The sequence below is a fragment of the Chenopodium album genome, chromosome 6 (assembly GCF_948465745.1).
Source record: "Chenopodium album chromosome 6, dcCheAlbu1.1, whole genome shotgun sequence".
Taxonomy (NCBI): Eukaryota; Viridiplantae; Streptophyta; class Magnoliopsida; order Caryophyllales; family Amaranthaceae; genus Chenopodium; species Chenopodium album.
The window spans coordinates 21,142,807-21,214,895 of record NC_137839.1 but is presented as its reverse complement, the minus strand read 5'-3'; the positions used below and the strand labels follow the sequence as shown (position 1 = coordinate 21,214,895).

At 39.4% G+C, this 72,089-nt stretch overlaps 1 non-coding gene across 1 annotated transcript; it reads left to right on the top strand.

Annotated features, from left to right (window-relative positions):
- Positions 1-44,851: 44,851 nt before the first annotated feature.
- Positions 44,852-44,958, top strand: LOC145637463 (small nucleolar RNA R71). Its single transcript, XR_014114244.1, has one exon. It is a non-coding gene; the product is annotated as a small nucleolar RNA R71 (small nucleolar RNA).
- The last annotated feature ends 27,131 nt before the right edge of the window (positions 44,959-72,089 follow it).

Sequence of the window (72,089 nt, the reverse complement as noted above, 5' to 3'; positions counted from 1 at the left end):
AAGGATTAAATTCAGAAAATGATTGATGATAAGAGGCTAGTCCAAGTCCCACAAGAAGAAGATGTAAATATTAATGGAGTTTGGGACAGCGATGAAGAAGACGTTTATTTGAAAGACATGGTAGGACCTCCTCCTTCGGAGTCATATGCCATGGATAACATCTGGGTTGAAGAAGATCCATCCATAGACGTCCTCACAAGATCCGGGAGAATGCAACCTCCTGTTTCGACACAACCTATGCCAACCACACAACAAGTTCCCATACCTATCATAGAAGACAATGACATTGTCAAACACTTCAAGAAAACCAAGGTAGAAATGAACGTATGGAAGCTTCTGGCAACATCTCGAGAACATAGGTTGGCTGTAATGAACCCCTTGGATAAGATAGGGATAGATTCTAACACCACTTCTGAGGGGTTGGCTAACTTCCTTACGAGTGATCTCCCTAGTCCTATCAACTTGATCACTTTTTCCGACAAGGATTTACCTCCAGAAGGTGACAAGCATTATAAGGCCTTAAACCTCACAGTAGTTTGCAAGAGAATGAACGTCCCTATGACTCTTGTAGACAATGGATCAGCAATTAATGTCTGTCCACTTAGAATTGCGAGAATGCTAGGCATAAGGGATGAAGACCTAACCCCTTCAACGCAAGGAATAAGAGCCTATGACAACACTCGTCGTCAAGCTTTTGGTAAAATTACTATGAATGTAACGGCGGGAGCAATAGAGCACGCTACTACGTTCAAAGTAGTAGATATTAAAGCTTCGTTCAATCTATTTTTGAGACTCCCTTGGCTTCATGACCTAAAGGCCATCCCCTTATCTCTCCACCAACAGGTAAAGGCTATAGTTGGAGGAATTCCCATTACAATCGATGCTTCACCTATGAGAATTAAATCTATAGAGAATCCAATAATTAATGTGGTGCACGATGTAGATTTGTGGGGCTTTAATGAAGAGGTCTCCTGAATCAAGGAGGATGAAAGGACCCCTCTCTGCCACGAACCCCACTCCAATATGATAGTGAACGCTATTCTAAAGAAGCAAGGACATTTTCTTGGGATGACCCTAGGAAAGAAGAAAATAATAGCAAAACGCTGGAATCACCTGGCCTCCCTAAATTAGACACTTTAGAATTAGTTTCGAACCGACTCGAGAAGATCTCAAGCGAGCCCAGTAAAGGTCAAAGGCGCATAGGAACACTCGCATCCACAAGAAAGCAATCCAATGGATCAATATCCTCTTACCCTTAATGGACAATTCATAAAAGAAGGAGAGGAATATCCATGCTATGAATTTCCCGAACCATTTGTCGTAAATGGCATAAGGCAACCAGGATTCTAGATTTTCTTAGATTCCTACTTTAATGTCATGGGATTACTATTCGGGCAAGAAAAAGATGAGCCAACATACAAAGAGGATAACTACTCGCTCATCCAAACAGTCCTACAAAGCGAAAGCTTTGATCCCTCAAAGCTCATCACTCCAGCGGAAGAATCACTACAAGGGTGGCGCAAGACCGTCAAGGTGACTACTCCATGTGGAAGGAATCTCCATCACAACGGGGCAAGGACTGATGTTTTAAGAGTCGTCTGAGTCAGAGTCAGAGTTAGAGTCTCTCCCTATAGAGTCATCTAAATCTTTAGTTATAGCACCCCCTCCTTCTATCTCTTCGCCTAGGATAGTTAGTGATCAAATCCTTGAGGCCATATCCCTATTTGATGTAATGATCTCAGAAATTAATAATATGTCTTATTCTCCTTACTCCTTGTGTTCTTCTTTAACCTAAGATGACGAGCATTGCTTAACTAACAATGAAAATGACAAAGAACTTATTAAAGCAATGGAAACACTTGAAAAGAAAACACCGATAATTGAAGAAACTAAGACGGTTGATATCTCACATGATTCAACCAATAAAAGAGAAGTTAAAATCAGATTAACACTTAATAAACAAGAAAGAACCGATTTAATTAACTTACTTACAGAATTTATCGATGTATTCGCTTGGTCATATGAAGATATGCTAGGCATTAATAGAGAAATAGCTCAACACACCATACCACTAATTCCAGGAATGAAACCTGTAAAACAAAAGTTACGTCGAATGAAACCCGACGTCGCTCTTAAAATAAAAGAGGAAGTTCAAAAACAAATAACTGTAGGTTTTATCAAGGTATCTAAATACCCTGAATGGGTCGCCAACGTCGTCCCAGTTCCGAAAAAGGACGGAAGGGTAAGAATGTGTGTCGACTATCGAGATTTAAATAAGGTAAGTCCAAAGGACGACTTCCCTTTACCACACATCGATATTCTGGTGGATAACACAACAAATCATGCACTTCTCTCGTTCATGGATGGATACGTGGGCTATAATCATATTCTCATGGCGGAAGAAGATATGGAGAAAACAACCTTCATAACACCATGGGGTACTTACTGCTACATAGTAATGCCACTCGGGTTGAAAAACACGAGTGCTACTTACCAACGAGGAGCGACTGCCTTGCTCCATGACATGATTCATAAAGAAGTTGAAGTATATGTAGACGACATGATTTTGAAATTAAAAGATCGCCCAGGCCATCAAATAGCCTTAAAAAAATTCTTCGAAAGGCTAAGAAAATACAACATGAGGTTGAATCCATCTAAGTGTGCTTTTGGAGTCACCTCTGGGAAGCTTTTAGTTTACGTAATAAGCTCTAGAGGAATAGAGATAAACCCAACCAAGATCAAGGCAATTATGTCAATGCCACCGCCCAAAACCGAGAAGCAAATTAAAGGATTTATTGGCCGGTTGCAATAAATTAGCAGGTTCATATCAAAATTGACAACAATATGTGAACCAATTTTCAAGAAGCTTAAAAAGAATGTACCAGTGATATGGGATAACGAGTGTCAAAAAGCCTTTGAAAAGATCAAATCCTATCTCGCAAATCCTCCCGTATTAGCACCAGAACTCCCGGGAATACCTCTTAGATTGTACTTAACAGTCACCAAAGAGAAAATGGGAGCCATGCTAGCACAAGAAGTAGAAGGCAAAGAAAATGCGATCTACTATCTAAGCAAAAAGATGCTCGAGTATGAAGCACGCTATACACAACTTGAGAAATTGTGCCTCGCATTGGTGTGGGCCACAACCAAGTTAAGACATTACATGCTTGTGCATACAGTCTTTGTAGTTTCCCGATTAGATCCACTCAAGTATTTATTCGAGAAATCTACACTCAATGGGCGCATATCGAGATTGATATTCAACTTAGCCTAGTTCTATGTAAGGTTCATGCCATAAAAAGCTATCAAAGGATCTGTGGTGTCGGATTTTCTAGCAGACTTTCCAATAGAAGACTCGACGCCAATACACGACAATGAATTTCCAGACGAAGACTTGATGGTCACTGAAGATACTTGGACCTTTTACTTTGTCAGCGCCTCAAACAAAAAGGGATGTGGCGTTGGAGTATTACTAGTATCACCTAAAGAAGAGCATGTTCCAGTCTCCATAAAGCTCGATTTCGACGTTACCAACAACGCTGCTGAATACGAAGCATGCGTGGTAGGCCTTGAAACAACTTTGGCATTGGGAGTGAAAAAGTTACGGATATTCGGAGACTTTTCATTGATCATCAATCAAATCTCCAAAAGATAGAAAGTAAGGAGCGAAAGCCTAGTCCCTTACCAAACTTATGTAAAAACCCTAATTAATCAGTTAGAGAAGGTAGAATACACATATCTACCTAGAGTAGAAAATAAATTTGCTAATGCCTTGGCAAGACTAGCCTCAATGGTTAGGATTCCTACGGAAATCGAGCAAATGCCTCTAACTATAGAAAAAAGCACAAACTGGCCTATATTCAAGCTATAGAAGATGATGAACAAATCAAGGATGAAGAAGAAGAAGAAGAAGAACCATGGTATACGAATATACTCAACTATGTCACCAAAGGAGAATACCCTCCCCATGTCGACAAAAGAGCAAAACGAGCATTAAGACTCTTGGCTTCCCAATACATACTCATAGACAATGAGCTACACAAAAGGGTACCTAAGGGTCGAGCTCTCTTATGTGTAGGAAAAAAGGATGCCCAAAGAGCAATGAGGATAGTCCACGAAGGAATTTGTGGAACTCTTGTAAATGGCAACATGTTAGTCCAAAAGATAATGTGAGAAGGATACTATTGGACTACAATGAATAGGGATTGCCATCAATACGTAAAAAGATGCCCTAAGTGCCAAATCTACGCTAATTTACAAAATGTTCCTCCATCTTTGCTCTACACCTACACGTTGCCATGGCCATTCTCTACATGGGGAATTAACATCATCGGCAAAATCACTCCCCCAGGAACAGGAGGTCACGAATATATCTTAGTGGAATTTGATTACGTCACAAAGTGGGTCGAAGCACAATAATATGCCAAACTCACTGCAAAACAGGTATCACTCTTTATCGAAAGAAATATTAGTTGTCGATATGGAGTCCCACATGAAATGATAAGTGACAATGGAACTCATTTTCAAGCCGAGTGTGAAGAATTGCTACAAAAATATGGTATTCAACATCATCATTTTTCTCCTTATAGACCTCAGGAAAATGGAGCAGTTGAAGCAGCTAATAAAAATTTAAAGACTATCATCGAGAAAATGACGGAAAATTATAAGGATTGGCCTGACAAACTTCACTTCGCATTGTGGGGTTATCGTACGTCAATTCGCACGTCGACAGGAAAAACGCCATTTTCCTTGGTTTATGGAATGGATGCCGTACAACCTGTAGAGCTAGAGATTCCATCTCTATGCATTGCATTAGAGAGCAAACTCGATGAAGTTGAATGGACTAGGGCAAGATATGAGGAGCTAATTTGTATGGCTAGGCATTTTAATAAGAAGGTCAAGACAAAAAACATTAAAGTAGGAGATTTGGTGTTAAAAGCATTAAGGAAAAATATTTTAGATCCAAGGGGAAAATTCAGACCTAATTGGTCTAGACCCTACATGTTCAAAACGATCTTGTCAGGAGGTGCAGCATAATTAACTGACATGGATGGCAATGAGTTCTCGAACATGACAAATCTTGAACAACTTAAAAATTACTACCCATAATCACTTGAGTAGGACACTCAAGAGAGCTACGTTTGGCCTGATTCCTTAAGAAAGGATACGTAGGCAACCCTTTATGGGTGCGACCACTTTATTTTTTTCAAACCTCACATCCCAGACTTAATAAAAAATTCAACAGAAGATCGACGAAACATCGGCGTCACAAAAAAAATTTTGGCGCCAGCTAATGAGCCTTAGCGCCAGACGACAACCCCTGTCGCCTGACGCCAGAATGCTGTCGAGAAATTGCAGCGCCAACGTTCTGTATAGTATCTGGGAATATTTCGGTGCTTTTGGGAAAATTTTCGACTTCTGTACTCGAAAAATTTTCTGGAAAATTAAATTTTCGGTTTTCATTGCTTTAAAAAATTAAATTTACAGGAGATAATTTAATTAAAAAGCTTGAATTTCATTAATAAAATAAATTACATTATTGATGGAATTTAAATAAAGCATAAATAAATTAACTTTGAATTTAAAACTAAGTCTAATAATTGAAAGTTAAGTAATGCTTTTAATCTTTTTTCTCTTTCTTTGCCCTCTTCCAATTCTTACCTGCGTTTTCCTCCTCATCCATAACTTTAGCTAGTAGGCAACTTTTAGAGGACCTACATTCAATCTTGGAGTAAATAGTTTCTCCTTTAGCCAGGACCCCATGTTTCTTTTCTACCCAAGCCTTCTTCTCTGTGGTGTCAGCTTTCCTTTTGCCTTTATCCGTCACATAGCTTTTCTTCTTAGGCATTGTAAGTGTTTTGAACTCAACTCTTTCACCCAAGCGTTCCTTAACAGGAATAACTTTGTCACCTAGACGACTCTTCACATCAGTTTTACTCTGATTTTTCCTCATGTCCTTTGAAGGTTTCTTCAGAAGCCACCTTTTCACATTATTGGGCAAGGAAGGAGGAACCTTTTGGGTAATCACTCCCTATAAAGGTCTAGCGCTCCAATAAGTATCAAATTTGTCTACTTCCTGAGAGACAGGGAACTCATAGGGACGACGAAGATCCCCGGAAGGAATTGTTTGAAGTAGGCCATACTGTCTTTTTACCCTGCAGGGATAATAAAAAGTCATTCGAGACAAGTTTGGAAGATGACAAAAAGGTTTCTTGTTAACACCAACCATCTTTTCTATTTTCCACCAAGGGATGACACACTTGATGGCAAAATTGCAAGACCGGAAGACCTTCTTCCATTCATGGTGCCCCACTTAGAGAAGCGTTTCTTCCTTCTCACAAAGCAATTTGGAGTGTACTTTTCAATATTGTCTGGAGGACTAATTAATTCTAGTCTTTCCATTAGCCACATCTGTAAAAAAAAAAAAAAAAAAAATCAATGCAAATAAATTATTATTACTATACAAAAATATGTTTTTAATTTCTGTAATTAAAAATATTATTTTTTTACCTGTAATAAAATTGGAGAGCCCCAAAAAGGCGCTTTTGGATTTTTCTTTAATTCATCAAGACTAAGCATAGTCTCTCCAACTATTAATGGCATTGGATTTCTCCCAGATTCTATCTGCTCCAAAACAGTTGATATGATTGCTTGACCCTCATTAGTTTTACCACTAGTGAGAAGATATTGGTTAAGCATGCAAAAAAGAAAAGCCCTTATTCTATAAACATGAAAAGACTCAGAATAAGGTCTATGAAAATAATGGCGAGCAAATTCTTTCAAATTAACTATGCTACCATCTACTGTTTTTGTTAGATCTTTGTCTTTTAAATTGAAGAAGCGTTCAAAATCCTTATAATAATATTCGTTTATTCTAGGGATTACTACAAGATCTAATGCAGGGAAGCCTAAAATAGCACCGAATTCTTCCAGCAAAGGGCTGATTTCATCATACCCTAATCTAAAGCAATGAGTATCCACATCTCAATATTCTAGAGCGGTATGAATAAAATCTAAATCAAGATCTACCCCTTTGACACCATAAATACCCCCTAGGTAACACTCATATAACTCTTTTCTCTCCTTCGCATTAAGAGACCGACAACATTCAGGTGGCGCTAACGTGTCTTATTGTACGAGCTTTCAAAAAAAAAAAAACCGCGTTTTTGGCTTGATTCGAGTCTGACCAATGACTTTACAGTTTTTTATTCCTTTTTATACCTTTCATTTATTTCTTCCTCTTAATTAATACAACTATTATATTAATTATATTATTTTTCGGATTTTATTTTGACTTCACTTCCAAGTTTTTATAAATCCAATATTTTTTGACTTTTATTTTTCTCATTTTTCCTTTTGGGGGAGATAGTCGGATACTCTCCATAAATAATAAAAATGACAGAATTTTTGTGCAAAATTAATTTTCACAATTCTTTCCACACACAAACATGCATAAAAAAATAAAATAAAAAATGAAAAACAATAAATACTGAATAAACTCATAAGTAATATGTATATACAAGCATGTCTAAATAATGATTCTAAATAAAGGCAAAGTTTTATACAAAGTCTAAATAAAATGAAAAGCACAAGAACAAACTACGACACCGGGGGACGTACACCCATCTTCTCATAAAACTACGTCGTACGAGGAGTAACCTCTCCACTAGCTCCGGCTCCATCTCCAGCTCCAGCTTCGGTCTCCTCGGGAGGTGGAAAACTCAGCACAGGGCCCGTCCACCCAAGATCAACCTAAGGCTGAGGCTGCAGAGGCTGCTGCGATGAAGAGACAACCTCGTACATCCCACACCACCTCTAAGAGCCGAGGTAGCCTCTCCCCGGCCTACCGGCGCAGCATGTCCACCCTCAGATGAAGGGCCTGAGTCCTCTACCGCCTCAGTGCGGGCAGCCTCAGAACGTTCGCCTCGACCGCCTGAACCAGGGCGGTGACGTCTCGAACTAGACCTCGCCGAATCCCTCTACACCTCAGGTGTCGTACGGGTACGAGAAGGAATGGGCTAACCCTGAAAAAGAAAACAAAATCATAAACAAGCAAAATAGAAGCAGTAATGCAAAAATAAGAAGGGAAGCTACCTCCTGGACGGTGTCGCCACGACGACATGTAGCCACGTTCCTTATCCGGACGAGCTGGCTCCGGAAGGCATCTATGCATCGTGCCATCGCCGTGACCACCTTGTATGAGAACTGTCAAAGAAGAAAAGTCAGTAAACATGCTTAACATATATGGACAAAATTTGCAAATAATCTTACCCGAGTCTAGTGACGAGGGATTAATCGCTCCACAAAGCGCTCACCCTCGGGAGCCGGAGGAGTCATCTCCTCAATCAGCCCGTATGTCCCCTGATAGTGGATGGACATACGAGGTGGTACGAACTCAGTAGGTCCAGCCTGATAAATCAAATCGAAGTCAGTAAAGCATTACTTGGGGGCTACTTAACGAAAAGTAAAAGTTGAACATCATACCGCCACCTCCTCAGCCAGTATAGGGACTAGAGCTAACAACGGCAGTAGCTCCTCCTCATAGCACCGCCTAGGGATCGTATAAGATCTCTAAGGGGTACCAGCTCTCTCTGACATGCTCACCAACCTCACGGCGTTGAATATGTGACGCGGTGGAGGAGCGGGAACGACAAAGGTGTCCGAGGAATGCTGAATAGCAACCCTCTCTCCAAGATACGCGATCGCTCCATATGTCCCCAAGAGATAGCGGCGCTTAGGAGTATATTGCGCGGCTAGTCTAGGGATAACCAAGCCGACTCACGGCCGGCACAGCACGTTAGGCCCCTGCAATGAACGCCTATCAGATAAGAATCTATCGAAGGTATTGCAAAGTACCCAAATATACAAAGAATCATACCGAGATGATCCAATCTCGGATGTAGGCAGTGAACATCCCAGCACAGCGACTTCCCCTGGAAGCACACACTGGAAACCCGCGCGACGATGGTCTCGCCGGCACAACCGAAGGAAAGTACTCGTAGAACCATATCTACAAAAGGCAAAAATCATCAGCAAGTGCTAATCAAGGTTTAGAGCTAAACTTTATGGGAGATAGAGTATACCTCTACGACCCTCCAAAAGCCGGAAAGAGCGACGAACCCCGTGAAGGACCGGTGTGGACACGATTCTCGTAACGCTCGAATGAAGTCAGCATAGGCCAAGCTGGCCCAATCATAAGTCCCGATCATATGTAGATCACAGACTGCAGGCAGCAACACTCTACTACCCTTGTCAGGGTAGAACGTCCCTGACAGAAAAATAAGTACAAATATGCGCACCCGCTTCTCTCGAGTGGTCGCATAGTCATCAAAAGCCGCTGCTAGAGTCGAGCGGCGAATCCCCTTCGCACTAAACTGAGTCGACTCTACCTCAGCACGAGCCCGAACAGCAATTGGACCCAAGAGCTCCTCGACCTTGGGAGAGAAGACGCTGATCTCGTTGTCAAACGGCAGCGCAACAGAGCTAAACTCTAGTCCCGTAATGAGACTGAAGTCGGTCGGGGTGACCATCATCTCACCCCAAGGAAAGTGGAAAATGTTGGTGGTGTCCCAAAAGAACTTCACCAAAGCACGAACCACATGGTGACCCCCACTAGAGGCAATCATGGCTTCTGAGGTCTCGAAGAGTGCAGTTAGTCCGCAAGACTCCTAGAGAAGTCTCGCCTTGTCATCACCGCCGATGTACATCTTGTACAGGTCGCCCAAAGTGTCGCAACCGGAACCATGGCAGCGTCCTCCCAACTGTGATACCCCGTATAACCCTCTCAGAAATGTGGTGGATGGGAGAGAAGTACAAAGTCCGCTCATCCCACTCAGGGAGTCGGCCGAGTGAAGTGGACAGATCGACGACGTCCTCTACGGGCTCGTGCTTCCGTCGAACGTCTCGGGACCGCAAACCCGAACCTCACTGTCTAACCATGCTACATTGTGCAAAATTATCATAAATTAAGGTTCTATAGTATATAAGCTTCGCCTAGCCGCATGATACTATGTTCGTAAAAAAAAAAAAACAGAGTACGTAGTACTAAAATAGAGCACAAATTCAAATTGAGCATATACGGCATTTTTCAAGCATTCAAACAATTTCTTGCAATACCATAGTAATTATTGTGACAAATTGGACAAGAAATGCTAGCAAAAACGTCAAGAACAAGTCACATTGTCTTCCCGACCATAAGAGGTCCAACAATGGTGATTTGTTCATTTCTTCGCCAAATTCAGTCAAACAAGTCTCAAATTACTCCCAAGGAAATATATAAACAGAATCAAGAAATTTCATGGCATAAAATTTGACAAACAAAGAGAATTAAGCAATTTAAATATCAAATCTTCAAGAAATTCGTGAACAAACACATGCCAAATTCATTAAAACCGGGGTGAGTTTGAAGAAAAATTACATAGATCGAAAAAATGGATGGAATAAGCTTTTATTTGCAACAAATTTGAGCGAATTTGGTTGAGAAACGAGCAAGAACGAGCCAAATGAAGTTCTGAGCGAATTCTCGAGCAAAACACGAGCAGCAGCAGCAGAAATGAAGAAGAGAAGGGTATTTATGGAAAACCCAATTCTAGCGCCAAGCGACAGACCTTAGCGCCAATCGATAAGGCTTAGCGCCTGGCGCTAGTGCCAGTGTCTGGCGCTAAAACTAAATATGCGGCGCTAGTGTTATTTCAGTGGCACCAGATGATCCAGTAACTTAGTGCGGTTATTCCAACCTCTTGCAATATATTTTGGGTTCATTGGTACGCCAGTTAGCCCCTCTAAGGAATTTGACATGATTTTAGTAATCGGCTTGATTACAATTACATAAAGTGATCGACCTGATGAATGATCGTTTCACTTAGCTTAAAGCGCCTAAGCATTGGCTCATTACGAAGCACCGACATACTGATTCATGTACCAAGGCACCATCATACTGGTTCATTCAGCAAAAGACACCGACATACAGGTTCAAAAGCAGCAGAAGCGCCGACGTACAGGCATAGCGGAAGCAAATTTCAAGCGAGCTTTTAAAGATCGACAAGCGTGGGTCTTCGGTAATTTTCTTTGGAATATTATCACAACAAATGAGGATATCTTTAAGCGAGGATATCTTCGGCAGCATTCCCTAGCTTGAGGAGAATTGTCACAAACAACTGAAGGTGATTTCAAGCATGTTAGTCAGAAAGCGCACATGAATACGATCAGAATAAAGTAGAGGCTAATATGATAATAATTCAAGTTATTGCTAATAATAGGTTTATTTTTGCATTATTATTTAACCAACATAGATAAACAGGTTTAGGGTAAAGTTATTGATTGCATGTTAGTCAGAAAGCGCACATGAATACGATCAGAATAAAGTAGAGGCCGATTATTAAGGCAGGTTCAATCTCTTTTAGGTTGGATTTGTACCTTCATCATCGAACTACCAGTCGTGGTTCTATACCTATTGGAGTTAACGATCTCCTTGATCGTTAAGGGGTGTAACCTTCACCTCGTGAACTGTTTACAAGTTCCTAAAACTTGTTGGCGACTCTTTTGCTCTATCTTCTTTCCCTTTGGACGCCACCGTACTTTAGTGTATGATCATATTGGTGTTCAAGCTAGGGGTAATGCTTGAAATATTATATTCCCTAAAGTTTTTGGCGAATCCGCTGGGGAGGATTCTATTTTAATTCTTGAAATTTATTTTGGCAATGATTTAGAATGAGTGGATGAGACTCGAAAAGTTCTAAGTATTTCATGTGCGTAATTTTTATTGACATTATTGTCATATGCAAAAAAAAGATCTCATTGGAAAGACCATCCGTAATGAGTTAATACATTGAATTTTTTTACACGTAGGAAATTAGAGGAATATCTTTCACAACTAGGATCGAAATAATGCTGCGCGAAACTGGAAAATTTTATCGAGCACAGAAAGCTGCTGAGGCATGTAGGAACTAGCCTCAGCGAACAAAGATTAGCGCCAACATTTTGACATTAGTGCCAGGAGACAGCTTCTGTCGCCAGGCACTAAAGCTTAAAGTGACGCTGGACTCTGGTTGCTGGCGCCAAGTTCTTCCAATACCGAGCAAGAAATATGCGTTCTAATTTTGACCTGTTTTTAGCACTGTTTGTTCGATCCTACTTCGTGATTGAGTTTTTCTCACTTTTCGGAAACCCATATGTGTTCTACATATGGACATAACCCTCTGGGAATTCATGCTCCACATACCTGATCGAACGCTCTGAGCAACAAAGGGTACATCCGAGAATGTTGAATTCACCAAACCATGGAAGCGAGTTTTTCTAAACTCGCGGTGTCCTATCCACTTGCGTCAACCCTTCACGATTAGGCTTCTGCGCGGTGCATCTTGACAATTAACCATGGACCCTCTATTGACTAACCCATATCCCGAACTTTAGAGAACTAGAGCCATGGTTAGGTTGCAAAATCATTGCATTATGTTGTGCGTACTTGACTAATTGTGCATTATTGGTTGTGCATACTCTATGTGTTTTTCCCTAACCGTTGGTTTGACTTGTGCTAAGATTAAATTAATTGATTTATGACTAAAAGAACTTTGCATAATTGATTAATTAATTAATTAATTTGATTAAATAAAGTTTAATATTTAATCAGAGTTGACTTAGTACGACTTTAGGCATACCCTATAGAGTAATAATACCGAAAACAGTTTCACATTGACGCTCCAGCAATGGCGCCAAAATTTGAATTGTAGCGCCACTCTGTGGAGTGTAGCGCCTGGCGACAGTCCTGTCGTCTGGCGCTACACTACAAAGAGAGGCGCCAGTCCTGTGGTTTTTGCAACAGTTTAGTTTATCGCTCGAGTCATCACTTTATGTCTAATTGAACAGTTTTCTAGTCGATTCGGTTAATTTTTACCGGTAACTATACCGTGTCAAGGCATGTCACTTACACTCACTATATAAAGCACACACTAATACACACTTTGACCATGTCTAAGGGAGTCTTATATGTGCGTTTTTTCCGTCATTTTTTTAGGGGGGTAAGTCGGATATTAATCCTCCAAATAAATAAACTTTTTTAAACCCTATACTTAATCGCCAAAAATATATACCTTATTTTTCCAAAAATATGCACCTCCTTTTTTGCTTTTCCTCTTTTAAACCGTAAAGTCAAGGTCAATTTGAGTCAAATAATTAAATAAAAAAAAATGGTTTAATTTACAGCGCATGGTCAAGAAAGGAAGGGCGTTTACTCAAAGACAACCTTTTTATCAAAGTCCAACTTTTCGACAAACCCATCGCTCGTAAGAGGAAAGCTAAGAAAATAATGACAACTCAAGAGAAAGTCAATGAGCTCAGGAACCAGCTGATTACTGTGACTGAAGCGTTAAAGGTTCTAACCCTCAATATTGATGATCCTGTGAAACAACAACAGATGGACCTCATGCAAGAGAGTCTGAGCAAACTGTCTAGTGACTACAAGTTTCAAGGGATTAGCTCACAAGAGGTCTCGGTGATCTTCTTCCACAGAAGTTCAATGCCAACGACATCCCAAAATTAAAAGCAACTAACAACCCTTACTTTAATTTAAGAGCCTTCGAAACAATAATAAGTATTAAGGGTATCGACAAGAAGGTGTTTCTCTCTCTGTTCTCACTATCTCTCGAAACTGTTTGCCAATACTGGTTATTTTCTCTTGAGAAAGAAAGAACCTCTACTTGGGAGTCCATAGTAAACGCTTTCATTGATAGATACAAATGCAATATTCAAGTTGACATCGACTATAGGGAACTTGAAATCCTCAAGCAGAAAGAGAATGAAGGTTTCACCTCTTTCTTTAATAAATGGAGAGAAACCTCTGCTAAGATGATTGAGGTGCCAAGCGAAAAAGAGTCCGTAAGGTTATTCATCAAAAACCTTCAAGAGAAGTACTCCAAGCATCTCAAATACCAGAATAATCTCCATACCTTCAAGGCCGTCTACGACATTGGAATTTATATTGAAGACGATTGGCTAAGCTGAAAGCTGCTAACAATAACTCCAACAGTGGCTAAAAAGGCAAGAAGAACGACAATCTTCTTCTTCACCACCCACTCTAACAATGTTGGCACTTTTAACTTAAGTGAAGTCCTTGCTATGATTAATCAAGGACAAAAGAAACCATTTAGGAGGAACTTTACTCCTATCGGTATGAGTTATGACACCGCATTTGACCGATTAAATGCAAAAGGTCTTATAACTCCCATTGGACCATTTGGGGACCCACTAGTCTAGAAGAGGACGGCTAATTGGAACCCCAATGCACATTGCAAGTATCACAAAGGTAGGGGCCATCTTACCGAGAACTGTTGGAAGCTTAAAGAAGCTATCCAAGACTTAATCAACAATAACAAGCTACCATTGCCCCATTCCTGTAAGAAGGCAAGTATTGATAATGCGCCTCTCGCTCACTCCTTGGCCATCTTTGATGAGGAAAATGGATTGATCCCTCATCTCTCATCAAACCTATCGAAGAAATCCATGTTATCAAAGAAGAGGAGGAGATCTTTTTCGATGCCGTGGATAACCTTCCAGAATTAGCAAGTAAAGAGGACATACAATTGCTTACACTGTCCATGTTGGAAGGATCAAACTTGCTACATGAAGCCCTAAAAGTTGTAAAGGAACTTCAGAAGAAGTATGACGAGGTTCCACCCTCGAAAAATAAACCTAAGAAAGAGTTCACACCTAAGGGAATGACCTACGATGCGAAACATTTTCCTTTGCATGTAATCGATAAACCAAGAAGAGTAATAGACTCTACACTCCAATTGGGATTCCATACGCACAAATGTTCAAAATGCTCTCCGAGAGTGGCGACGTCAAACCTCGCGAACCGAGACCATTTGAATCGTTGAAAAGGACAGATAGATTTTATTGTCAATATCATCAATCACGGGGGCACACTATTGAAAACTGTTTTAAATTCAAGGATTAAATTCAGAAAATGATTAATGATAAGAGGCTAGTCCAAGTCCCACAAGAAGAAGATGTAAATATTAATGGTGTTTGGGACAGCGATGAAGAAGACGTTTATTTGAAAGACATGGTAGGACCTCCTCATTCGGTGTCATATGCCATGGATAACTTCTGGGTTGAAGAAGATCCATCCATAGACGTCCTCACAAGATCCGGGAGAATGCAACCTCCTGTTTTGACACAACCTATGCCAACCACAAAACAAGTTCCCATACCTATCATAGAAGATAATGACATTGTCAAACAGTTCAAGAAAACCAAGGTAGAAATGAACGTATGGAAGCTTCTGGCAACATCTCGAGAACATAGGTTGGTTGTAATGAATGCCTTGGATAAGATAGGGATAGATTCTAACACCACTTCTGAGGGGTTAGCTAACTTCCTTACGAGTGATCTCCCTAGTCCTATCAACTTGATCACTTTTTCCGACAAGGATTTACCTCCAGAAGGTGACAAGCATTATAAGGCCTTAAACCTCACAGTAGTTTGCAAGAGAATGAACTTCCCTATGACTCTTGTAGACAACAGATCAGCAATTAATGTCTGTCCACTTAGAACTGCGAGAATGCTAGGCATAAGGGATGAAGACCTAACCCCTTAAACGCAAGGAATAAGAGCCTATGACAACACTCGTCGTCAAGCTTTTGGTAAAATTACTATGAATGTAACGGCGGGAGCAATAGACCACGCTACTACGTTCACAGTAGTAGATATTAAAGCTTCATTCAATCTATTTTTGGGACGCCCTTGGCTTCATGACCTAAAGGCCATCCCCTTATCTCTCCACCAACAGGTTAAGGCTATAGTTGGAGGAATTCCCATTACAATCGATGCTTAACCTATGAGAATTAAAGCTATAGAGAATCCAATAATTAATGTGGAGCACGATGAAGATTTGTGGGGCTTTAATGAAGAGGTCTCCTTAATCAAGGAGGATGAAAGGACCCCTCTTTGCCACGAAACCCCACTCCAATATGATAGTTAATGCTATTCTAAAGAAGCAAGGACATTTTCTTGGGATGACCCTAAATTAGACACTTTAGAACTTGGTTTCGAACCGACTCGAGAAGATCTCAAGCGAGCCCAGTAAAGGTCAAAGGCGCATAGGAACACTCGCATCCACAAGAAAGCAATCCAATGGATCAGTATCCTCTTACCCTTAATGGACAATTCATAAAAGAAGGAGAGGAATATCCATGCTATGAATTTCCCGAACCATTTTTCGTAAATGGCATAAGGCAACCATGATTCTAGATTTACTTAGATTCCTACTTTAATGTCATGGGATTACTATTCGGGCAAGAAAAAGATGAGCCAACATATAAAGAGGATAACTCCTCGCTCATCCAAACAGTCCTACAAAGTGAAAGCTTTGATCCCTAAGAGCTCATCACTCCAGCGGAAGGATCACTACAAGGGTGGCGCAAGACCATCAAGGTGACTACTCCATGTGGAAGGAATCTCCATCACAACAGGGCAAGGACCGATGTTCGAAGAGTCGTCTAAGTCAGAGTCAGAGTTAGAGTCTCTCCCTATAGAGTCATCTAAGTCTTTAGTTATAGCACCCCCTCCGTCTATCTCTTCCCCTAGGATAGTTAGTGATCAAATCCTTGAGGCCATATCCCTCTTTGATGTAATGATCTCAGAAATTAATAATATGTCTTCTTCTCCTTACTCCTTGTGTTCTTCTTTAACCCAAGATGACGAGCATTGCTTAACTAACAATGAAAATGACAAAGAACTTATTAAAGCAATGGAAACACTTGAAAAGAAAACACCGATAATTGAAGAAACTAAGACGGTTGATCTCTCAAATGATTCAACCAATAAAAGAGAAGTTAAAATCAGACTAACACTTAATGAACAAGAAAGAACCGATTTAATTAACTTACTTAAAGAATTTATCGATGTATTCGCTTGGTCATATGAAGATATGCCAGGCATTAATAGAGAAATAGCTCAACACACCATACCACTAATTCCAGGAATGAAACCTGTAAAACAAAAGTTACGTCGAATGAAACCCGACGTAGCTCTTAAAATAAAAGAGGAAGTTCAAAAACAAATAACTGCAGGTTTTATCAAGGTATCTAAATACCCTGAATGGGTCGCCAACGTCGTCCCAGTTCCAAAAAAGGACGGAAGGGTAAGAATGTGTGTCGACTATCGAGATTTAAATAAGGCAAGTCCAAAGGACGACTTCCCTTTACCACACATCGATATTCTGGTGGATAACACAACAAATCTTGCACTTCTCTCGTTCATGGATGGATATGTTGGCTATAATCACATTCTCATGGCGGAATAAGATATGGAGAAAACAACCTTCATAACACCATGGGGTACTAATTGCTACACAGCAATGTCATTCGGGTTGAAAAACACGGGTGCTACTTACCAACGAGGAGCGACTGCCTTGCTCCATGACATGATGCATAAAGAAGTTGAAGTATATGTAGACGACATGATTGTGAAATCAAAAGATCACCCAGGCCATCAAATAGCCTTAAAAAAATTCTTCGAAAGGCTAAGAAAATACAACATGAGGTTGAATCCATCCAAGTGTGCTTTTGGAGTCACCTCCGAGAAGCTTTTGGGTTACGTCATAAGCTCTAGAGGAATAGAGATAAACCCAACCAAGATCAAGGCAATTATGTCAATGCCACCGCCCAAAACAGAGAGGCAAATTAGAGGATTTATTGGCCGGTTGTAATACATTAGCAGGTTCATATCAAAATTGACAACAATATGTGAACCAATTTTCAAGAAGCTTAAAAAGAATGTACCAGTGATATGGGATAACGAGTGTCAAAAAGCCTTTGAAAAGATCAAAGCCTATCTCGCAAATCCTCCCGTATTAACACCAGAACTCCTGGGAATACCTCTTAGATTGTACTTAACAGTCACCAAAGAGACAATGGGAGCCATGCTAGCACAAGAAGTAGAAGGCAAAGAAAATGTGATCTACTATCCAAGCAAAAAGATGCTCGAGTATGAAGCACGCTATACACAACTTGAGAAATTGTGCCTCGAATTGGTGTGGGCCACAACCAAGTTAAGACATTACATGCTTGTGCATACAGTCTTTGTAGTTTCCCGATTAGATCCACTCAAGTATTTATTCGAGAAATCTACACTCAATGGGCGCATATCGAGATGGATATTCAACTTAGCCCAGTTCGATGTAAGGTTCATGCCACAAAAAGCTATCAAAGGATCTGTGGTGTCGGATTTTCTAGCAGACTTTCCAATAGAAGACTCGACGCCAATACACGACAATGAATTTCCAGACGAAGACTTGATGGTCACTGAAGATACTTGGACCTTTTACTTTGTCAGCGCCTCAAACAAAAAGGGATGTGGCGTTGGAGTATTACTAGTATCACCTAAAGAAGAGCATGTTCCAGTCTCCATAAAGCTTGATTTCGACGTTACCAACAATGCTGCTGATTATGAAGCATGCGTGGTAGGCCTTGAAACAGCTTTGGCATTGGGAGTGAAAAAGTTACGGATATTCGGAGACTCTTCATTGATCATCAATCAAATCTCCAAAAGATGGAAAGTAAGGAGCGAAAGCCTAGCCCCTTACCAAACTTATGTAAAAACCCTCACTAATCAGTTTGAGAAGGTAGAATACACATATCTACCTAGAGTAGAAAATCAATTTGCTAATGCCTTGGCAAGACTAGCCTCAATGGTTAGGATTTCTACGGAAATAGAGCAAACGCCTCTAACTATAGAAAAAAAGCACAAACCGACCTATATTCAAGCTATAGAAGATGATGAACAAATCAAGGATGAAGAAGAAAAAGAACCATGGTATACGAATATACTTAACTATGTCACCAAAGTAGAATACCCTCCCCATGCCGACAAAAGAGCAAAACGAGCGTTAAGACTCTTGGCTTCCCAATACATACTCATAGACAATGAGCTACACAAAAGGGTACCTAAGGGTCGAGCTCTCTTATGTGTAGGAAAAAAGGATGCCCAAAGAGCAATGAGGATAGTCCACGAAGGAATTTGTGGAACTCATGTAAATGGCAACATGTTAGTCCAAAAGATAATGTGAGAAGGATACTATTGGACTACAATGAATAGGGATTGCCATCAATACGTAAAAAGATACCCTAAGTGCCAAATCTACGCTAATTTACAACATGTTCCTCCATCTTTGCTCTACACCTACACGTTGCCATGGCCATTCTCTACATGGGGAATTGACATCATCGGCAAAATCACTCCCTCGGGAATAGGAGGTCACGAATATATCTTAGTGGAAATTGATTACGTCACAAAGTGGGTCGAAGCACAATAATATGCCAAACTCACTGCAAAACAGGTATCACTCTTTATCGAAAGAAATATTAGTTGTCGATATGGAGTCCCACATGAAATGATAAGTGACAATGGAACTCATTTTCAAGCCGAGTGTGAAGAATTGCTACAAAAATATGGTATTCAACATCATCATTTTTCTCCTTATAGACCTCAGGAAAATGGAGCAGTTGAAGCAGCTAATAAAAATTTAAAGACTATCATCGAGAAAATGACGGAAAATTATAAGGATTGGCCTGACAAACTTCACTTCGCATTGTGGGGTTATCGTACGTCAATTCGCACGTCGACGGGAAATACGCCATTTTCCTTTATTTATGGAATGGATGCCGTACAACCTGTAGAGCTAGAGATTCCATCTCTATGCATTGCATTAGAGAGCAAACTCGATGAAGTTGAATGGACTAGGGCAAGATATGAGGAGCTAATTCGTATGGCTAGGAATTTTAATAAGAAGGTCAAGACAAAAAACATTAAAGTAGGAGATTTGGTGTTAAAAGCATGAAGGAAAAATATTTTAGATCCAAGGGGAAAATTCAGACCTAATTGGTCTAGACCCTACATGTTCGAAACGATCTTGTCAGTAGGTGCAGCAAAATTAACTGACATGGATGGCAATGAGTTCTCGAACATGACAAATCTTGACCAACTTAAAAAATACTACCCATAATCACTTGAGTAGGACACTCAAGAGAGCTACGTTTGGCCTGATTCCTTAAGAAAGGATACGTAGGCAACCCTTTATGGGTGCGGCCACTTTATTTTTTTCAAACCTCGCATCCCAGACTTAATAAAAAATTCAACAGAAATTGACGAAACATCGGCGTCACAGAAAAAATTCTGGCGCCAGCCAATGAGCCTTAGCGCCAGACGACAACCCCTGTCGCCTGACGCCAGACTGCTGTCGCATCTGGTGCCAGTCGCGAAATTGCAGCGCAACGTTCTGTATAGTATCTGGGAATATTTCGGTGCTTTTTGGAAAATTTTCGACTTCTGTACTCGAAAAATTTTCTGGAAAATTAAATTTTCGGTTTTCATTGCTTTAATAAATTAAATTTACAGGAGATAATTTAATTAAAAATCTTGAATTTCATTAATAAAATAAATTACATTATTGATGGAATTTATATAAAGCTTAAATAAATTAACTTTGAATTTAAAACTAAGTCTAATAATTGAAAGTTAAGCAATGCTTTTAATCTTTTTTCTCTTTCTTTGCCCTCTTCCAATTCTTATCTGCGTTTTCCTCGTCATCCATAACTTTAGCTAGTAAGCAACTTTTAGAGGACCTACATTCAATCTTGGAGTAAATAGTTTCTCCTTTAGCCAGGACCCCATGTTTCTTTTCTACCCAAGCCTTCTTCTCTGTGGTGTCAGCTTTCCTTTTGTCTTTATCCGTCACAGAGCTTTTCTTCTTAGGCATTGTAAGTGTTTTGAACTCAACACTTTCACCCAAGCGTTCCTTAACAGGAATCACTTTGTCACCTAGACGACTCTTCACATTAGTTTTACTCTGATTTTTCCTCATGTCCTTTGAAGGTTTCTTCAGAAGCCACCTTTTCACATCATTGGGCAAGGAAGGAGGAACCTTTTGGCTAATCACTCCCCATAAAGGTCTAGCGCTCCAATAAGTATCAAATTCGTCTACTTCCTTAGAGACAGGGAACTCATAGGGACGACGAAGATCCCCGGAAGGAATTGTTTGAAGTAGGCCATACTGTCTTTTTACCCTGCAGGGATAATAAAAATTCATTCGGGACAAGTTTGGAAGATGACAGAAAGGTTTCTTGTTAACACCAACCATCTTTTCTATTTTCCACCAAGGGATGACACACTTGATGGCAAAATTGCAAGACCCGAAGACCTTCTTCCATTCATGGCGCCCCATCTTAGAGAAGCGTTTCTTCCTTCTTACAAAGCAATTTGGAGTGTACTTTTCAATATTGTCTGGAGGACTAATTAATTCTAGTCTTTCCAGTAGCCACATCTGTAAAAAAAAAAAAAAAAACAATGCAAATAAATTATTATTACTATAAAAAAAATATGTTTTTAATTTCTGTAATTAAAAATATTATTTTTCTACCTGTAATAAAATTGGAGAGCCCCAAAAAGGCGCTTTTGGATTTTTCTTTAATTCATCAAGACTAAGCATAGTCTCTCCAACTATTAATGGCATTGGATTTCTCCCAGATTCTATCTGCTCCAAAACAGTTGATATGATTGCTTGGCCGTCATTAGTTTTACCACTAGTGAGAAGATATTGGTTAAGCATGCAAAAAAGAAAAGCCCTTATTCTATAAACATGAAAAGACTCAGAATAAGGTCTATCAAAATAATGGCGAGCAAATTCTTTCAAATTAACTATGCTACCATCTACTGTTTTTGTTAGATCTTTATCTTTTAAATTGAAGAAGCGTTCAAAATCCTTATAATAATATTCATTTATTCTAGGGATTACTACAAGATCTAATGCAGGGAAGCCTAAAATAGCACCGAATTCTTCCAGCAAAGGGCTAATTTCATCATACCCTAATCTAAAGCAATGAGTATCCACATCCCAATATTCTAGAGCGGTATGAATAAAATCTAAATCAAGATCTACCCCTTTGGCACCATAAATACCCCCTAGGTGAAACACATCTAACTCTTTTCTCTCCTTCGCATTAAGAGACCAACAACATTCAGGTGGCGCTAACGTGTCTTATTGTACGAGCTTTAAAAAAAAAAACCGCGTTTTTGGCCTGATTCGAGTCTGACCAATGACTTTACAGTTTTTTATTCATTTTTATACCTTTCATTTATTTCTTCCTCTTAATTAATACAACTATTGTATTAATTATATTATTTTTCGGATTTTATTTTGACTTCACATCCAAGTTTTTATAAATCCAATATTTTTTAACTTTTATTTTTCTCATTTTTCCTTTTGGGGGAGAGAGTCTGATACTCTCCATCAATAATAAAAATGATGGAATTTTTGTGCAAAATTAATTTTCACAATTCTTTGCACACACAAACATGCACATAAAAATAAAATAAAAAATGAAAAACAATAAATACTGAATAAACTCATAAGTAATATGTATATACAAGCATGTCTAAATAATTATTCTAAATAAAGGCGAAGTTCTATACAATGTCTAAATAAAATGAAAAGCACAGGAATAAACTACGGGCGGGGGACGTACACCCATCATCTCATAAAACTGCGTCGTAAGAGGAGTAACCTCTCCACTAGCTCCGGCTTTAGCTCCAGCTCTAGCTCCGGTCTCCTCGGGAGGTGGAAAACTCAGCACAGGGCCCGTCCACCCAAGATCAACCTAAGGCTGAGGCTGCGGAGGCTGCTGCGATGAAGAGCCAACCTCATACATCCCACACCACCTCTAAGAGCCGAGGTAGCCTCTCCCCGGCCTACCGGCGCAGCATGTCCACCCTCAGATGAAGAGCCTGAACCCTCTACTGCCTCAGTGCGGGCAGCCTCAGAATGATCACCTCGACCGCCTGAACCAGGGCGGTGACGTCTCAAGCTATACCTCGCCGGATCCCTCTGCACCTCAGATCTCGTACGGGTACGAAAAGGAATGGGCTAACCCTGCAAATGAAAATAAAATCATAAACAAGCAAAATAGAAGCAGTAATGCAAAAATAAGAAGGGAAACTACCTCCTGGACGGCGTCGCCACGACGACATGTAGCCACGTTCCTTATCCGGACGAGCTGGCTCCGGAAGGCATCTATGCATCTTGCCATCGCCGTGACCACCTCGCGGGAGAACTGTCAAAGAAGTAAAGTCAGTAAACATGCTTAACATATATGGAAAAAATTTGCAAATAAGCTTACCCGAGTCTAGTGACGTGGGATTAATCGCTCCGCAAAGCGCTCACCCTCGGGAGCCGGAGGAGTCATCTCCTCAATCGGCTCGTATGTCCCCTGATAGTGGATGGACATACAAGGTGGTACGAACTCAGTAGGTCCAGCCTGATAAATCAAATCGAAGTCAGTAAAGCATTACTTGGGGGCTACTTAACGAAAAGTAAAAGTTGAACATCAAACCGCCACCTCCTCAGCCAGTATAGGGACTAGAGCTAACAACGGCACTAACTCCTCCTCATAGCACTGTCTAGGGATCGTATAAGATCTCTAAGGGGTACCAGCTCTCTCTGACATGCTCACGAACCTCACGGCGTTGAACATGTGACGCGGTGGAGGAGCGGGAACGACAAAGGTGTCCGAGGAATGCTAAATAGCAACCCTCTCTCCAAGATACGCGATCACTCCATATGTCCCCAAGAGATAGCGGCGCTTAGGAGTATATTGCGCGGCTAGTCTAGGGATAACCAAGCCGACTCACGGCCGGTACAGCACGTCAGGCCCCTGCAATGAACGCCTATCAGATAAGAATCTATTGAAGGTATTGCAAAGTACCCAAATATACAAAGAATCATACCGAGATGATCCAATCTCGGATGTAGGCAGTGGACATCCCAGCACGGCGGCTTCCCCTGGAAGCACACACTGGAAACCCGCGAGGCGATGGTCTCGCCGGCGCAACCGAGGGAAAGTACTCGTAGAACCATATCTACAAAAGGCAAAAATCATCAGCAAGTGCTAATCAAGGTTTAGAGCTAAACTTTATGGGAGATAGAGTATACTTCTACGACCCTCCAAAAGCCGGAAAGAGCGACGAACCCCGTGAAGGACCGGTGTGGACACGATTCTCGTAACGCTCGAATGAAGTCAGCATAGGCCAAGCTGGCCCAATCATAAGTCCCGATCATATGTAGATCACAGACAGCAGGCAAGTAGTAAAGCAACACTCTACTACCCTTGTCAGGGTAGAACGTCCCCAAGGAAAGTGGAAAGTGTTGGTGGTATCCCAAGGAATGTGGAAAGTGTTGGTGGTATCCCAAAAGAACTTCACCAAAGCACGAACCACATGGCGACCACCACTAGAGGTAATCATGGCTTCTGAGGTCTCGAAGAGTACAGTCAGTCCGCAAGACTCCTAGAGAAATCTCGCCTCGACATCACCGCTGTAGACACCTAAAAATGTCTCCCCAAAACCAGACCCGATGATAAATAACCTTTTACCGCCACTATTGGTCGGGTTTAATATTTAATCCCGAGAGTGCTTAAAAAATCGTTTTTTTATCAAATTCATATTTTTGAAAGGTCCATGGATTAGTCTTGATGTTTGGTAAAAGCATAGTTTTAATTTTAGCCCAAACTTATTAATTAATTTTAAGCCCAAACCTTTTTTTATTAGCTATTTATTTATGTTTGGCCCAAACATTTTATTTATTTTTATTTAATTATTTTCTTATTTTAGCCCGAATAATAAAAGTCAGAAAAAAGCCCAAAATTATCAATCGGCACTTAAAAAGCCGAAAGAAATTAGGGTTAAAAATGAATTTAGACGGAAAAATGGACTGGAAGTTCCCGCGTCACGGCAGACTGCCAGCGTGTCATGGCAACCCTTCCCGTCTGACGGTGGGACTTCCCGTGACACGGTACAGTCTGCCGTGACACGGGACGTTCCGTGTCCTTTCCGCGTAAACCCTTAACGCGTTTTTCATTCCGTTTTCTGAAAATTTCCCGCGTCACGGGAAATTGTACCGTCTGACGGTAAAGTCTGACCGTGTCACGGGATAATTTTTTAGGGTTTTTATCATTTTAGGGTTCCGTGTGCTCCCTCAGTACATTTTCCCTATAAATACCCCCTCATTTCTGATGTACGGGGCAACCAAAATTTTATTATTTTTATTTTCTCTCTTCTATGCTATTAACCTAAACACTAGCCTACCCTTTTTATTTCAAAATTCCTTCTTCAAGCACTCAAAGGAGTCCATATTTTACTCGAGGTTCTGTCCTTAAGCCAAGGTGTGAAAGGTAGAATTGTTTGAGGGTTTGGCCCCAAAATCAACCTTATTTTATTTAATTTAATTTAGTTATTGTTTTTATTATTTCCTTGAAATTACTAACTCGTTTATTATTTTGTAGTTGCAAACAAACAGATTCAAAGTAAGGATCATGCTCTTTTTATTATAATTATTTTTCTAACAATTTTATGTTGTTGGAATTGTGATTAAATTGGTTTTAATGTTTATTCTATTATTTTTATTGATCACCATATTGCATGTTTAAAGGGAATATGTAATCGAAAATCACGCCTAATAAGTTAATTTGGACAACCGGTTTAGGATCCTTTTTAATCTTATTATTAATTGAAGTGATCACCAAATTTTTAGAATTATGTGTTGCATTAATGTTCAACCAATTTAGTTAAATAATATTTTGGAGCGAATTGAATTATTGTTTGTATGCCTTTGAGATCACAGGAATGTTTTTCACTATAAGAATCGAGTAGAGGCCAATACGGGCGAATGTGACTCCATGACTCACTTCGTACCATCATCCCCGATCCTCCTTTCATGGTTCCGAACCATATAGAGTTAGTAATCTCATGGATTATGAATGGGGTGTAACCTTCACGGGTTAATCGTTGTTGCCTTCGTTGTCCCTTTTTTCGTGGTTGCCTTTTTATGATCCGTGAACGGTTTACAAGTTCCTTAAAAATTTGTTGGCGGCTCCCTACTTTATTTGTCCCTAATCGTGTCCCTTATCGTATATGTCAATTCCCACTTCCTATGACTGCCAAGCATATTCACAACATGCTTTAACGCAGGCGCACTTCGAACGAAAAAAAGGGAGAATTTCCCGTGCCACGTCACCCTCTGAACGAAAAAAAGGGAAAGGGGACCTCCCGTGACACGGGAATTTATCCCGTCTGACGGGAGAAATGTCCCGTGCCACGTCACCCCCTGTAAAAAAAAAAATTTGTCGTGACGCGGGAATTTGTACCGTGTCACGAGACCCTTCCACCGTGACACGGTGGAATTTCAGTTTTCCCGTTTTATTTTTGGAATATTGGCGCACTCGTTGCGAATTAATTGTTCGAGTATTTATTTTCGTTCTTCCATTGCGTCCGACTCCTTGACTCGGATAAATAAATAATAAATAAAAGTCATTGTAATTTTTATTTTTAAGGCTGAAACAAAGGTGCTATTATTAAAATAAATGCGACTACAAGTATTGGCATCATATGCCTTATTTTCAATAAAAATTATAAATAATAAAGAAAGAAAAGCACTATTGATCTAATCTCTTTTTCCTTTAGGAACATCTTTCTCTTGCTCAATTAGGTCGGCCTTCACCATTAATGTGTCTTTTGTAGCCCGAACCGTTACACCCCTAGTCGAACTTTCACCCCTCTCACTTTTCTTGAACTTTTTCGGCTGTTTCTCCCTATACACCATCTTTTCTTTACCCTTTCCTTTCACATAGGTCTTCTTTCTTGGCATCTTAGGAGTCTTAAACTCAATCCCTTGTGTTCTCGGACCTAAACGATCTTTAAGAGGAGCTTTCTTATCTCCAAGATGACTCTTTACATCAGACTTGTGTGATCCGAATCGTTCCCTCCTACTTCTAAGGTTCAACCATGCCTTGTATGCACTAGATAAAGGAGGAGGAGCTTGGTCACTTGCAGAAACGGTCCACAAAGGTCTTCTAATCCAATAAGCCTCGTACTTGTGAACGTTACTTTCATGCAACGATACTTCACGAGGACTATCGTTATAGCGTGGAATTACTTGTTCAAGTCCATACTGTCGCATCAGTCGAGAGGGACAGTAAAAGGTCGGTTTGGAGATACTAGGAACACGACAATATGGAGTTTCATTCGTGCCAACCATCCTAGTAAGCCTCCACCAAGGCACCACCCAACGAATGGAAAATTCCCTCTTTGCAAAGAAATTTTTCCAATCTTCATACGACATGTTTGCAGAGTAATTCTTTCTCCTACGGACTAAGTCGTTAGGGCCATATTTTTCAATATCGTCGGGGGCTTCAAATAATTCCAAACGCTCCATCAACCAAATCTGCAAAAAAGAAAAGAAAATTAATCAAAATCGAAAAAAAAAAAAAAATAATGCAGATTCCTGTGACACGGCAGTTTTACTCGTGTCACGGCAGACATCCACCGTGACACAGTGCTTGTTTTGTGTCACGGGGGCTATTCGGAGCGTGTTTTTACCTGCAGTAGTACCAGGGAGCCCTTCCTGATGGCTTTCCGGTCAGCTTTTGCCTCGTCAAGACCACAAAATGTTTCTCCAAGGCACGTTGGCATAGGAGATCTTCCGGATTCAACATGCTCAACCACATACGCTAGACAAGCATGTCCTACCCTACCATTTGCAAATAGTAGCTTGCTAAACATGCAAAAAATATATGCCCTTCTACGATATACATAAGACTCAGAGATAGGGCGGTTAAAATATAAGTTAGCAAGTTTTTCTAAGTCTACTTCATTACCACAAACAATTCTCTTTAAATCTGGATCAATTAGATTCAGATGGCGTTCAAAATCTTGGTAATAATATTCACGTAGGGTAGGCATGGAAATAAGATTTCTAGCAGGGAATCCAAAGATTGCACAAAATTCCTCCGGCAGAGGACATATTTCATCATAATCAAATTTGAAACAATGTGTTTCTCGACTCCAATAATCTAATGTTGCCCTTAGAAAATCATGTTCAATAGCTACGTGTCGCAGGGCTAGCAAACCCCTGACATAAAATAATTCTAACTCTCTTTTTTCAGCATTGGTCAAAGAATAAGACCAGTCGCGCAATGTATTATCAAAATTCTGAGACATGATTCTTTAAATATGAAATTCTAAATTATTTTGTTTTTCGTAATTATGCATATCGTGAATAATCTAGTCTTATTTTATAGCAAAAGCGCTCGAAACTACCCAGAATTTATCTTTTCATACGCGTAAAACAAACCGCTGGCTAATACGCGTCCCGTGACACGGGAAATTCCACCGTGTCACGGGAACTTTTGCCGTGACACGGTGAACAGTGCCGTGTCACGGCACTTTACGCGCTTTCTTTTTTTCATCTTTTCCCGTATCTATCCGGATTTTTTATAATTTTTTATCTTTAACGTTTATTTTTCAGTTTTTTCTGAGAGTTTTATTTCTAATAAAATTCTCACCTTTTTTATTTTTATCTTTATCTTTATTTTAAGATTTTATTTCTTTATATTTGTTTTGTTTTTTTATTTTATTTTTGTTTTGGGGAAGATAATTTTTTTTATTTATTTTATCTCTTTATCATTTTATTTTTATTTTTATTTTTATTTCTTTTCTTTTCTTTTCTTTTTGGGGAAAGTAATTTTTATTTCTTTTCTTTTCTTTTCTTTTTGGGGAAAGTAATTTTTATTTCTTTTTCTTTTGGGGAAGGTCGGTACCCTCCATTACTCCGCTTATGTCTTTTCGTCGTGTCGTTAATAAATGCACAATCACACACAAGGAGTCTCAAACACACACTAACACACAAAATAATAAATATATAAACTGCAAATAATGTACAAAGAGTCATAATACATAAATATGTCAAGTGTCATCATAGTATGTACAAAAAAACCCTCGGTCAAAAGTCCCTAGAGCCAGAATCAGTCTCATCTCCACCCTGTGCATGTGGTCCACCCTGTGTATATGGGAACGGCGAACCGAAGAGTCCCTCGACCATCCGAGTACGGGGAGTAGCGTCCCTACTAGTCCCCGTAGGCCCAGCAGTAGCCAAGCTCAAGGCAGGACCCGTCCAGCCGGAAAATGGAGTAGATTGGCCCAAAGATACTGGAATCGTCGGCGAAGGCATCGTCCCATACATCGGAACCGAGAATAAACCCGACAGCGGTGGAGGAATCCCGGATAATGGAGCTGAAAATGAACCAGGATCCAAAGGAGACCCAAACTCGGGAACTGGAGGCTGTGAAAATGACTAACGCTGCCCCTGACTCTGGCCCGGGAAACGCTGAGTAGACTGACCCTGCTGCCACTGAGCCTCCTGAAATGGCTGAGTAGTCTGAGGCTCTCGCTGAGAACGCCGGTGAGCCTCAGGAGATCGTCTACCACGACCAAGCTCCTCCTCGTCCGAGCCTCTAGGCCTCGAGCGCGAGCGGGACCTCCGTCGCTCCTGAAATACACAAAATCAAAAGGTGTCAACAATGCAAAATAAAACAAATGGTAGAAATGAAAAAATAATAAGTGATACCTCAAGAATGTCGCTAGAGCTCCGACAACTCGGACCACGCCGAAGCTTGATGATGCAATACTTCAGCGCGTCCACCAGCTTCATGAATCCCATCATCTTTGGGCGGTTAGGCTGAGGATAAATCAAAGAAAAATCAGTAATAAGCAGCATTAAAAGGGTGGATAATGCGTCGAAGAAAACACACCGGCTCGAAGACCTCGGGCAGAGACTCCTGCGCCTGTCTATAACCCTCTGGCGCGTCAGCAATATGGTCCTCCGTGATACCGATCGGCTCGGGGTAGCGGACAGACTGAGGAGGAATCTGAATCCTCCCCACAGGGTGGATGGTCGTCCGAAAATATGATCGAATAATCAAGTTATTCGACTATTTAAAACAGAAACTAGCAAAGAAGATTCTCAAAAGAAATCATACCTCGGGAAGACGGGGTGGAGGAGCCAGAGAGGGAAGTAAATCCCGCGCATAGTCGCTCTCCATGTGAACGAGCTCCTGCCATGGAAGAGTGTAGCGCTCTCCCCTGTTGATCAACTCTCTGATCAAACGGGAGTCCAGCACCGACTCTGGCGGGGATGAAGGCACCACAAAGCGATCGCCGCTATGCTGACGGACGACTCGCTCCCCCAAATACCAGACGAAGCGCCCGGTACCAACCAAAATGGTACGATACGCTGAAAGACGCAAGGCCTCGGGTAGATCAGTCATCCCAGCCCAACGACGGTACTGGACATCGATGGGAACCTGGAAACCATAAAAAGTTAGGCGTGAAACAACGGAAACAACATCAGAAGGAAAGAACGCAACAAAACTAATCCTTACGCCAACGGAAGAGGTGCCTCGGCGTAGTAGCCCACGAAGTGCCGGAACAGACTCCACCCGTGACTCTCCTCGGTCACGCCAGCTAGCCCCGACAGGGAATTCATGGACCGCTCCCCGACGCCGGCGAGGAGCCAAGCCTGGGAAGTACTCGTAGAACCATAGCTGCAACAAAAGTGATATTTAGCACACGAGTCGAACAAGCTAAAATGAAACAAGAAGGGAAAAGATCATCACCTCTACGACTCTCCACAGGCCATAAACGGTGATAGGGGACTCGTCATTCAGCTGCCGGCAGCCATGACGAAGAGACAAAATAAGATCCGCGTACCCAAGACTGGCCCAGCTATAGGATCCTATCTCGGGGATCCTGGCCAAAGAGGGGAGGTAGCAAAGGAGCACGCGTGAACTCATGTCGGGAGAGAGGGTCAAAGAGATCAGGATCAAGATAAAGATTCGCACCCGTTGCTCGGCCGTCGTATCCTCCATCTCGAAGCCGCGAGCTAGAACTGAAGCCAGCTCCGATCGTCCACTCCTAGGACCACCTCGAGACACCGGTCGGGTCCTGATGTGCTGAACAATTGGACCCAACAAATCAGCTACCTCAGCCGATGTCCAAGATAGATCGGACATCTGGCCTACAGCCCGGTCAGTGAAGTGCAGCCCGCTGATCATGCTAAAGTCTAGGGGGGTCACCGTCATCTCCCCCCAAGCAAAGTGAAAAGTGTTGGTAGTATCCCAGAAATACTCCAACAATGCGCGAACGACCGTCGCGCCGCAGCCTTGGGGGCTGCGAAACCCTACAATCGCCGCGTAGAAATCTACCAAGCCAGCCGACTCCCATAGGGCGCTCGTAGCAGGATCCCTCGTAATAACCTGTTGAAGTCGAGGGATCAAATTGCCGGCTCCGAAACCATGCTGGCGAAGTGTGCCATCGACTATGCCGGAGAGTGCGCGGTGAGAGACGTGGTTTTCACGGTAGAAAACCAACAGGTCCGGGGTCCACGGAGGTGGAACCCACCTATTCCTACTCGTAGAAGTCCGAGGCTCGGACTCTAAGACGTCGTCGTCCATGCCTTCACGGACAGTGGGAGTGTCCTCCCGAAAAGCCCGACGCCGGCCGTGGGTAGAAAGGTCGCAATCTCGTCGTCTAGATATGCTATTATCAAAATCTAAATGTTTAGCATCATTTCCTAAACATTTAATTCAAGTTGCATATTTATAAAAATAAAAATCTAAATACTTAGCATCATTTCCTAAGTTATTTAGTTGTTTATTGAATTATATGCTAAATTTTTACCTCAAGGCTAAAAATTGGCAAAATTATGGTATTTAGTTTCTCCATGACAAACTAATACTACAGAATCATTTCCTAAGTTATTTAGTTGTTTATTGAATTATATGCTAAATTTTTACCTCAAGGCTAAAAATTGGCAAAATTATGGTATTTAGTTTCTCCATGACAAACTAATACTACAATTCTCCTAGCCGCATGATACTATGTTCTCCATGACGATATAGTACATATGCAAAATATGAATCAACACGTCATTTCACAAGATTCACCACCATTTTTTTTCACCATTTCAAGAGCAAAATATGAACATTATACAAGTAGCACCCAAAAATGGTGATTTGCTCAATTCTCCATCAAATCATGCAATTTTTGCCTCAAATCTCTCACAAACACACATGTATACATATACAAGTAAAATCATGGCGAGAATTTCAACATAAAACTTCAAAATCAAAAACCCCCAAATTGATTTTTTTAGGGTTTGTCATGAAATTGTTTATGTGAAGCAAATTCAAAGAAAAAATCAAAGAAAACTTACATTGATGTTTGTAGAGGGTCGAAAATGAGGAAAATAGCGAGAAATTACAGCAAATTGGTGTAAGATCGAACTCCAAAAGTTCGAAAAAACTTCCGGCCACCAGCAGGACCGCCGTGACACGGTCAGCTATATCCGTGACACGGCGAGGAAGTCCCGTGTCACGGCAAGCTTCAAAGCTGACGGAGCTCCGACGACTTAGGCGGCAGCTCCGGGACAGAAACAACAGGCAACAGTAGCGAACAACAGCAGCGAAGAACAACAGCGACAAACCATAGCAAAACAAAAAAAAAATTGAAAAATCAGATCTGCAGAACAACCGTGTCACGGTCGCCGTTACCGTGTCACGGTGAGCTTTGACGGCCGGCGGTTTACCTTGAACGTGGAGCGGCAATTTTGGTAAGCAAGAAGTGAAAATGGAGAAATAGAGAAGAGATGAGCAATGAGATGAGAAGTGTGAAAGCAGAATATGCGAATTTAAAGACAGAAAAGGACAAAAAAGAAAAGTAACCGTTGCAATCATTCACACGTGACTGATTTAAAAAGCAGCAAAATAAAAAAAAGGAAAAAGTTCCCATGACACGGGATTCTAGTCCTGTTTGACGGGAAGTCATTCCCGTGTCACGGCAAATGGCTGACGTGGCGCGTCGATTCTGCACTTGGTCAGGGAATAGTCCTGGCCTTTTTTACCAGTTTGACTGATTTTTCGAGATTATGGAGCAGTTATTTTTCGCTAGAATTTCGCGAAAAATTCTAAATGATATTTAAGGGGGACTAAAATTACCAATTTACCCCTGACAAGAGTCAAAGTCTATTTTTTCGGCATTTTAAACATTTAATATGGTCGGATGATCGGCTTAAAATTGTGAATCATCTGCGGCCCACGTTCGGGGATAATCGAACCACCATACACTTATAAATTTTCAGCAATCGTCGGCTTTCCTTAGGCTTGGAAAGCGTTATCGGTGGATTTTTCTTCAATTATAGAAAACTGCCAAGTCGGCTTTCCTCAGGCTTGGAAAGCGTTATCGGTGGATTTTTCTTCAAGTATGAAAATCGCCAAGTCGGCTTTCCTCAGGCTTGGAAAGCGTTATCGGTGGATTTTTCTTCAAGTATAGAAAACCGCCAAGCATCATCAGTGGATTTTTCTTCAAGTATAGAAAACCACAAAATTCCTTTGTCGGCTTTCCTCAAGCATGGAAGGCATTATCGGTGGAATTCTTCAAGCATAGAATGACACCAAATTTGTTCGTCGACTTTCCTCAAGCATGGAAAGCGTCATCCGGTAGCTTTCTTCAGGCTTAGAAAACTACCAAACTCTTCACTCGGCTTTCCTCAAGCATGGAAAGCGTTTCAACAAATGTCATTCGGTGGATTCCTTCAAGCTTAGGAAGCTGCCAAATTGGTTTGTCACCGATACACAGGCGCCAGATACATATTCTATCCCTTTACTCTTTTATCTGTGGAATTAACATTTTTTTTGCAGGTATCGGCATATACAGAGTGATTTAGGATCGCAGAACGTCTTTAATCATTCTTTGTCCCTATCGGCTACTTTGACTATCGTTTTCGAAACTGACGTTTCTACAAACTCAGTCAAAGTGGGGGCTTCTGTAGACACCTAAACATGTCTCCCCAAAACCAGACCCGATGATAAATAACCTTTCACCGCCACTATTGGTCGAGTTTAATATTTAATCCCGAGAGTGCTTAAAAAATCGTTTTTTATTAAATTCATATTTTTGAAAGGTCCATGGATTAGTCTTGATGTTTGGTAAAAGCATAGTTTTAATTTTAGCCCAAACTTATTATTAATTAATTTTAAGCCCAAGCCTTTTTTTATTAGTTATTTATTTATTTTTGGCCTAAACATTTTATTTATTTTTATTTAATTATTTTCTTATTTTAGCCCGAATAATAAAAGTTAGAAAAGAGCCCGAAATTATCAAGCGGCACTTAAAAAGCCGAAAGAAATTAGGGTTAAAAATGAATTTAGACGGAAAAATGGACTGGAAGTTCCCGCGTCATGGCAGACTGCCAGCGTGTCACGGGAACCCTTCCCGTTTGACGGTGGGACTCCCCGTGACACGGTACAGTCTGTCGTGACACGGGACGTTCCGTGTCCTTTCCGCGTAAACCCTTAACGCGTTTTTCATTCCGTTTTCTGAAAATTACCCGCGTCACGGGAAATTGTACCGTCTGACGGTACAGTCTGACCGTGTCACGGTAAAGTCTGACCGTGTCACGGGATACTTTTTTAGGGTTTTTATCATTTTAGGGTTCCGTGTGCTCCCTCAATACATTTTCCCTATAAATACCCCCTCATTTATGATGTACGGGGCAACTAGAATTTCATTATTTTTATTTTCTCTCTTCTATGCTATTAACCTAAACACTAGCCTACCCTTTTTATTTCAAAATTCCTTCTTCAAGCACTCAAAGGAGTCCATATTTTACTCGAGGTTCTGTCCTTAAGCCAAGGCGTGAAAGGTAGAATTGTTTGAGGGTTTGGCCCCAAAATCAACCTTATTTTATTTAATTTAATTTAGTTATTGTTTTTATTATTTCCTTGAAGTTACTAACTCGTTTATTATTTTGTAGTTGCAAACAAACAGATTCAAAGTAAGGATCATGCTCTTTTTATTATAATTATTTTTCTAACAATTTTATGTTGTTGGAATTGTGATTAAATTGATTTTAATGTTTATTCTATTATTTTTATTGATCACCATATTGCATGTTTAAAGGGAATATGTAATCGAAAATCACGCCTAATAAGTTAATTTGGACAACCGGTTAAGGATCCTTTTTAATCTTATTATTAATTGAAGTGATCACCAAATTTTTAGAATTATGTGTTGCATTAATGTTCAACCAATTTAGTTAAATAATATTTTGGAGCGAATTGAATTATTGTTTGTATGCCTTTGAGATCACAGGAATGTTTTTCACTATAAGAATCGAGTAGAGGCCAATACGGGCGAATGTGACTCCCTGACTCACTTCGTACCATCATCCCTGATCCTCCTTTCATGGTTCCGAACCATATGGAGTTAGTAATCTCATGGATTATGAATGGGGTGTAACCTTCACGGGTTAATCGTTGTTGCCTTCGTTGTCCCTTTATTCGTGGTTGCCTTTTTATGATCCGTGAACGGTTTACAAGTTCCTTAAAAATTTGTTGGCGGCTCCCTACTTTATTTGTCCCTAATCGTGTCCCTTATCGTATATGTCAATTCCCACTTCCTATGACTGCCAAGCATATTCACAACATGCTTTAACGTAGGCGCACTTCGAACGACGCATACAACCGCCGATGTACATCTTGTTAAGGTCGCCCAAAGTGTCGCAATCGGAACCATGGCAGCGCGTCCTCCCAACTGCGATACCCCGTATAACCCTCTCAGAAATGTGGTGGATGGGAGAGAAGTACAAAGTCCGCTCATCCCACTTAGGGAGTCGGCCGAGTGAAGTGGACGGATCGGCGTCGTCCTCTATGGGGTCGTGCTCCCGTCGAACGTCTCGGGACCGCAAACCCGAACCTCACTATCTAACCATGCTACAATTTGCAAAATTATTATAAATTAAGGTTCTATAGTATCTAAGGTTCCCCTAGCCGCATGATACTATGTTCGTTAAAAAAAAAAAAACAGAGTACGTAGTACTAAAACAGAGCACAAATTCAAATTGAGCATATACGGCATTTTTCAAGAATTCAAACAATTTCTTGCAATACCATAGTAATTATTGTGACAAATTGGACAAGAAATGCTAGCAAAAACGTCAAGAACAAGCCACATTGTCTTCCCGACCATAAGAGGTCCAACAATGGTGATTTGTTCATTTCTTCACCAAATTGAGTCAAACAAGTCTCAAATTACTACTAAGGAAATATATAAACATAATCAAGCAATTTCATTGCACAAAATTTGACAAACAAAGATAATTAAGCAATTTAAATATCGAATCTTCAAGAAATTCGTGAACAAACACATGCAAAATTCATTAAAACCGGGGTGAGTTTGAAGAAAAATTACATAGATCGGGAAAATTGATGGAATTAGCTTTTATTTGCAACAAATTTGAGCGAATTTGGTTGAGAAACGAGCAAGAACGAGCCAAATGAAGTTCTGAGCGAATTCTCGAGCAAAACACGAGCAGCAGTAGCAGAAATGAAGAAGAAAAGGGTATTTATGGAAAACCCAACTCTAGCGCCAAGCGACAGACCTTAGCGCCAATCGATAAGGCTTAGCGCCTGGTGCTAGTGCCAGCGTCTGGCGCTACAGCTAAATATGCGGCGCTAGCGTTATTTCAGTGGCACCAGATGGTCCAGCCACTTAGTGCGGTTATTCCAACCTCTTGTAATATATTTTGGGTTCCTTGCTACGCCAGTTAGCCCCTCTAAGCAATTTGACATGATTTTAGTAATCGGCTTGATTACAATTACATAAAGTGATCGACCTGATGAATGATCGTTTCACTTAGCTTAAAGCGCCTAAGCATTGGCTCATTACGAAGCACCGACATACTGGTTCATGTACCAAGGCACCATCATACTGGTTCATTCAGCAAAAGACACCGACATACAGGTTCAAAAGCAGCAGAAGCGCCGACGTACAGGTGACAGGCACTAGTAGAAAATATAAAAAAGGCACCCCCTAATTGGCACCGGTTCAGTCCAAACCGGTGCCAAAAATGGCCTACAAAATTGGTGGGAAGGTAAACCAGAGTAATAGGCACCGGTTCACTTCAAACCGGTGCCAAAATCACAAAGGCCACCGGTTTGAACCGGTGCCTTTGTGAACCGGACCTTTTATTATTTAAAAAAAAAAACCGGCCTTATCTCTCCTTAAAACCCTAAAACTTATCTTGCTCCTTCTCTCTCCTCAGTCCACCTCTTTCATCACTCTCTCCTCTCCCTTCTCTCTCCTCTGCTCTCCCTTCTTGCTCTATCTCCTCTGCCTTCTTGCTCATCTCTTCTCTTTCTCTACGAACCTTTTCTCTTCTCTTTCTCTACGAACCTTTTCTCTTCTCTTCGAACACCACCGCAACAACACCTACTCGATCTCTCCTCTGCTCTCCCTTAAACCACAACAACAACAACATGCAATAATAAACTGCAACAACAACAACATGCAACAACAACACCGCAAAGCCGCCGCCACCACCGTAACATCAAGTTGATTTGGGTTTGTTCGAAGTTAATTTTGGGTTTAATTGATTTGATGAGTGTCTTCGAAATTTTTTATGGGTTTCTTTAAAAAAAATTTGTTTAATCCACCACGAATTAAATTTGTTTTATTGATTTTTTTTTTATTTTAATCGATTTAAATTTGTTTTTTAAAAATGATTTTCGATTTCCTAGTTTGGTTAATCAATTTTTTAACTTATTTTAATTCGATTTTTTTTTTAATTTCTGGGTTTTTTTGTCGAATTTTTTTTTATTTTCTGGGTTTTAATTGATGTTCTGGGTTTTAATTGATTTTCTGGGTTTTATTTTCTGGGTTGTAATTGATGTTATGCGTTTTTGAACTGATTTTGTTTATTTTTCTTTTTTTTTTTCCGATTTTCTGGGTTTTTTTTTTTGGATTTTTGAACTGTTTTTTTTTTTCGATTTTCTGGTTTTTTTTTTTTTTTTTTTTTTTTTTTCCGATTCATTTTCTTTTTTGAACTGATTTTCATTTTCATTTTATGGGTTACTCTTTTCTTTTTTTCGATTTTCTTTTTTTTTTTTTCGATTTTCTGGGTTTTTGAATTGATTCATGTTAATCGATTCATTTTGGTTGTTTTAATTGGTGCAGGTATATGGATTTAATTCTTAAATTGAAGAATCAACATGCAAGTATATTGATTTTAAATCGAAGAATCAACTGATTTTATTATTTTTTTTTATTTATATTGTAATTTTTTTTTATTTATATGTGTAATTTTTTTACTTTGATTTAGCTGTTGTAATTTATTTTGCCCTATACTGTAATTTTTTTTTATTATATAATTGAACAGATTTGATTATATTAATATTTTGGCACTTTTGGTTATTATTAAGATTTGATTATACTGTAATTTTTTTTGATTATATATATTAATATTATAATTAACAGGTTTGATTATATTAATATTAATACAGATCTAATTTTTAAGTAAAAAAAAAAACAAAAAATTTATTATGTTGGCACTTTTGGCACCGGTTAACCGGTGCCAAAAAAGGAATCATAAAAATTTTTGGTACTTTTTGGCACCGGTTTGAACCGGTGCCTTTTTAAACCCCTTTTTGGCACCCCCCACATTGGCACCGGTTCAAACCGGTGCCTTAGGCCGGGTTTGAACCGGTGCCAAATTCGTTTTTTCACGTAGTGAGGGTAAAGTCGTATCCCCTAATAAAAAATAATTACCTAAATCACTAACTAAAGTAGATAGGGAAGTAGGGTCGATCTCCACAGGGAAACTAGTCTTTTTACTCCTAATTAAATATTATAATCTAAATTATTTAAGTAACCAATATTTATGAATGAATAAGAAACTAAACTAAAAAGAGTAGGAATAGGGAGAAAATAATATATAAAGGATCTAGGGCATAGGTTCACCAATAAATAATACTCCAGGGTAAAACAGGGTAATCAATCATTGACATGGCATAGATAACATGATTAACAGGCTCTCGCAATTTATTAATCAACATAGATCTAACAGGCTCTCGCAATTTACTAGATCTAAGTTCTTATTGAAAATAGCCTGATAATATCAAATTAACATCTGCTCGATTCATCAATTTAATATTGCTATACTTTTACAAGCCGCAATTGTAAAACATTAAAACAATTTAATAGGAAATTATCATGCAATACCAATAATCAATAATAGTCAATCATCAATGCATCAATTAACCAGATTGTAAAGGGCTCTCGCTACTTATTACAATCACACAATTAATTTACCGGTATTAAATCTCATCTCTCGAATCTTGACTTAACCATTTATAAATTAACTTGCCTATTGAAACTAGACCTAAACATTAATTCTCATCTCTCGATTCTTGAATCAATATTGTCAAACTCATGCATAAAAGATAGGCCTAATCTAGTCACAGAGCATTAAATCAATCAATAGGAAATTAATCTAGCATTGATAATCAACAACAATAATTTACCCCTTCATATTATTTATGGATCCCCAAAAACCCTAGAAATTAAACTACTCACACATATTAAAAACTAAACTAAACAAAATAATAGAATAAATCATGATCAAAGGAATAAAATAAATAACTAAGATTAAGGGAAGAGAAATCGTTACCAAAATAAATCTGGAATTAAAAGAAAGAATTAAGAACAAAGGTTTAGAGAGAGTTTAAGAGAGAGAAAACTAAGTAGAGAGAGAAAGTCTAAGAGAGAGGAGATAAGGGAATAAGAGAGATAGAAGTCGTCCTTAAATCGTATTACGGAGGAGTATTTATACTCCGTACAAAAATCCTAAACTAAAACAAATTAAAACGACGCTAATCGTCTCCTAAATATACACGCGCCCGATCGGGCGCGCCTTTTTTATCTCTAAAAGCAATCTCGCGCCCAGCCAGGCGCGTCACCGGGCGCTTCTCCCGCCCGGCCCCGGTATCACCTATACCGAGCCCTTAATCACCAATTCAATGGCTCTAACCGGCCCTGGGCTATAAAGTCTGGTCGTGCTTCTCCAACGCTCGTGATTGCTCCAAAATATCTCGGGAAAATACTCCAAAAGCATAAATCCCTGCAAAAGTCAACCAAATCTACGAAAACACTGGAAAGCACCAATTAGTAATAAAAGTGGCTCTAAAGAGCCAAAAACGCTACTAATTACGACCAAGGGACGGGGGTAAAATACTATATAAAATGGACACATCAAAACTCCCCAAGTCAAACCTTTGCTTGTCCCTAAGCAAAGATCTCATCAATGAATCAATAAATATGCTTCACCCCAATAAGTAAAAATCAAGCACAAACGATTCAGGGTAAATCAAATAAACATGCTTCAGAGTCAACCAATCAAGTCCATCCAATTACCTTTCTTCCCTAACAATTGTCAAACAGAGCAAACCACAAGAGCATATAGAATTCAAGACTAGTGCTCACACACTCAACTCTCATTTATGTGGCGATTAAAAGATGTACTCGATCGCTCTCCAACCACCCCTTTAATGTGAACAATGCCCTCCCAACTCACACTCTCGTGTGTATAAAACAATGAACGCTCAATCCTACTAGTCGACTCGAAATATGCCAAATCATAACTTGCATTGATAAACAACACTTTCACATTCATACAATTCTATGCACAAAGGTTAGAAGGTCTTTAAAGCTTGTAATGTAAGGCTAGGGTAAAGGGTAGGATAAATTTGGGAATAAGGGAGAGAAAAGCTATGCTTAAAGGAGTCATATCCTAATAAAACCCATGATCAAAAATAACTAATGATCAACATCTCCTACATAACCAACTCTAACATCAACCAAATAAACTCCAATCACAATAAATAATCCCAACTCTTACAATTTCACTCATAAGATATAATAATGGAGTAATAGAGTGAATAAACAAACTTATTTTCCAAACTTGAATTTTTTCAATTGAGGCTCAATTTTTTTCCTTTTGATCAACCTCAAAATAGAACATTTGAACATTTTTTTTCCTTCCAAAGTTCACTTATTTTTCACATTTTTTTTCTTTGAACTTCCCTTTATTTTTTCATAATATCATGCTTTATTTTTTTTTCAAGAAAATATAACTCTCATACTCATCAAAAATAAACATGAATAACAACAAAACAACTTCTCAAACCCCACCCAAATTGTGCAAATAATAAGCACACTACAAACTCCCTCACCTTACTCACTAATAGCTCCCCCAAGCCAAGCTTGGGACTAGTAACCAATGGGGCAAAATAGGCTTGTAATATGGATAATAAACAACAAAAAGTCAAGGCAACAACTTGGGTAGCAAGAAGGGAACAAATGTATCTACAATGTCTGGAGGCTACCTAAAAGAACAAATGCCTTCATCCTCCACAATGTGCATAATAATGAATCATATAAATATTACTAATAGTTGCAAACCAATACTCAAATTCATTGACATACCAGGAATTATGGAACTATCACACATTCCTTACCAAATCAACTAGTCAAGCACTATATTCACAAGTAGTTGGACAAAATTGACGCATGTTAAGGTTTCAAGGCAATCAAACATCAAATCATGATCAACTAATCCACAAATGCCTATCATCAAATACCAAGAATCAAAACGATTTTCTCAAGTAAAGGGCACAGGGAAGCATAATTTAAAATTCATTGGAACGTATTTTTGGATTTTTTTTTCAAATTTTTTTGTATTTTTCATATATAAAGAAAGCAATAAAAATAACCTAAAAAGCGAAAACATCTAACCTAAGAAAACACACCAAAAATAAAAGAAAAGAGAAAAAGAAAAATACCAAACCAAAATCTCCCCCAAGCCAGAATCAGACAATGACCTCATTGGCTCGGAAACTAGCACAGCATAGCTAGTCCTCATCATCCTCGTCCATCGAGCCGAAGCCCGCACCTCCACTGCCACCTGCACCACCTGCACCAGAAGAGCTACAACCAAAATAGTCAGCGTGAAAACTCCCCCCTGCCGGTCCCCCAAAAGGAATGTCCTCACGACCGACCAAATGCTCCAATCGTTCCTTTTGTTCCCGGCTCACGATCCGGATCGTCGGCCAATACGGGAGCTGCAAGTCTGGGTCGTACTCCTCCCTCGAGCTGGAGCTCCTACCAAAAATGGATCTTGCCCTCTTTGAAGCCATGTAGAAGAAATGGGTCAAAAATATTTTGAATTAAAACTGAAAAATTTTTGTATGAGAGTGAAGAGAATGAAGGGAGGATCACAAATATATAAAAAGTTTTGAATTTGGATTGGTAATGGAGGAGAAATATTAGAGAGAAGTCAGAGAAAATTTGAGTTTTAGAGAGAGAAAGTAATGGAGGAAAGAAGAAATGAAGAAAGAAGAAGAAAAGACGGGAGAAGAACAAGACGTCTGACACTCGCGCCCGGTCGGGCGGTGGGTCGCCCGATCGGGCGATCTGATTAAACATGAGGTTGTTTCTCGCGCCCGGTCAGGCGTCCTTCGCCCGGTCGGGCGATCTGAGTGTACAAAAGTCCGTAAGCTCTCGCGCCCGGTCGGGCGAATTTTTGCCCAGAATTTATTCGCTTCTCGCGCCCGGTCGGGCGAGGCTTGCCCGATCGGGCGGACAAATTAGTCCGTAAACGTCAAAATTCGCGCCCGGTCGGGCGCGTCTCGCCCGGTCGGGCGAAATTTCTTATTTTTGGAACCCTGCTCTCGCGCCCGATCGGGCGAGCTTCGCCCGGTCTGGCCCGAGAGTAAATCGGGGAATGCTAATTTTCTTCTGTTCTCAAAAAGTTGTCTAACTCTTTCCTTCAAACCTGTACACACACTCATAAAACTCATTAAATTCCCTTGTCTCTCCTCTCATAAGAGAAAAAAAAGAAAAGAAAAACTAATCTAAAAAAACCATTAAAAAAAAATACGGGTTGCCTCCCGCAAAGCGCTAGTTTATCTAGGTCCCGCACGACCTTCTTACCAAGTACAATTCCTAGGACGCTTGGCCTAACGCTTGATCGGGTGGTTTCTCACCCGGTCTAGTGAGGTTTAGGCTGCGATGCGGCTTCCTGACATAACCTGTGGGACGCCAAGTCGCCGTATCTGGTGGATCCTCCTTGACTTGGACTGGGGGATCTTCAATGCTACGCACCAAAAACCCTTCTTTGATCGAATGTTGCTTCAAATTGTCATTGCGTTCAACACTTGCAACTCGATCTGGCGGAACACTTACCGTAGGCTCGGGTCGCACAACATGCTCGATCGGTTCCACTTGTTCATCCTCGAAACCAAGACCAACATTGTAGAGTGCTCTTTCTATTGCATCGACTTCCTTCTGCCATTTGCCTATCTCATCTGAAAGGGATGCAACACAAGATACCGCCTCCAAGGGATCTTTTTCAAGAGCTTGGGGCTTGTTAGAATAATTTACAACCACATTAACACTAAAACATTTCTCCTCAGTCATGGAGCTTTTGGGGGCATTATTCAGATTAAAAACAAATTTATCGTCCCCTACTAATAGTGTTAACTTACCACTTCTAACATCTATGACTGCTCCTGCAGTGTTAAGGAATGGTCTACCCAAAATAATTGGGGTTTGCATATCCTCAGCCATATCAAGAACAACAAAATCTAGAGGTATATAAAATTTACCCACTCTAACGGGGACATCCTCTAAAACACCTAGGGGGTATTTGAAAGAACGGTCGGCCATTTGCAGAGTTATATTGGTAGCTTTTAATTTACCCATTTTCAACTTAGAACATACAGATAATGGAATGACGCTAACACTAGCACCCAAATCACATAATGCATTATCAATCAAGAGATTACCAATATGACAAGGGATAGAAAAACTACCCGGATCTTTTAATTTAGGTGGAGACTTATTTTGAAGTACGGCACTACACTCTGCAGTGAAAGCTACTGTCTCTACCTCACTAATAGACCTTTTTCTCGTCAAAATTTCTTTCATAAATTTTGCATATGAGGGGATTTGTGTGATCAATTCAGTAAAGGGAACTGTTACCTTCAAATCTTTAACCACCTCTAGGAACTTACCAAACTGCTTATCTAAGTTTGTCTTCAATTGACGATTGGGGAAAGGAAGTTTGATAATTGGCTTTTGAGCATTCTTCTCTTTGTCTGGAGTAGCCACCTTCTCTGGAGTTTTACCCTGCAATGTAGAATTAGATGTGTTAGTATTATCCTCTAGCCCTGCAGGGCTAGCAACTACATTGTTTGGTTTAATGGAATCAAGATTAGCATTATTCAATAAAATAGGTTCATCAACTTTGGGCATAGAGGGCCCTTCATAGTTTGAACCACTCCTTAGAGTACTTGCAAATGCTTGATCCGTAGGCCTAGTCGGCTGTGCCGGCAGGGCTCCCTGTTGGCGTGCTTGTAGAGTGGCGGAGAGTTGCGCAATTTGATTATCTACAATTTTATTATGCGCTAAAATTTGATCGATTGTCGTATCTCTGCTCTCCATGTGCTTTTGCATATTGACCAACATTGCTCTAATTTCCCCCAAAGAAGGGTCGGAAGATGAGGGGGGTGGTTGTGGTTGATTCTTCTGGCTAGCATTGGGATGATAGTATTTCTGCTGTTGTTGCTGTGGCACCTGTGGTTCTTGTGGTGGTGGATTTTGAACATTAGTGCTCCGGTAGGAAAGGTATTGATGATTCCGATACCCAGGATTGTAAGTGTTGGAGTATGGGTTATTCTGCCTATAAGCTTGAAAGGCATTAACTTGCTCCACGGAACTCCTGCAATCCTGCTCCTAATGACCTACAATACCACAATTTTCACAGAAGGCCTCATTAGAATTGTTATTAATTGCACAAACATTAGCTACATTAGCAGTGCTCAGATTATCTAATTTTTGGCAAATTGAGGTCAGTTGAGCTTGAAAAAAGGATACAGAGTCGACACTATGTTTCCCCTTGTTAGCAAATCCTCTAGGATTCCCATATTGGGAATTGTGTATCGCCATATCTTCAATAACCTGACCTGCATCATCAACATTAAGATTCATAAATCTCCCACTAGCTGCAGAGTCTAAAATTATTCTAGAAGAATTTCCAATGCCGTTATAAAAGGCTTGGATTAACTGCCATTGTGCTAAATTATGGTGAGGGCATTCTCTTTGTAAGTCCTTGAACCTCTCCCAAGCCTCATATAAAGACTCATCGGCTTCTTGGGCAAAGTTCTGAATCGCACTCCGTAGTACTGCTGTTCTCTCTGCAGGATAATACTTATTATAGAAATTCAAAACAAGAGTTTCCCAATTAGTTATACCAAGTGTAGTTCTATTTAAGCCATTGAACCATAATTTAGCTTTTCCAGTTAAAGAGAAGGGAAAGAGAATCTCCCTGATTTGGTCTTGAGTGACCCCGGCTTGCCTTATGGTGTTGCAATATTGACAATAGTCGGCAATGTGAAGATTCGGGTCTTCACCCTTGGCTCCATTGAATTGCTTCCTCTCTATCATCGTTATAAATTGAGGTTTGATTTCGAATTGAACCCCATCAAGAGCCGGAGTAGGGGTGAGATGTGGAAAATCCGTAAGCTTTGGTTGTGAATAATCACTAAGCTTCTTTGGAGCCGCCATCTCTGATTCTGTGTCTGATGATACCTCTAAATTGCTAGAATCAGTTGGAGGATCGCGGTGATTATTGTTAGTATCACCAGAATCCGCCAGGATTTGCTTGTAGAAGTTTTTCTGCCTATGGAAGGAACGTTCGATCTCAGGATCGAAAGGGATGTAACCTAATCTGGAATACCTGGGCATAAACAAAAACTAGAAGCAAATATGAGATTTGTCTCAGAGAACTAACGCTCTCTGAGACAAAAGGGAGATAATCTAGACTACAAAAACAATCAGAAATAAAAATAAAACCGTTTCCCCGGCAACGGCGCCAAATTTTGACAGGGTAAATTCGTATCCCCTAATCAAAAATAATTACCTAAATCACTAACTAAAGTAGATAGGGAAGTAGGGTCGATCTCCACAGGGAAACTAGTCTTTTTACTCCTAATTAAATATTATAATCTAAATTATTTAAGTAACCTATATTTATGAATGAATAAGAAACTAAACTAAAAAGAGTAGGAATAGGGAGAAAATAATATATAAAGGATCTAGGGCATAGGTTCACCAATAAATAATACTCCAGGGTAAAACAGGGTAATCAATCATTAACATGGCATAGATAACATGATTAACAGGCTCTCGCAATTTATTAATCAACATAGATCTAACAGGCTCTAGCAATTTACTAGATCTAAGTTCTTATTGAAAATAGCCTTTAATATCAAATTAACATCTGCTCGATTCATCAATTTAATATTGCTATACTTTTACAAGCCGCAATTGTAAAACATTAAAACAATTCAATAGGAAATTATCATGCAATACCAATAATCAATAATAGTCAATCATCAATGCATCAATTAACCAGATTGTAAAGGGCTCTCGCTACTTATTACAATCACACAATTAATTTACCGGTATTAAATCTCATCTCTCGAATCTTGACTTAACCATTTATAAATTAACTTGCCTATTGAAACTAGACCTAAACATTAATTCTCATCTCTCGATTCTTGAATCAATATTGTCAAACTCATGCATAAAAGATAGGCCTAATCTAGTCACAGAGCATTAAATCAATCAATAGGAAATTAATCTAGCATTGATAATCAACAACAATAATTTACCCCTTCATATTATTTATGGATCCCCAAAAACCCTAGAAATTAAACTACTCACACATATTAAAAACTAAACTAAACAAAATAATAGAATAAATCATGATCAAAGGAATAAAATAAATAACTAAGATTAAGGGAAGAGAAATCGTTACCAAAATAAATCTGGAATTAAAAGAAAGAATTAAGAACAAAGGTTTAGAGAGAGTTTAAGAGAGAGAAAACTAAGTAGAGAGAGAAAGTCTAAGAGAGAGGAGATAAGGGAAGAAGAGAGATAGAAGTCGTCCTAAAATCGTATTATGGAGGAGTATTTATACTCCGTACAAAAATCCTAAACTAAAACAAATTAAAACGACGCTAATCGTCTCCTAAATATACACGCGCCCGATCGGGCGAGGCACCGCCCGATCGGGCGCGCCTTTTTTATCTCTAAAAGCAATCTCGCGCCCGGCCGGGCGCGTCACCGGGCGCTTCTCCCGCCCGGCTGGGCGCGCCTCCTGGCGCCAGCCTTTTTGGCCGGGCGGATCATTTGGGCCACTATTTGAACTTTGATTGGGCTCCAATTCTCCGGGCCAATCTGGGTTTCCTCTTTGGGTCTTGAATACTCAGTCCAAATGCCCCAGTATCACCTATACCGAGCCCTTAATCACCGATTCGATGGCTCTAACCGGCCTTGGGCTATAAAGTCTGGTCGTGCTTCTCCAACGCTCGTGATTGCTCCAAAATATCTCGGGAAAATACTCCAAAAGCATAAATCCCTGCAAAAGTCAACCAAATCTACGAAAACACTGGAAAACACCAATTAGTAATAAAAGTGGCTCTAAAGAGCCAAAAACACTACTAATTACGACCAAGGGATTGGGGTAAAATACTATATAAAATGGACACATCAACAGGCATAGCGGAAGCAAATTTCAAGCGAGCTTTTAAAGATCGACAAGCGTGGGTCTTCGGTAATTTTCTTTGGAATATTATCGCAACAAATGAGGATAGCTTTAAGCGAGGATATCTTCGGCAGCATTCCCTAGCTTGCGGAGAGTTGTCACAAACAACTGAAGGTGATTTCAAGCAAAGTTGTCTTCAATCGTGTTCCCTTGCTTGCGGAAGATGGTCACAAAGTGCTAGAAGGTCGTTGCAAGCGAAGCAACCATCGATGGGTTCTCTAGCTTGCATAAGTCAATCATAGCAGAATTGGAGGTAGTTACAAGCGTAGCAGTCTTCAGGCGACATTCTTTAGCTTGCAGGAGGTCATCAAAAATACAGAAATGCAGTAATGCAACAACAGCAAATCGGTTACTTTCAGAGACGTGTGCTCGACGGTGAAAGATACGCGTTTCTTAACTCTTTTATCAGTTTAATTAACACTAGTTTGCAGGTATCGACATCACACGAATGGTTTAGGATCGCAGAACGTTCTGAATTATTCTCCGTCCTTATCGATACTTTAACTTTAGTTTTCGAAACTTGCTTCTGTAGACACCCATTTGTGTAGACACCCATTTGTGTCTCCTAAAAACCAAACCCGGTGATGATTAATTTTCACGTCGAATCATAATCGAATGAAGTGAAAGTGTGGAAAGTTTAGTGTTGCGGATAGTTTTAATTTCTTTTCTTTTCTCTCTGTTTTTGAAAACCTATTTTAAGAAAAAAAGCCAATCCAATTTGGTTGGTTCATAGTATTGGTCCAATAATGGTGTAGTTGGATGAGGCTTGAAAATAGCTTTCCAACGATATATTATAAGCCCAATTCCGATGAATAATGAAGAAGTTATGGCCAAATTACTAAACTAGGCCCTGTTTGAGCCTTATATGCGGCCCAATGATCTAGAGGAGGGCCTAATATGGATTTATCATTCCTAATTCAATAAGGAATGGTTATAGTCTTCTAGTTTCTTCTAGAAGGTTCTTATCATTCTTAATTAATTAGCATTGATAAATTGAATTTTGTTGACTTTTTTAGAATTTTAATCAGAATAAAAGAGTGTTTTTGAGGAAAATATGATTTTATCCTCCTGTACGGTTAAATTTTATCTGATTTTAGAAAACGCGTAAAAAAAAGGTTAGCGCCTAACACCAGCATTAGCGCCTAGCGCTAAGCTTGGTGCCTGGCGCTAGCGTTAGCGTCTGGTGCTAATATCTACATTTGGCGCTAACTTCGTTTTCTCACGTCAGAATTCTGGTTTATTTTTCTATCTTTTGGGCTGATTTTCTCTAAAAATAGCCTCCTAAAAACTCTGTTTTCAATCATCAATTATCAATTCTCATCTCTAATCTACAATCTACAATCATCAACTCTCTAATTCTCTTCTCTAAGGGTTATTCGTTCTCTCTTTTCTAAACCAACCATTTGCATACAAAATTCCGCATTCACAAGATTTAGAAACACCTAGCGTAATTCGAAGTTGCCTTCGTCCTAGACGTGAAAGGTTTTAATTTTTGAGGGTTTGATCCCTAATCTCTCTTTCAATTATTTAATTTAATTGTTTGATTTTATTATTTTTCTTGAACTTACAAACACGTGTATTTTGTTATTAGAAAGAGGTACGAGGCATCCAAGTAAGTGCTTTAATTGATTTATTGATATTATAATATAGAAATCATGTTTAGGATGTTATTTTGATTCCTAGTATAATGTTAGGATGCTTTTCTTAATTTGATGTTTAGGGTGACAACAATAAATTCCTAGTATAATGTTTAGGGTAAAGAATATAATGTCAGTTATGATTTCTATGATGCCTTTTATTTTCTGTCCTGATATTCATGTTACTATCATGTTAGGGCTAAAGCATTGATTTTTAATGTTTAGTGACATGCTAGGGTTTGTTATTAATCTTGTTAGTATCATGCCTAGGATCTTGTTATGCTTTAGCTTTAATATGATTATTATAATTTTCATGATTATGATTATAATAATTATTATTATTATAATTATTGTTTTGATTATTATTATGTTGCTTGATTATACTTATTGTTATTGCTTGGTCACGCCTTTTATGCATGTTTAAAGGGAATTTGTACTTGTAATCACGCTTAATAAGATAATGAATAATCTTGTTTAGGGTTAATAAGATTATAATTCAAGTGATTAATAATAATAGGTTTATTTGTGCATTAATATTCAACCTACATAGATAAACAGGTTTAGGGTAAACCTATTGATTGCATGTTTGTCAGAAAGCGCACATGAATACGATCAGAATAAAGTAGAGGCCTATTATTAGGGCAGGTTCAATCTCTTTTAGGTTTGATTTGTACCTTCATCCCCGAACTACCAGTCATGGTTCCAGACCTATTGGAGTTAACTATCTCCTGGATCGTTAAGGGGTGTAACCTTCACCTCGTGAACGGTTTACAAGTTCCTAAAATTTGTGGGCGACTCTTTTGCTCTATCTTCTTTCCCTTTGGACGCCACCGTTTTTTAGTGTATGATCACAATGGGGTTCAAGCTAGGGGTAATGCTTGAAATATTCCCTACAAAGGAGAATTAATATAGTATTATTGTCCCTTTATGTAGGAGACTTGATTCGGGAATTGTTGTAGTGTAATCGGCTACTTTAAGGGCTTATTTGAGGTACGTTTGCGTACTTAGCATAATTATGTTGATGTAGGAGCATGCTAAATGTGCTTGATGGATTAAAAGTAATATTATGCTAGGTTTGGAATGGAAATTATGATTTGGATGTTATTGGTGATTGGATTATGAAGCAGGATTTATTTGTGATGGATTATTGAATGGAAAATAATAGCTTGAAATATTGTTTATGAACCACATATTATTTATGGCATGATAGAGAGCATGTTTAATTAAACTAAATGTTGAATTTGGTGTGGAATATTGAAAATGAATTTCATTATAGTTCATATAATTTTTATTGATGCTATAAGCATGAGGAAAGAGCTATATAAATTTCCATGTACACGAGGGATAAATTGTATGTTGGTGCCTTAGTGCACTTAAGGTGTTTTTGACACCGAGGGATAGGATTAGTGTCTCTTTATGCATTTAAGGTGTCATTGGCACCGAGGTAGAACTAAAATGGATTGAACATTAAATATTATATGGTCACTAATTATTCAAGAATTAAATTGGTATATTTGGTTGATTGAATAATTATTGTTGATTGAATCATTATGGTTTGAGAGCCATCACCAAGTTTTATAATCTAGAAATAATGTAAAGTGAAAGAGATTACGCACCAAAACTCTTGGAACGTATATACCTTGAGTATGAACATATGGGGGGGGGGAGTTATGTGACTTTATATTTGATCTTAACTTCTACTGGAGTACAGAACGTTGTACATTTCTTTTATTATTATTATGTGCAGGAATTCCGCTACCTATGTGTGGTTATTGATGCTGGCACGTGTAGGGAATATTTCAAGCGTTAATCCCCTAGCTTGAACCCCACTGTGATTATACACTAAAGTACGGTGGCGTCCAAAGGGAAAGAAGATAGAGCAAAAGGGTCGCCAACAAGTTTTTTTAGAACTTGTAAACCGTTCCCGAGGTGAAGGTTACACCCCTTAACGATCCAAGAGATCTTCAACTCCATAAGGTCTTTAACCAAATAGGGTTCGGGGATGAAGGTACAAATCCAACCTAAAAGAGATTGAACCTGCCCTAATAATAGGCCTCTACTTTATTCTAATCGTATTCATGTGCGCTTTCGGACTAACATGCAATGAGTAGGTTTACCATAAACTTTTTTAATCTATGTTTGTTGAATATTAATGCACAAATAAATCTATTATTCGCGATCACTTAAATTATAATCGCATTAACCCTAACAAGATTAATAATCATCTTATTAAGCATGATTACAAGTACAAATTCCCTTTAAACATGCATAAAAGGTGTGATCAAGCAATAAATAATAAATATCAAGCAACATAATAATAATAATCATAATAATAATAAAATCATTAGCATAATAATAATCATGTTAAAGCATAATAAAAATATCAAAATCCTAGGCATGATACTAACGAGATTAATAACAAACCCTAGCATGTCACTAAGCAATAAAAATCATATATTTACCCTAACATGATACTAACAATCATAAATATTAGGAAGAACATAAAAGGCGTCATAACGATCATACTTGATATTAAAGTTACCCTAGACACGATACTAGGAATAAAAATAACAATCTAAGCATGATTTCTATATCATAACATCAATAAAAACCATTAAAGTACTTACTTTGATGTCTCGTACCTCTTTCTAATAACAAAATACACACGTTAGTAACTTCAAGGAAAATAATAATTAAAACAATTAAATTAAATAATGGAAAGAGAGATTTGGGACCAAACCCTCATAAATTAAACTTTTCACGTCTAGGGCGAAGGCAGCTTCGAATATGGCTAGGTGTATCTAGATCTAATGAATGCGGAATTTTGTATGTGAGAGAAGGCTAGTTTAGAAAATAGAGAGAGAAAGTAATCAAGAGAATCTTGATGAGAGTTGGTAGATTGTAGATGAATGAAAAATGGTTATAGATGAAAACTGGTTCTCAAAAACGGAGTTTTTAGCATGTTATTTATAGAGAAAATCAGCCAAAAAGATAAAATATCAAAACAGAGTTGTGGCGCAGATAAAATTGAATTAGCGCCAACGCTGGCCATTGGCGCCAGGCGCTACAGCAGGAGTTTGGCGCTGATTCAGAAATTCACGCGTTTTCTTAAAATCAGATAGAAATTGCCGTACAAGAGGATAAGATCGTATCTTCCTCAAAAAACGTTCTTTGATTTTAATTAAAACTCTGAAAAGTTAACAAAAGTCAATTTATCAATGCTAATTGAATTAGGAATGAAAAGAACCTTCTAGAAGAATCTAGAAGACTAAAACCATTCCTAATTTCATAAGGAATAATAAATCCATATTAAGCCATCCTCTAGATCATTGGGCCGCATATAAGGCTCAAACCAGGCCCAGTTCAGTAAATTTGCCATAACTTCCTCAATATTCATCAGAATTGGGTTTATAATATATCATTGGAAAGCTCTTGTCAAGCCCTATCCAAATACACTACTATTGGATCCATATCATGGACCAACAAAACTGGATTTTCTGTTTTTCTTAAAATAAGTTTTCAAAAACAAAGAGAAGAGAAAAGAAATTAAAACTATCCGTAACACTAAACTTTCCACACTTTCACTTCATTCGATTATGATTCGACGCAAAAGGTACTCATCACCGGGTTTGGTTTTGGGGATACACAAATGGGTGTCTACAGAAGCCCCCACTTTGACTGAGTTTGGAGAAACGTAAGTTTCGAAAACAAAAGTCAAAGTATCGATAGGGACGGAGAATGATTCAGAACGTTCTGCGATCCTAAATCATTCTTGTAACGCCGATACCTGCAAATTAGCGTTAATTAAACAGATAATAGAGTTAAGAAACGCATATCTTGCACCGTCGAGCACACGTCTCTGAAAGTAACCGATTTGCTGCCGCATTGCTGTTGTTTTGATGACCTCCTATCAAGAGAATGCCATCCCGCTTGAAAACCGCTATGCTTGTGAATGCTTCCAATATTGAAGACTGCTTTGCTTGAAAAAACCCTCTTCCGCTTTGTTAATATTCCACGTCCAAGGGAATAGCATCGAAGATTGCTTCGCTTGAAACAATCCTCTTCCGCATTGATAATATTCCACGTCCAAGGGAATACTATCGAAGATTGCTTCGCTTGAAACAATCTTCTTCTGCATTGATAATATTCAACATCCAAGGGAATACTATCGAAGACAATTTCGCTTGAAATCACCTTCATTTGTTTGTGACAACTCTTCACAATCTAGGGAATGCCGTCGAAGATATCCTCGCTTGAAGCCATCCTCATTTGTTGCGATAATTTTCCAAATAAATTACCGAAGATCTCTGCTTGTCGATCCTTAAAAGCTTGCTTGAACTTTGCTTACGCTATGCCTGTACGTTAGCGCTTTTGTTGCTTTTGAACATGTACGTCGGTGCCTTTCGCGAATGAACCACTATGTCGGTGCCTTTTGTTAATAAGCCAATGCTTAGGCGCTTTAAGGTAAGTGAGACAATTTTTCATCAGGTCAATCATTTTATGCAATCAAGCCGATTACTAAAAATCGTGTCAAATTTCTTAGAGGGGCTAACTGGCGTACCAAGGAACCCAAAATATATTGCAAAAAAATTAGAACAACCTCACTGAGTGGATGAATATCCTGGCGCTGCTAAATAAACATCAGCGCCACACTACTAGCTGCAGCGCTAGACGCTGTGATTGGCGCTAGGCGCCAAGCCTATATGTTGAAGCCAAGGTGTAGCGCTTGGTGCCAGAATAGGGTATTCCTTAAATAACCCTTTCTTCTTCATTTTCGCTGCTGCTCGTCGCGTTTTTGCTCGAAAATTTCCAAAAATTCAGTTGCTTCGTTCTTGTTCGTTTCTCAACCGAATTTGCTCAAATTTGTTGCAAATCAAAGTTTATTTCATCCATTTTCCCGATCTATGTAAGTTTTTTTCAAACTCACTCCGGTTTTTATGAATTTTGCATGTGTTTATTTTCGAACTTCATTAAAATTAAAAACTTAGAATGCTCAATTCTCTTTTTTTTTCAAATTTTATGCCAAGAAATTGCTGGATTATGTTTATATATTGCCTTGGGAGTAATTTGAGACTTGTTTGACTCAATGTGGTGAAGAAATGAACGAATTTCCATTGTTGGACCTCTTGAGGTCGGGAATACAATGTGGCCCGTTCTTGATGTTTTTGCTAGCAATTCTTGTCCAATTTGTCACAATAATTACTATAGTATTGCAAGAAATTGTTTGATTGCTTGAAAAATTACGTTATGCTCAATTTGAATTTGTGCTCTATTTTAGTACTACGTACTCTGTTTTTTTCCGAACATAGTATCATGCGGCTAGGCGAACCTTAGATACTATAGAACCTTAATTTATGATGATTTTGCACAATGTAGCATGGCTAGACAGCGAGGTTCCGGTTCACGGTCTCGAGACATTCGACGGGAGCATGAGCCCGTGGAGGACGATGCCGAGCCGTCCACTTCGCTTGGTCGACTCCCCGAGTGGGATGAGCGTACCTTATTATTTTCCCCCGTCCACCACATTTCTGAGAGGGTAAGACGGGGTATCACCGTTGGGAGGACGCGCTGTCATGGCTCCGGCTGTGACGGTTTGGGCGATCTGTACAAGATGTACATCGCCAGAGATGTCGAGACGAGACTCCTATGGGAGTCCTGCGGTCTTGCTACGCTGTACAAAACCTCTGAGGCAATGACTGCCTCTAGCGGGGGTCACCATGTAGTTCGTGCTCTGGTGGAGTTCTTTAGGGACACAACCAACACTTTCCACTTTCCTTGGAGTGAGATGATAGTCACTCCTACCGACTTCAGTCTCATCACAGGACTAGAGTTTAGCTTCGTGCCACTGCCATTCGACAGCGGGATCGACGTCTTTTCCCCTTAGGTCGGGGAGCTGTTAGGGCCGATTACCATTCGGGCTCGAGCTGAGGTAGAGTCGTCTCAGTTCAGCGCTAGGGGGATTCGCCTTTCGACTCTGGCAGCGGCCACCCAAGAGCAGCGGGTGCGCATCTTTGCGCTTATTTTGTTGTCAGGGACGTTCTCCCTTGACAAGGGTAGTAGGGCGCTACTTTACTATCTTCCTGCCGTTTGTGATCTACATCGGATCGGGACTTATGACTGGGCCAGCTTATATGCTGACTTCATTCGAGCGCTTAGGGACTTGTGTCGACACCGGTCCTTTGGGACGAATGTTGCTCTGTCCAGCTTTTGGAGGGTCGTAGAGGAAAACATTATTCCCTATAAAGTTTAGCTCTACATTTTAGCTAGCACTTGCTGATAATTTTAACTCCTTGTAGATCTGGTTCTACGAGTACTTCCCTTCTGCTGCGTCGGCGAGACCATCGCCGCGCAGGTTTCCAGTCAGTGCTTCCTGGGGCAGCCGTCGTGTGGGGATGTCCACTGCGTATGTCCGAGACTGGATCATCGCGATATAATTCTTTTCTTATTTGCCATTTTGCGATGCTTTAGATAGATTTTTGCCTGATTGACGCTCTTCGCAGGAGCCTGAGGTGCTATACCAGCCGTGGGTTGACCTGGCAGTCAATGGGTTAGCCGCGCAGTATTCTGCTGAGCGTCGTTATATCTTTGGGACTTATGGAGCGATTGCAAACCTTGGAGAGAGGGCTGCTAGACAGCATTCCTCCGATATTTTTGTCGTTCCTGCTCCTCCACCACGTCACATGTTTAACGCCGCGAGGTTTTTGAGCATGTCAGAGGGAGCAAGTACCCCTTGGCAATCTTGCACGATCCCTGGGCGATGCTATGCGGAGGATCTATTAACGTTGTTAGCTCCAGTTCCTGTACCGGCTGAGGATGTGGCGGTACGATTTTTCAGCTTTTATCTTTCGTTAAGTAGCCCCCAAGTAATGCTTCACTGACTTTGTTTTGCTTTATCAGGACGATGCTACTGAGTTTGTGCCACCCCATATGTCTATCCATTACCAGGGGACATACGGGCCGATTGAGGAGATGATTCCTCCGACTCCTGAGGACGAGCGCTTCGTAGAGTGGTCGATTCCTCGCCACCAGACTTGGGTAAGCCTATTTATTTGCAACTTTTGTCCATATATATTATACATGTTTACTGACTTATTTCTTTTATTGTTCTCGCGCGAGGTGGTTTCGGCGATGGCACGATTTATAGATGCCTTCTGAAGCCAGCTTGTCCGGATGAGGAACGTGGCTACCTGCCGTTGAGACGACGCCGTTAAGGAGGTAGTCTTTCTTTCATATTTTTTCTTACTACCGCTTCATATTTTTCCTTGTTTCTGATTATAATTCCTTTTGCAGGGTCAGCCTATTCCTTCTCGTACCCGCACGAGACCTGAGGTGCGGAGGGATCCGACGAGGTCTAGCTTGAGGCGTCGCCGTACTACTTCGGGAGGTCGGGGTGGTCGTTCTGAGGCCACCCGTACTGATGTGGCAGAGGGCTCAGGTTCTTCCTCTGAGGGTGCTCATGCTCCGCCGGTAGGCCAGGGAGAGGCTACCTCGGCTCTTAGAGGTGGTGGGATGTACGAGGTCGGCTTGTCATCGCAGCAGCCTCCGCAGCCTCAGCCTCAGGTTGATCTTGGATGGACTGGTCCCACGTTGATTTTTCCTCCTCCTGCGGAGATTGGAGCTGATGCTAGAGCTGGAGCTGGAGTAGGTGGAGAGGTTACTCCTCGTACGGCGGAGTTTTATGCGATGATGGGTTTACCTCCCCCGGCGCCGTAGTTTGTACCTGTGCTTTTTATTATTTATTTTACTTTGTATAGAACTTTGCCTTTTAGTTAGACTCATTTTTTAGACATATTTTGTATATACATACTGTACTGTTATGAGTTTATTTTATTTATCATGTTTTGTCAATTTTTATTATTATCATTATTATGTGCATGTCTGTGTGTGCAAGAAAGTGTGACAAGTAATTTTGTGCAAAAACTCTGTCGTTTTTATTATTGATGGAGGGTATTCGACTTTCTTCCCCAAAAAGAAAAAATGAAAAAAGGAAAAAGCCAAATAAGATATTGGGATTATAAAAACTTGGAAATAAGTTTAAATAAAATCCAAAAAAAATGAAGAAAAAATAATAAAATTAATATAATAACTATATTAAAAATAATAAAAAAAAGGAATAAATGAATATTTAGAAAAATATGAGGAAGTCGTAAAGTCGTTAGCAGACTCGAATTGAGGTAAGAACGTGGCTTTAGAAAGCGCGTATGACGAGGCAAATTGGCGCCAGCTAGCGCCACGCATTTGGGTGTAGTACCAGGTGCTACACTTAGCGTTTGGCGCCAAGCTTTGGCGTTTGGCGCCAATAGCAGCGTCCGGCGCCAAATAACGCTGATTCCGTATCCTTCCCAGATAAAAACTGCTCCGATTTCGTGCATAAATAGCCCCCCTGCCCAGCCGATTCTTTTCATAATTTCAGCAAATAAAATAATTCTTAGCTTTAGAAAAATAATATCATGTCTCAAGTCACCAAAACTTTTACCCAATACACCCATGAATGGTGTCGGTCTCTTAATGCCAAAGAAAGAAAAGAATTAGATGTATTCCACTTGGGGGGAATTTACGGTATCAAAGGGGTAGATCTTGACTTAGATTTTATTCATACCGCTCTAGATATTGGGATGTTGATACTCATTACTTTAGAATAGGGTATGATGAAATTAGCCCTTTGCAGGAAGAATTTGGTGCTATTTTAGGTTTCCCTGCAATAGATCTCATAGTAACCCCTAGAATAGATGCATATTATTACAAGGATTTTAAACGCTTCTTCAATTTAAAAGAAAGGGATCTATCAAAAATAGTAGATGGCAACATAGTTAATTTGAAAGAATTTGCTCGCCATTATCTTGATAAACCTCACTCCGAATCTTTTCATATTTATAGAAGAAGGACTTTCTTATTTTTTATTAATTTATTTCAGCTTTATTAAAATTCCATCAATAATGTAATTTTATTTAATTAATGAAATTTCAGCTTTTAATTAATTATTTACTTTAAATTTATTTATAAAAGCAATGAAAACCGAAAAATATTAATTTTCTAGAAATTTTTCGAGTACGGAAGTCGAAAATTTTCCGAAAAACACCGAAACATTCCCAGAATTTAACTGTGAATTGGCGTCACTTGTCTATGACTGGCGTCAGTCACAGCCGTCTAGCGTTAGGCGACGGTGCCGTCGGCTGGCGCTGATGGTCCTTGGCTGGCGCCAGAGTTTTTTCTGCGACGTCGATATTTCGCCGATCTTCTGTGGACTTTTTAATTAATTCTAGGACGCGAGATTTTCGAAAAATAAAGTGGCCGCACCCGTAAAGGGTTGCCTACGTATCCTTTCTTAAGGAATCAGGCCAGACGTAGCTCTCTTGAGTATCCTACTCAAGTATTTATGGGTAGTATTTCTTAAGTTGGTCAAGATTTGTCATGTTCGTGAACTCATTGCCATCCATATCAGTAAGTTTTGCTACACCTCCTTACAGGATTGTTTTGACAATCTAGGGTCAAGACTAATTAGGTCTAAATTTTCCCCTTGGATCTAAAACATTTTTCCTTAATGCTTTTAACACCAAGTCTCCTACTTTGATGTTCCTTGTCTTGACCTTCTTATTAAAATGCCTAGCCATACGAGTTTGATAACACTGAGTGTGATGTAGAGCTTCTAGTCGTTTTTCATCGAGTAGAATTAATTCTTCATATCTTGCCCTAGTCCATTCAACTTCATTGAGTTTACTCTCTAACGCGATGCGTAGAGATGGAATTTCTAGTTCGACAGGTTGTACGACATCCATTCCATAAACCAAGGAAAATGGCGTATTTCCTATTGATGTACAGATTGACGTGCGGTAACCCCACAATGCGAAGTGAAGTTTGTCAGGCCAATCCTTATAATTTTCTGTCATTTTCTCGATGGGAGTCTTCAAATGTTTATTCGCTGCCTCGACTGCTCCATTTGCTTGAGGTCTGTAAGGGGAAGAATGATGACGTTGAATGCCATATTTTTGTAACAATTCTTCAAATTCGGCTTGAAAGTGAGTTCCATTGTCACTTATCATTTCATGTGGGACTCCGTATCGACAAATACTATTTCTCTCGATAAAGAGTGCTACATGTTTTGCAATGAGTTTAGCGTATGATTGCGCTTCAACCCACTTTGTGAAGTAATCAATTGCTACTAGTATATATTCGTGGCCTCCTGTTCCTGGGGGAGTGATTTTGCCGATGATGTCAATTCCCCATGTAGAGAATGGCCATGGCGATGTGCAGGTGTAGAGCAAGGATGGAGGAACATGTTGTAAATTGGCATAGATTGGGCACTTAGGGCATCTTTTTACATATTGATGGCAATCCCTATTCATTGTAGTCCAATAACATCCTTCTCGCATTATTTTTTGAACTAAAATTTTGCCATTTATGTGCGTGCCACAGATTCCTTCGTGGACTATTCTCATTTCTCTTTGTGCATCCTTTTTTCCTACACATAAGAGAGCTCGACCCTTAGGTACCCTATTATGTAGCTCGTTGTCTATGAGTACATATTGGGAAGCCAAAAGCCTTAATACTCGTTTTGCTCTTTTGTCAGCATGGGGAGGGTATTCTCCTTTGGTGACATAATTGAGTATATCCGTGTACCACGGTTATTCTTCTTCTTCTTCGTCTTGGACTACTTCGTCGTCTTCTATAGCCTGGATGTATGTTGGTTTGTGCCTTTTTTCTATAGTTAGAGGCATTTGCTCGATTTACGTGGGAATCCTAACCATTTAGGCTAGTCTTGCCAAGGCATCAACAAATTGATTTTCTTGCCTAGGTGGATATGTGTATTCTACCTTCTCTAACTGATCGGTACGAGTTTCCAGATGGGTTTGGTAAGGGGCTAGACTTTCTCTCCTTACTATCCACCTTTTAGATAATTGATTGATAATCAAAGAAGAGTCTCCGAATATCCTTAACTTTTTTACTCCCAATGCCAAAGCTGTTTCAAGGCCTACCATGCATGCTTCGTATTCAGCAGCATTGTTGGTAACGTCGAAATCAAGCTTTATGGAGATTGGAACATGCTCCTCTTTAGGTGATACTAGTAATACTCCAACGCTACATCCCTTTTGGTTTGAGGCTCCGTCGAAGTATAAGGTCTAAGTATCATCTTCAGTAACTATTAAGTCTTCATCTGGGAATTTATTGTCTTGTATTGGCGTCGAGTCTTCTATTGTAAAGTTTGCTAGAAAGTCTGAAACCACAAATCCTTTGATAGCTTTTTGTGGCATAAACCTTACATCAAACTGGGCTAAATTGACTATCCATCTTGATATGCGTCCATTGAGTGTAGATTTCTCAAATAGATACTTGAGTGGATCTAATCGGGAGACTACAAAGACGGTATGCACTAGCATGTAATGTCTTAACTTGGTTGTGGCCCACACCAAGGCGAGGCACAACTTCTCAGGTGGTGTGTAGCGTGCTTCGTATTTGAGCATCTTAGCTTTTTGCTTGGATAGTAGATTGCGTTTTCTTTTCCTTCTACTTCTTGTGTTAGCATAGCTCCCATTGTCTCTTTGGTAACCGTCAAATTTAACCTAAGAGGTATTCCGGGAAGAGTTGGTGCTAACACGGGAGGATTGGAGAGATAGGCTTTGATCTTTTCAAAGGATTTTTGACACTCATCATCCCATATCACTGGTACATTTTTTTTGAGCTTCTTGAAGATTGGTTCACATATTGTCGTCAATTTTGATATAAACTTACATATGTATTGCAACCAGCCAATAAATCCTCGAATCTGTTTCTCAGTTTTGGGCGGTGGCATTGACATGATTGGTTTAATCTTTGTTGGGTCTATCTCTATTCCTCTAGAGCTTATGACATAACCCAAAAGCTTGCCTGAGGTGACTTCAAAAGCACACTTAGATGGGTTCAACCTCATATTATATTTTCTTAGCCTTTCGAAATTTTTTCTTAAGGCTACTTGATGGCCTGGACAGTCTTTTGATTTCACAATCATGTCGTCGACATGTACTTCGACTTCTTTATGCATCATGTCATGGAGTAAGACAATTGTTGCATGTTGGTAAGTAGCACCCGCGTTTTTCAACCCGAATGGCATTTTGTGTAGCAGTAAGTGCCCCATGGTGTTATAAAAGTTGTTTTGTCCATGTCTTCTTCTGCCATGAGAATCTGGTTGTAACCTGCGTACCCATCCATGAATGAGAAAAGTGCGTGATTTGCCGTGTTATCTACCAGAACATCGATGTGTGGTAAAGGGAAGTCGTCCTTTGGACTTTCCTTATTTAGATCTTGATAGTCGACACACATTCTTACCCTTCCATCTTTTTTCGGAACTAGGACGACGTTGGCGACCCATTTGGGGTATTTGGATACCTTGACGAAACCGGCATTTATTTGTTTTTGGACTTCTTCTTTTATTTTAAGAGCTACGTCGGGTTTCATTCGACGTAACTTTTGTTTTACGTGTTTCATTCCTGGAATTAGTGGTATAGTGTGTTGAGCTATTTCTCTATTAATGTCTGGCATATCTTGGTATGACCAAGATAATACATCGATAAATTCTTTAAGTAAGTTAATTAAATCGGTTCTTTCTTGTTCATTAAGTGTTAATCTGATTTTAACTTCTCTTTTATTGGTTGAATCATTTGAGATATCAATTGTTTCAGTTTCTTCAATTACCGGTGTTTTCTTTTCGAGTGTTTCCATTGCTTTAATAACTTCTTTGTCTTTTTCATTGTTAGTTAAGCAATGCTCGTCATCTTGGGTTAGAGAAGAACACAAGAAATAAGGAGAAGAAGAAATATTACTATACTCTGAGATCATTACATCAAAGAGTGATATGTCCTCAGGGACTTGATCACTAACTATTCTAGGAGAAGAAATAGAGGGGGGGGGGGTGGTACTACTAAAGACCTAGAAGACTCTAGAGGGAGAGACTCTGACTCAGATGACTCTTAAAACATTGGTTCTTGCCCTGTCGTGATGGATATTTTTCTTCCACTTGGAGTAGTCACCTTGATAGTCTTGCGCCACTCTTGTAGTGATCCTTCAGCTGGAGTGATTAGCTTCGAGGGATCGAAGCTTTCGCTTTGTAAGACTGTTTGAATGAGCGAGGAGTTATCTTCTTTATAAGTTGGCTCATTATTTTCTCGCCCAAATAGTAATACCATGACGTTAAATTCAAAGCATGGGGGTGCTTTCTCCTTATGGACAGGAGTTGGGATTTCATCTGTGAAATAACAATCCAAGAAAATCTCAAATCCCGGTTGCCTTATGCCGTTTACAACAAATGGCTCGGGAAATTCATGGCATGGATAGTCCTCTCCTTCTTTTATAAATTGACCATTAAGTGTAAGAGGGTACTGATCCATTGGGATTTCTTTCTTTTGAGTGCGGGTGTCTCTACGTGCTTTTGATTTTTTCTGGGCTCGCTTAAGATCTTTCCGAGTCGGTTTGAAACCAAGTCCGAAAGTATCTAACTTTGGGAGGCCAGGTGACTCCAGCGATTTTGCTATTCCCTTCTTCTTTCCTAGGGTCATCCCGGGAAAATGTCATTGTTTCTTCAAAATAGCATTTACAACCATGTTGGAATGGGGGTCATGGCAAAGAGGGGTCCTTTCATCCTCGTGGATTAAGGATACCTCTTCGTTAAAGCCCCATAGATCTTCATCATCCTCGTCGTACTCCACATTAATTATTGGGTATTCTATGGACTTGGTCCTCATAGGTGAAGCATCGATGGTGATAATAATTCCCCCAACTATAGCTTTTACTTGTTGGTGGAGAGATGAGGGGACGACCTTTAGGTCATGAAGTCAAGGGCGTCCTAACAGTAGATTGAATGAAGCTTTAATGTCTACCACTTGGAAAGTGGTAGCATGTTCAATTGCTCCCGCCGTTACATTCATGGTAATTTTATTAAGAGCCTGACGACGAGTGTTGTCGTAGGACCTTATGCCTTGTGTAGACGGAATTAAATCATCATCCCTTATGCCTAGCATCCTTGCAGTTCTAAGTGGACATAAATTGATGGCCGATCCATTGTCTACAAGAGTTATAGGGACATTCGTTCTCTTGCAAACTACTGTGAGGTTTAATGCCTTGTAATGTTTGTTACCTTCTGGAGGTAAATCCTTGTCAGAAAAGGTGATCAAATTGATTGGACTAGGAAGATCACTTGTGAGAAAGTTAGCTAACCCATCAGGAGTAGTGTCATAATCTATCCCTATTTTGTCCAAGGCATTCATTACAACCAACCTATGTTCTCGAGATGTCGCCAAAAGTTTCCATACGTTCATCTCAACTTTTGTCTTCGTAAACTGCTTAACGATATCATTGTCTTCAATGATAGGTATGGGAACTTGTTGTGTGGTTGGCATAGGTTGTGTTGAAATAGGAGGTTGCATTCTCCCGGATCTTGTGAGGACGTCTATCGATGAGTCTTCTTCAGTCCAAAAGTCATCCATGGCGTACGACACAGAAGGTGGAGATCCTACTATGTCTTTTAAAAAGACGTCTTCTTCATCACTGTCCAAAACTCCATTAATGGTTGCATCGTCCTCTTGTGGAACTTGGACTGGTTTCTTTTCATCAACCATTTTCTTAATTAAATCCTTAAATTTAAAACAGTTTTCGATAGTATGACCCCCTGATTGATGATACTGACAGTAATATCTATCTGTCCTCTTCAGTGATTTGAATGGTCTCGGTTTGAGAGGTTTGATTTCGCCACTCTCGGAGAGCATTTCGAACATTTGTGCATATGGGATCCCAATTGGAGTGTAAATTCTATTACTCTTCTTGGGTTTTTCAGTGACTTGTAAAGGAAAACGTTTTGCCTCATAAGTCGTTCTCATGGGTGTGAATTCTCTCTTAGGTTCATCTTTCGGGAGTGGAACCTCGTCATATTTCTTTTGAATTTCCTTTATAGCTTTGAGAGTTTCACGTAGTAAATGCGATCCTTCCATCATATACAGTGTGAGCGATTGTATGTCTTCTTTACTTGCAAGTTTTGGAAGGCTATCCATGGCGTCTAAGAATATCTCCTCATCTTCTTCAATGGCATGGATTTCTTTGACAGGTTTAATGAAAGACGAGGGGTCAACCTCGCTCTCCTCATCAGAGATAGCCAAGACATGAGCGAGAGGTGCATTATCAATGCTTGGCTTCTTACTGGCAGGGGGCAATGGTAGCTTGTTGTTATTGATTAAGTCTTGAATAGCTTCCTTAAGCTTCCAACAGTTTTCGGTGAGATGGCCCCTACCTTGGTGATACTTACAATGTGCATTGGGGTTCCAATTAGCCGACTTATTTTCGACTAGTGGGTCCCCAAATGGTCCAATAGGAGTTATAAGACCTTTTGCATTTAATCGATCAAATGCGGTGTCATAACTTATGCCAATAGGAGTAAAGTTTCTCCTAAATGGTTTCTTTTGTCCTTGATTGTTCATAGCAAGTACTTCACCTAAATTAAAAGTGCTAACGTTGTTTGAGTGGGTGGTTTTGGAAGAAGAAGGATTGTCGTTCTTCTTTCCTTTACAGCCACTGTTGGAGTTATTGTTGGCAGATTTTAACTTTGCCAGGTCGTCTTCAATATTAATCCCAATGTCGTAGACGACCTTGAAGGTATGGAGATTATTTTGATACTTGAGATGCTTGTAATATTTTTCTTGATGGTTTTTGATGAACAACCTTACAGACTCTTTTTAACTTGGCACCTCAATCATCTTAGCTGAGGTTTCTCTCCATTTGTTAAAGAAAGAGGTGAAGCCTTCGTTCTCTTTCTGCTTGAGGATTTCAAGTTCTCTATGGTTAGTCTCAACATGAATGTTGCACTTGTATCTATCAACGAAAGCGTTTGCTATGGACTCCCAGGTAGAGGTCTTTTCTTTCTCGAGAGAAAAGAACCATTGTTGGCAAACGGTCTCGAGAGATAGTGAGAACAGAGAGGGAAAACCTTCTGATCGATACCCTTAATACTCATTATTGTTTCGAAGGCTCTTAAATGAAAATAAGGGTTATCAGTTGCTATGAATTTCGGGATGTCGTTGGCATTGAACTTCTGCGGAAGAAGATCTTTGTCCACCGAGACCCCTTGTGAAGTAAGCCCTTGAAACTTGTAGTGTCTAGATAGCTTACTTAGGCTCTCTTGCATGAGGTCCATCTGTTGTTGTTTTACGGGATCATCGATCTTAAGTGTGAGGAGCTTCAGTGCCTCAGTCATGGAAACCAGTTGATTCCTAAGCTCATTGACTTCTTCTTGTGTTGCCATTAGTGTCCTAGCTTTCCTCTTACGAGCTATAGGTTTGTCAAAAAGTTGGACTTGTACGAAAAGGTTGTCTTTGATTAACCGTCCTTCCTTTCTTGACCACGCGCTATAATTTAATCCATTTTGCGTTTTAATTACTTGACTAGAATCGACTTGACTTTACGGTATTTTAAAGAGGAAAAAATAAAAAGAAATGGGTGCATATTTTTGGAAAAAATAAGCAAAAATAATGTGTATATTTTTAAGAGTTAAGTATAGTATTTATTTTTTTTTAAAAAATGGAGGATTAATATCCGACTTACCCCCCTAAAAAAATGACGGAAAAAACGCGCATGCAAGACTCTCTTAGACATGGTCAAAGTGTGTGTATCGGTGTGTGCGTTGAGTGTAAGTGACATGTTTGGACTCTTGAATAAGACCATGGGACTTATATTAGTGCCTAAACTCGAATAATGACTCGACAAAGTAGTAAATTTAACCGAATTAATTATCAAACTGGTCAATTTGATACTAGGTGATGACTCGACCAATAATCCGAACAGTCAGCAAAACGACAAGACTGGCGTCGCACTGTGTAGTGTAGCACCAGACGACAGAGCTGTCGCCAGGCGCCACACTCCACAGAGTGGCACTACCGCTCATCTTTTGGCGCCAATGCTGAAGCTTCAATCTGAGACTGTTTTCGGTGTTATTAATCAACCGGGGTATGCCTAAAGTCATACTAGGTCAATTCTGATTAAAATATTATACTTTATTTACTCAAATTAATTAATCAATTAATTAATTAGGCAAAGTTCTTTAAGTCGTTAATTTATTAAATCTAAACACAAGTCAAACAAACGGTTAAGAAATCATAGTATATGCACAACAAATAATGCACAATTAGTCAAGTAGGCATAATATGATGCAACGAGTTTGCAACCTAACCATGGCTCTAGTTCTCTAAAGTTCGGGATATGGTTTAGTCAATAGAGGGTCCATGGTTAATTTTCCGGATGCACCGCGCGGAAGCCTAACCGTGAAGGGTTAGCGCGAGTGGATGGGACACCACGAGTTTTAGAAAAACTCGCTTCCATGGTTTGGTGAATTAAACATTCTCAGATGTACCCTTTGTTTCTCAGAGCGTTCAATCAGGTAGATGGAGCATGAATTCCCAGAGGGTTATGTCCATATGTAGAACACATATGGGTTTCATAAAAGTGAGAAAAAACTCAATCAGGAAGTAGGATCGAGCAAACAATGCGAGAAACTGGTCGAAATTAGAACGCATATTTTTGGCTCGGTATTGGAAGAATTTGGCGCAAGCAAACAGAGGTTGGCGCCAGGATTTAGCTGTAGTTCCTGGCGACAGAGCATTCGTCTGGCGCTACAGTTAAATGTCTGGCGCCAGCTTCTGTTCGCTGACGCTAATTCCTACATGCCTCAGCAGCTTTCTGTGCTCGATAAAATTTTCCAGTTTCGCGCAGTGTTATTTCGGTCCTAATTGTGAAAGATATTTCTCAAATTTCCTACGTGTAAAATCCTATTATTTAACTCATTACGGATGGTCTTTCTAATGAGATCTTTTTTATGCATATGACAGTAATTTTAATCAAAATTACGCACATGAAATACTTAGAACGTTTCGAGTCTCATCCACTCATTCTAAATCCTTGAAATATTCTTAGGTATTGAACCAAATAGGGTTCGGGGATGAAGGTACAAATCCCACCTAAAAGAGATTGAACCTGCCCTAATAATAGGCCTTGAGCGCGGGGAAATTAGGTCGTTGGCTAACCTCCTCACGGCCAAACAAAATTTATTATAATCCTAAACTAACCCCTAAACAAGTCTAGTGGTAAGTTCGGAGTCGAATCACAAGGAACGGTAATGTTGGATTGTTCTCGATCTAATGCTTAAGCTACGCCGAAGTCGGTTTATGGATAGTGGACACTACAACTACACTAACACACATATAAAGATCAAGATATTACAAAGTCTACTAGGGGCAAAGATCCACTTTGAACAATTAACAAGTTAATGGGAATCGATTTGATAATCAATCATGCAAAGAAAGAATTAAAATGGGAATTAATTACCATCAAGAGCAATCTCTCAAATTCCTAGCCTAGATCCCTCATTGACTAGGTGCATAGAAGAAATTTACCCAAAATGCAATCAAATATATAAATTCTAATTCACAATCCCTTGTCAAACTAGAACTAACATGCAATTAAGTTTGCTATCTTGGGAGATCAATCCAATCTAAAACAAACAACATGCCATCATCAATTCAATCAATTTGATCACACAATTATCATCAAATTTATCTCAAATAACTCAATTAACCATAACAAAGCTTCACTCAACACCTAGTAGAAGGAAATCTACTCAAACATGATTAACAAAGGAATTAATAAAGCATAAAGAGAGAAGAGAGTAAGTAATGCTCATTGATATAAAATGGAGATCTTCAAATCATCAAATTCCTCCTTTGATTATCAAAAATCCATGAAAACCATTATTTCTCTCACTTTCTCTCTCCAAAATTTGAGAGTTTCTCTCTCTAAAAACCTAAAACTAACCTAAAACTACTGAAAATATGAATTCCCCCTCTAAAATGAGAAAAACAAATCTATTTATAGCCCTTAATAAATTGCCTAGGAAGCTCCGCAAAAAGTCGAGCAGCGCGTAGAGGAGAGGGCGTGTAGGAGGTGAAGCGCCCGCTCCAGGTCCAGGAGCGGGCGTGCAAAAGCTCAGAGCGCCCGCTCCAAATCTGGAGGAAAGAATTTGTTTTTTTATTTTGGATTTCCTGTGAGGAGCGGGCGTGAAGATTTTGGAGCGCCCGCTCCTGGTGGTGGAGCGCCAGCTCCAAGAACCGGAGCGCCGGCTCCTCTCGGACTGGGCAAACTACTCAGCTTCAAATGAGCATATCTCCCACGTTTTACATCGGAATTGAGCATATGACCTGTCATTGGAAAGCTCTCGAGATAAGATTTCATCTCAAATTAAAATCGCCCCAAAATGTTTTGTAGATCAAAAGATATATGCGTTTGAAGTATGATCTTTGCAAATCAAGTGCACATTTCTTCATTACTTGTTCTTTTTATGTTTTATATTTCTTCAATCTTGAGCAATGAACTTATCCAAGTGTTCTTAAACATAAGAGTGAACCAGTAAAGTTTAATCTAATGTCATAAGCCACCAAAATATGCAAGAAAAACCAAAATTGAGCAATAACGACATTTCACACATAAACATGACAAATGTAGTAAAACGCTATTAAAACCAAGTAAAAAGATAGAAAAACTATGAAAAACTAACTACAAAACTCCTAAAAATAGTGACATAAATGACACTTATCAGGCCTCTACTTTATTCTAATCGTATTCATGTGCGCTTTCGGACTAAACCTGTTTAATCTATGTTGGTTGAATATTATTGCACAAATAAATCTATTATTGGCAATCACTTGAATTATAATCACATTAACCCTAACAAGATTATTAATCATCTTATTAAGCGTGATTACAAGTACAAATTCCCTTTCAACATGCTTAAAGATGTGATCAGGCAATAAATAATAAATATCAAGCAATATAATAATAATAATCATAATAATAATAAAATCATTATCATAATAATAATCATGTTAATTAAAGCATAATAAAAATAGCAAAATCCTAGGCATGATACTAACGAGATTAATAACGAACCCTAGCATGTCACTAAGCAATAAAAATCATATATTTAACCCTAACATGATATTAACAATCGTAAATATTAGGAAGAACATATAAGGCATCATAACGATCATACTTGATATTAAAGTTACCCTAGGCATGATACTAGGAATCAAAATAACAATCTAAGCATGATTTCTATATCATAACATCAATAAAAACCATTAAAGTACTTACTTTGATGCCTCGTACCTCTTTCTAATAACAAAATACACACGTTAGTAACTTCAAGGAAAATAATAATTAAAAAAATTAAATAATGGAAAGAGAGATTTGGGATCAAACCTTCATAAATTAAACCTTTCATGTCTAGGGAGAAGGCAACTTCGAATAGGCTAGGTGTATCTAGATCTAATGAATGCGGAATTTTTGTATGTGAGAGAAGGCTAGTTTAGAAAATAGAGAGAGAGAGTAATCAAGAGAATCTTGATGAGAGTTGGTAGATTGTAGATGAATTAAAATTGGTTGTAGATGAAAACTGGTTCTCGAAAATGGAGTTTTTAGCACGTAATTTATAGAGAAAATCAGCCAAAAAGATAAAATATCAAAACAGAGTTCTGGCGCAGATAAAATTGAATTAGCGCCAACGTTGGCCATTGGCGGCAGACGCCAACATTAGCGTCAAGCGCTACAGCTGACGTTTGGCGCTGATTCAGAAATTAACACGTTTTCTTAAAATCAGATAGAAATTGTCGTACAGAAGGATAAGATCGTATCTTCCTCAAAAAACGTTCTTTGATTTTAATTAAAACTCTGAAAAGTCAACAAAAGTCAATTTATCAATTCTAATTGAATTAGGAATGAAAAGAACCTTCTAGAAGAATCTAGAAGACTAAAACCATTCCTAATTGCATTAGGACTGATAAATCCATACTAAGCCCTCCTCTAGATCATTGGGCCGCATGTAAGGCTCAAACCGGGCCAGTTCAGTAAATTGGCCATAACTTCCTTAATATTCATCGGAATTGGGCTTATAATATATCGTTGGAAAGATCTTGTCAAGCCCTATCCAACTACACTACTATTGGACCCATATCATGGACCAACCAAACTAGATTAGCTGTTTTCTTAAAATAAGTTTTAAAAAACAGAGAGAAGAGAAAAGAAATTAAAACTATCCGCAACACTAAACTTTCCACACTTTCACTTCATTCGATTATGATTCGACGCGAAAGGTACTTATCACCGGGTTTGGTTTTGGGGAGACACAAATGGGTGTCTACAGCACGGTTAGCTCCCGTGTTAGCAACCTCAATTTATTTGGGGGAGGTTGAGTGGGAAACCCGTTCAATGCGTAATTATAGGGAATAATTTCAAGCGTTAACCCATAGCTTGAACCCCACTATGATCATACACTAAAGTATGGTGGCGTCCAAAAGGGAAGAAGATAGAGCAAAAGAGTCGCCAACAAGTTTTAGGAACTTGTAAACCGTTCATAGGGTTAAGGTTACACCCCTTGACGATCCAAGAGATCGTCAACTCCATAAGGTCTTGAACCAAAAAAGGGTTCGGGGATGAAGGTACAAATCCAACCTAAAAGAGATTGAACCTGCCCTAATAATAGACCTTTACTTTATTAAGATCGTATTCATGAGCACTTTTTGACTAACACACAATCAATAGGTTTAACCCTCAACCTAGTTATCTATGTTTGTTGAATATTAATGCACAAATAAATCTATTATTGGCGATCACTTGAATTATAATCAAATTAAACCTAACAAGATTATTAATATCTTATTAAGCGTGATTACAAGTACAAATTCCCTTTAAACATGCAATAAAAGGCGTGATCAAGCAATAACAATAAATATATATCAAGCAACATAATAACAATCATAATAATAAAAATAAAAATTATAATCATAATTAAAATAATTATGTTAAAGCATAAGAATAGCAAGATCCTAGGCATGATACTAACAAGATTAATAACAAACCCTAGCATGTCACTAAACAATAAAAATCAAATCTTTAACCCTAACATGATACTAACAATCATAAGTCTTAGGAAGAACATAGAAATCATCATACTTTTAATCATATTTGATATTAAAGTTACCCTAGACATGATACTAGGAATCATAATAACAATCTAAGCATGAACTCTATATCATAACATCAATAAAAACCATTAAAGTACTTACTTGGATGCCTCGTACCTCTTTCTAATAACAAAATACACACGTTAGTAACTTCAAGGAAAATAATAATTAAAACAATTAAATTAAATAATGGAAAGAGAGATTTGGGACCAAACCCTCAGAAATTAAACCTTTTACGTCTAGGGCGAAGGCAACTTCGAATATGGCGCACTAGGTGTTTCTAGAACTAATGAATGCGGAATTTTGTATGTAAAAAGGCTAGTTTAGAAAAAGAGAGAGAGAGAGAGTAATCAAGAAAATCTTCATGAGAGTTGGTGAAAGATTATAGAAGAGAATGAGAGAGAATTGATGAATGAAAACTTGTTGTAGGTGAATGAAAACGGAGTTTTTACGATGTTATTTATAAAGAAAATCAGCCAAAAAGATAAAATTATCAAAACAGAGTTTGGCGCACGTAAAACAAGGTTGGCGCCAACGCTGGCTATTGGCGCCAGACACTAACCCTGGCGCCAGGCGCCAAGGCTAGCGCCAGGCGCTACAGCTAGCGTTTGGTGCTGACCTGGATATTCACGCGTTTTCTTAAAATCAGATAAAAATTGCCGTACAGGAGGATAAAATCGTATTTTCCTCAAAAATGCTCTTTGATTTAAATTAACACTCTGAAAAATCAACAAAAGTCAATTTATCAATGCTAATTAAATTAGGATTGAAAAGAACCTTCTAGAAGAATCTAGAAGACTAAAACCATTCCTAATTGCATTAGGAATGATAAATCATATTAGGCCCTCCCCTAGATCATTGGGTCACATATAAGGCTCAAAACGGGCCCAGTTTAGTAAATTGGCCATAACTTCCTCAATATTCATCGAAATTGGGCTTATAATATATCTGGAAAGCTCTTGTCAAGCCCCATCCAACTACACTACTATTGGACCCATATCATGGACCAACCAAACTGGATTGGCTGTTTTCTTAAAATAAGTTTTC